A 68,508-nucleotide genomic window follows, 5' to 3' on the forward strand; every position below is an offset into this window, starting at 1 on the left:
GATGCACTTAGTTTCAGCCCATTAAAATCTTGGGACACAGATGGCAGCAGACTCGGGCAGTCTCTCTCTGCACCTCACCTGGACTTTACTGCCACTTTCCCTGATGCAAACCATGGAAAATTCCAATTACAGTTAATTGGCTTTAAATTATATCCATAAAATGGCATCACTAGGTACCTCCCGGGTGGCGCAGCGTGTTGAGCGCAGTGCTGTGAAGCTGTCCACAGCCTCTGCAGCGCAGGTTTGTTTCCTGGCCGGCCAGGGAGCTACCCACATGGCACAGTAGACCTCCCCTGTCTCGCTTGCTGCTCCCCTCAGCAGTGTGTTTCAGTCAGTCTGCCTGTTCTGCTCCCCACTCTGTCTCTGGTGAATCCTCTCACCCTCTGGCACCTCTGGCCTGTACCCCAGCTCTTGTATAAATTCAATAAAATCTTTAAAAAAAATGGTGCCACTAAAATGTAATTATGTTTATTGACATGTCGGGAGGTGTTTAATATATTGATTTTTTATTTACAATTGCGCATGACGATGTTTGTATAAAAAATAGTACAAATATATGACAACCTCTGCTGCTGCACACACAGGCAACCTGTGAGCGCAGGGTGGCGTGTGGGTCTGGTACGTAAGGTGATGACACCTAGTACACCAGAAAACAGACATTTAGGGTCAGGAGATGTCCATGTTCTCCCTAATGCTGCTGACAGCACAGAGTAACATTTTCACCCCTGTGTAAACCACTGTCACGCTAGAAAACCAAGCCAGAGACTGAGGCCCATGTGGAAGATGGCACACTTCTCAGCGCCTCAGCCAGGCTGCAGGCTGTTCTCAGATCAACCGCCTCAGCCACTCTTAGGGAAAGCTGGAAGCTTCAAAACAGGTGAGTAAACATCACACCTGAAGGCCGGTTTGAGAAATTACAGCCCTTGCAACAAAACATTAGACCTCTGGCACATGTAGGTAAGGCTCGTTGAGACGAAAACTCTTATAAATTCCACCTTTCAAAATGAAATAGGGGGCCTCCCTGGTGGCGCAAGGAGTTAAAACACAACCTGTGAGGCTATCAGCAGCCAATGCAGCACAAGTTCGATCCCCGGCCTGGGAGCTACCCACATGGTGCAGCAGACCTCTCCTGTCTCCCTGCTGCTCCCCTCAGCAGTGTGTTTCAGTCGATATGCCTGTTCTGTTCCCCACTCTGTCTCTGGTGAGTCCTCTCACCTTCCACACCTCTGGCCTGTACCCCAGTTCTTGTATGCATAAGTAAATGAATCTTTAAAAAAAAAAAAAATGAAATAGGGTCTCCCTGGTGGCGCAGGCGGTTGAGCACAGCGCTGTGAAGCTGTCTGCAGTCTCTGCAGTGCCTGTTCAATCCCCATCAGCCACAGAGCAATCCATGTGGTGCAGCAGACCTCTCCTGTCTCACCCGCTGCTCCCCTCAGCAGTGTATTTCGGTCAGTCTGCCTGTTCTGTTCCCCGCTCTGTCTCTGGTGAAACCTCTCACCCTCCAGCACATATGGCCTGCACCCCGGTTCTTGTATAAATAAAATAAAAATAAATCTTTTTTAAAAAAAAATACAATAGGAGCTATTTACCTAAAACCACCTTCCTCAAATATGCCCTCAAAGTAGCATCTACAATATAGTAGATGATACAATAAAGTAGCTCTTACCCATATTACCTATTTCTCTTTCTACAAAATTGCTTACCTTCAGGATCTAAGCAAACTCACCCTGACGGCACAAGCTTTGTCAGGCAGCTAACCCCAGAGTAATTTTAAATATGTGCTTGCAAGAGAAGTGTTCTCACTGTAAATGGAACAGTAGGGGGAAACGCCTTGGCATTTTCCTGTGATGTGCCTTCTGTCCATTTATTTCAGACTAAGAATTGTCTCATCAGATTCAAGGATAACATGAGCTAGCAAAACCTAAAACACAAACTATCTTAAAGGTAAACTCCTAAGATACATAAAAATGTTTCTATAATTGCGTTTGAATATTTCTACAAAAGCACACGTCACCTCATTATTGATGTCAATATTGGTAGTAGCTGTATTTTGAGACTCACACATGCTGTGGGGGGAAACTCAGCAAGTACCAGATTAGCTTACTATAAACCAAAAGATTTATTCATAGCTATCTTCTGTGAATTTACCTTAGACAAAAGCAAAACACCCCACCTCAAAAAGTTTCCCCCACACAGCCGCCCTCCAGTATGACTTCTCAGACCTTTTTTGCCACACCCATTACAATGTTAGCGTCTAACAAGTATAATTCTGCAGGTCTGAAATACTGCAATGTCACCCCTTACTCCATTTATTTGCGGCATTGTTTTTTCTCCCAGGAACATATGTAAAAGCATTTAAAATTTTAATAAATATTGCAAGGTACATGAAAGCATTCCCTAATCATTGTATGTCTTTACTTCAGTACGAATTTTCTGATGTCCAGGAAAAAATGCACCCTCGCCAGTGCATTCTATCCTGACTGAACTTACAAATGCAAAATGTGGTCTAATTTCTAATTTAAAGCTTTATCACATTGGATATGTGCCCCTTCCTGGTAAATTTTACAACTGTAGATCAAGAGAATCCTACCAGGCAGTCCTCTAAACACTGACTGATTTCAACTTCGGGTACTACAAAGAGAACGAGCAGTCATTAATGGCTTTCCGCACATCCTCCCGGGATCTGCTCCCGGGACACTGAGTGAAGTATGAACCACGTCTCGTCACTTCCACAAAGGCTTCTTGCTTTTCAAGAGTCCTCTGAAGTCAAAGTAAGGCATGAGCTGCTTCAAAAACGGAAACGCGCGCACCCTTAGGTCTTCTCTACGGTGCGGACCCCCGGTGCTCGGCGAGGACCGCATGGCAGCTAAAGGGGCCGCCCCAGCCGAAGGGGCCCTCCAGGGCATGTGTTCTCTGATGTTTAGCCAGATTCGAGCTGCAGCTGAAGGGTTTGCCGCACACCTTACACACGTAGGGTTTCTCCCCCGTGTGAGTGACCTGATGGAGAATAAGGGAAAAGCTCCGACTGAAGGTTTTGTCGCACTCGGCGCAAGCGTAGGGTTTCTCACCGGCGTGAATTTTCCTATGTTGCGTGAGCGATGCGTGCCATGTGAAAACCTTGCCACATTCGTCACATTCATAGAGCTTCTCTCCAGCGTGAATTCTCTGATGTTTGATGAGGAACGAGTGGCAGCGGAAGGCTTTCCTGCATTCGCTGCATTCATAGGGGGTTCTGGCGGTATGAATGCTCTGGTGCCGGGTAAGGTGTGAAGAACGTCGGAAGGCCTTCCCACACTCGATGCACTCATAAGGTTTCTCTCCGGTATGTGTAACCTGATGGCGAATGAGCTCTGAGCCACGGCTGAAGGCTTTCCCACATTTCCTACACAGGTACTGTTTCTCTCCTATGTGAATTCTCTGATGTCGAGTGAGGTTCGAGGCACGGCTAAAGGCCTTTCCACACTCAGTACATTCGTAGGGTTTCTCCCCAGTGTGTGTCCTCTGGTGTTCAATGAGGAAGGAAGGGTAACTGAATGTTTTGTTGCAGTCCTTACACTCGTGGGGTTTCTTCTCAGTATGTATCATCTGATGTTTCACAAGGTTTGAGATCTGGCTAAAGGTCTTGCCACATTCCTTACACACATACGGTTTCTCTCCGGTGTGAGTCCTCTGGTGCAACACGAGGGAAAAGCGCCGACTAAATGTCTTTCCACACTCATGGCATCCATAGGGCCTCTCCACAGTACTGATGCTCAGATGTTGCGACAGGGCTTGATGGGGAACCGTCACTTGCCCGATACATCCCTGACTTCCTTGAAGCAGCTCTGGATCATCCTCGCATTTCCAGCCGACTGTAAAACCAGAATACTCGGGGTCTCGGCTTAGGATTCCTTCCATCAACAGATACGGGGATGAGTCACCTTCATACAGGACATCACTTGGAGGAAACGCTTTGACCTCTTCATCTGACTCTGAAACTGAAATAAAGCATGTGTTTCTATTTTTTAATCTTTGCCTTGAGTAAAATGAAAGCCACCTCCCCCCTTTTCAGTAAGAATTAAATTGGGAAAAAATCTTAGCATCACATCATTTTCATAGTTGTCATATGCGGTCTTGGAATCTGAGTCGTTATCCAGAAATTCAGAAGACATCAGCGGAGAGAGAGGGGAAAATAAAGAGAAAAAAATATCAGTAAATGAAAGTCAGGGCGAAACAGAAGTATCAAGAAGATAATTGGGAAGGATAGCCTGTTAGACTTCCTGGCCTCCATTTAAATTTAATTTGCTATCAGAATTGCTTGAAAAAGGCAATTTCGTAATTTGCTGGTTACCTACAGGTGTTCCTCAGGTACCACAAAGATATCAGAGTACATTAACTTAGCATCTTTGGGAAATATTACAGTACTAAATGAAAAGTGGGAACTCCCTGGTAATGCAAGGGGTTAAGTTGCAGCATGAGTTCGATCCCGGCCAAGGAGCTGACCCACATGGCGCAGCAGACCTCTCCCGCCTCCTGCTGCTCCCCTCAGCAGTGTGTTTCAGTGGCTCTGCCTATTCTGCTCCCTGCTCTGTCTCTGGTGAATCCTGTCATTCCCCACCCCTCTGGCCTGTACCCCAGTTCTTGTGTGCATAAACAAATCTTTAAAAAAAAAAAAGTTTCGGGGTCTCCCAGGTGGCGCAGCGGTTGAGCGCTGGGTTGCGAAGCTGCCCGTGGCCTCTGCGGCACCGGTTCGATCCCCGGCTGCTTCCCGGCCACCAGAGGAGGGTCCCCCATGGTGCGCAGACCTCTCCTGCTGCCCGCTGCTCCCCTCAGCCGTGTACTTTGGTCCTTCTGCCTGCTCTGCTCCCCGCTCTGGCTCTGGTGAATTCTCTCACCCTCCCGCGCTTCTGACTGAACCCAGTGCATGTATAAACAAACAAATAAACAAGTAAATAAATAAAAAATAAAACATGCCTCTATAAAAAAAAAATATTTAAAAAAAAAGTTTCTCAAAAAGAAAAAAAAAAAGCTTCCATGATCCTTACTTACCTCGACTCTCCAAACTAATATCTGAAGCTCAATTTCAGCATAACCGTCTTTTTTTTTTTAAAGATTTATTTATTTATTTATTTATTTATTTATTTATTCATACATACATGCACTGGGTACAGTCAGAAGCGCAGGAGGGTGAGAGAATTCACCAGAGCCAGAGCGGGGAACAGAGCAGGCAGAAGGACCGAAGGACACTGCTGAGGGGAGCAGCGGGCGGCAGGAGAGGTCTGCGCGCCATGGGGGACCCTCCTCCGGTGGCCGGGGAGCAGCTGGGGATTGAACCGGCGCCTCAGAGGCTGCGGGCAGCTTCGCAACCCAGTGCTCAACCGCTGCGCCACTGGGGAGGCCCCATAACCATCTTTTTATCAGATGGTCCTGACAGATAAACATAAGCTCTGGCTTTCCGCACACTTCATTATAGGAAGGGACTTTCTGTTTTTAAACAAACTTTATAACTACCAGCACCCCTTATCCACAGGGATATGTTCCAAGGCCCCAGGTGGATTCCTAAAATTGCCATAGTACCAAAACGTATCTACCTTTTCTCGTTCCCTTTACATACCTATACATGACACACTTGATAAATCAGTTAGATTAGCAACAATAACATAATAAAATAGAACATTTATAACAATACACTGCAAAAAAGTTATATGAAGAGGATAGCTGTCTTTCACTCTCCCTCAAAATATCTTATTGTACAAAATACTTTTGGAACATGGATAACTGAAACTGTGGAAAGCAAAACTGTTTTAAGGGAGAGACTACTAGAATTATTTAACTCTCACAGCCTTATTCTTTTTTCTTTAACATATTTTTAAAGATTTATTTTTATTTATTTATACATACAAGAACTGGAGTGCAGGCCAGAGGTGCAGGGGTGAGAGGGTTCACTGGAGACAGGGTGGGGAGCAGAGCAGGCAGATCCACTGAGACACACTGCTGAGGGGAGCAGCGGGGAGACAGGAGGGGTCTGCTGCGCCCCGTGGGCAGCTCCCTGGCTGGGGACCGAACTCAGGCCACAGTGGCTGCCAACAAGTTGATAGCGCTGAGACTTTAACCCCTGAGCCGCCAGGGAGGCCCCCTCATATCCTCACTCTTAGGAGAAGTATACTTACGTATGTAGAGGCAAAAGGCCATAATCTACATAACTTATTCTCAAAGGCTTATTATGTTATTCTCAAATGTCAGCAATATATGGATGTGAGTAAAGGGCATATGGGTATTCTTTGAACTATTCTTGCAACTTTCCTAAAAGTTTAAGATCATTTCCAAATAACATACAAGGAAATTCATTTCTCTCTAAAAAGTGTGTTTACACTCAAAGTGTGTTTACACTTTGACACTGGTCTTGTTTAGGGAGAACACTATCTTTTATTATCACTGACTGTAGGCTCCTAGTGACAAGTAAACAGACCATATTTTTTTTAATACCTATCTAAATCATGAGCCAAGAGCTATACTTATTTAGTAGGGACAAAAATTAAAAGCTTAAGATAGGGAAAGCAGTGAAATAGCTGTTAAGAAAATGATGATCTCAATTAAAAAAGAAAATCTTAAATTCCTGAGCCTCCCTGGTGGCACAAGGGGTTAAGCACTGCACTATGAGGCAAACCACAGCCTCTGCAGCACGAGTTCCATCCCTGGCTGGCCAGGGAGCAACCCACAGGGAGCAGCAGACGCCTCCTGTCTCCCTGCTGCTCCCCTCAGCAGTGGATTTCAGTAGATCCACATGTTCTGTTCCCCACTCTGTGTCTGGTGAATCCTCTCACCCCTCGCACCTCTGGCCTGTACCCCAGTTCTTATATGCACAAATAAATCAATCTTCAAAAAAAAATCATAAATTCCTTTCCTGCCTCTTCTTTGTTTTTTTAAGATTTATTTATTTTTGCATACAAGAACAGGGGTACAGGCCAGAGGTGTGGGGGTAAGAGGACTCATCAGAGACAGAGTGGGGGACAGAACAGGCAGACTGACCGAAGTACACTGCTGCGGGGAGCAGCGGGGAGGCAGGAGAGGTCTGCCGCACCATGTGGGTTGCTCCCTGGCCGACCAGGGATCGAATTTGTGCTGCAGAGGCTGCGGACGGCTTCATAGTGCTGTGCTTAACCCCCTGCGCCACCAGGGAGGCCCCTAACAAAGGAGTCTTATGCTAAATTGGCATAAAATGCTCAAAGCAAAATGTTTAGATGTATTTACTCTTCCCTGTGGGAAATGACTATTCTATTGTCAGTATTATTTAAGATCATTAAAGAATTATTTAAAGTACTGTGGAAACCAGAAAATCAATTTTGAAAGCTCACTGAAGAAGACTTCTCTGGCTTTGGTCCCGCAGAGACTCTTGCAAGTCACCACTCAATCCTAACAAGTAAAATGTGAACCGAAAAGTCAGTCACTCTTATATCTGCAAGAGACGTGAGGCCCCAGAGCAAACCAACGCCCCCCAAATTGGAGACACAGTGAGTTTAGGGGATCACCATCTACTAGAACGGAAACCTGTGGAAATCAAAGCCTGCGGAGCCCTGAACTGAGCGGGAACGAGTCTGCGAGGGAAAACCTCGAGGAGGGCCCCAGCGCGGCTGGTGCTGTCCCGTCGTCACCGTGAGCGCCCCGAGAAACCCCCCTCATGCTTTCAGCAGGGGAGAGAAGGAGCTACGTGAGGGAAGTGTTCACAAGTCTGCCTGTGGAAGAAACTACTTCACTGGGAGGCCTAACATCCTTGGGAGAAGGGACACGCTCAGCTCCAGGCCCCCTCACCACCCGCTGCCCCCCAGGCGGGAAAAGAAATGCTGCAGCTCACGCTTCAAGGGCACAGACCACATTCCCCCCTCCTCCTCCAGAGCCGCCCCCTCAACAAAGGCCTGTTCACTGCACCTCCCTTTACCTAGAGTATCAGGTCCATCTTTCAGAAAAAAATGACAGGTCACACTAAAAGAAAAAAAAAATATGAAGAGATCAAGTAAACGTCAGAACCACAGTTAGGTGTGGCACAAATGTTAGAATTATCAGTAATTTTTAAAAAACTATGGTTTTTAAAAAAGATTTATTTATTTATGCATACAAAGCTTGGGTACAGGACAGAGGTATGAGGGGGTGAGAGGACTCACCAGAGACAGAGTGGGGAGCAGCGGGGAGACAGGCGAGGTCTGCGCCATGTGGGTTGCTCCGCAGTGGCTGGGGGCTGGGGATCAAACTCGTGCTGCAATGGCTGGTGATAGCCTGACAGCTCTGTCTTTAACCCCTGTGCCACCAGGGAGGCCCCTAAGAAGCTATGATTAAAATGCCTGGGCGGAGGGAGGGGGAGCCTCTCTGGAGGCACAGGGGTTAAAGACGCAGAGCTATCAAGCTATCGCTAGCACTGTGACATGAGTCCAGCCAGGGAAGTGACCCACATGGTGCAGCAGACCCCATCTGTCTCCACATTGCTCCCCTCGGTGGTGGATTTCAGTGGATCTGCCTGTGCTGCTCCTCACTCTGTTCCTGGTGAATTCCCTCACCCGCCCCCCCCCCCACACCTCTGGCTTACACTACCCAGCTCTTGTATGCACAAATAAATATTAAAAAAAAAAAATCCTTTAAAAAAAATTCCTTGGTGGTCCAACCACGATGGAGAGCTGTGTGGAGATTCCGTAACCTGCTAAAGATGGAGCTTCCATAGGATCCAGCAATTCCACTCCTAGGTATTTACCCAAAGGACACAGAAACATCCATTCCAAAGAGCACCTGCACCCCTATGTTTATAGCAGCACTGTTTACAATAGCTAAGCTCTGGAAACAACCCAAATGCCCGAAAATAGATGACTGGATCAAGAAGATGTGGTCCATACACACCATGGAATATTACTCAGCATTCAAAAAAGATAAACACATGCAAGTTGCAGCAACATGGATGGCGCTGGAAGGGATCATGCTCAGGAAATAAGCCAGAAAGAAAAAGAAAAATACCGGATGGTCTCACTCATAGCAGGAATCTAGAAAACCTAAATAAGGGACCCGGAAAATGAACAACTATAAGAAAGAAAATACCAAATCAACTACGAACCAGAGACACTCTATGGGGGTTTGGAGGCGGGGAAAGGAGGGATTGGAGTCAAAATCAGGGGGTTGCAATTGTATGGGGAATATAAAAATAAAATTTAAATTAAAAAAAGAAAAAAACAATAACATTGTAAACACTTAATTGAGAAAGATCAAATGCCATAGCAGTTCTAAAAAAAAAAAAATCCTTGAACTTTAATGGGAAAAGCAGCCAGCGGTAAGAGCAGAGGACAAGTGTAAACAGACAGGCAGAACGCCCTGGGGGGAGTCTGATCCGTCAAGCAGGCTCGTCAACTGCAGCTGTTATAAAATGTTGATACCACAAAAAAAGAACAAAGAGCTTGTCAGCTGCGACTCCAGCCTGGTGTCTGTCTTCGCATCCTCAGGCCCGAGTCCACATCCTTTGTTACCCAGCCAGCGAGCAAGACCGACAGAGCAAGACCCACCGCGCCTGCTTCCACACAATCCGCCTCCACCTGAGCCAGCACGGCCTCGCTCCTGAGACCCTTTGGGCACTGCCCGCTGCCCAGAGCGGACTCCCGAGCCTCCTGGCGATCTGGCAGGGCCGGTGCCGTCCTGAGCCGCCCGCGCCTCCCGCCAATTTCCTCCCTGCTCGTTACACTCCTGCTCAGTCCAGAGCGAAGCTCAGGATTTCATCTTACTAGTGGCTCGCTCCACACCTTGTTCCCCTTTGTAAACGACGAATGGTTCCGGCCCCGCAAGGACGGAGTCAACACTCCCGAGGCTCCGGCCAACCTGCCTCTCGCCGACAGCAAGGAAGACGGAGCCTGGTGCCCCCGCGCCCACCGGAGGCTCTGCGGGGGCCTCGCTTCCCGCCTCCACCTCCCCATCAAGCTGACTGTCATTTTGCAGAAGAAAAAAGAAAGCAGCGGACGAAAGGCACGAGCAGGCACGCGAGCTCGCGAGGAGCACACGGCACCACACGACCGGGAGGGAAGCCGCCACGCAGAGTGGCTCCCCGCTGGAGCCCCGCTTCTTGGGTTCTCATCCCCTTGCAGGCTCTCCAGGGCGCACCAAACTCCAGAGCAGCGTGCCGTGCAAGCAAACACCGCCCGGCAGGCCCGAGGAGGGAGAGCTCGGCAGAAGCCACCTCCTGAGGGAGGAGCGGGGCAGAGCGGTGACCCGGGGCAGAAGCGCCTGGTCTTCCGCTTGCGCCTTCCCCGCACGGGCGGGCACAGCCACGACGGGGGAAACCTCTCGAAACAAACACTCTATGGTCCCCAGAGCAGAAAGGTAAATGCCATTTTCTTTCTCTCTCTGTGCCTTTATGACGTGACTCGGAGCCGCGGGAAACCCGGGCCCGGCTCGCGACCCAGCAGACCTCACAGCGGGACCCGAGAGTCAACAGGAGGCGAGGCAAACCGGGAAGCAGCTCAAGAAGGCAGCCCCGGGGCGTAGGGGACGCTGATGCCTCCCTGGCTGTGAACCCGACCCGAAACAGCTGAAAGCCCGCGGACTGGACCTCGGAGGAACCAGGGAGGCCGGAAGGAGGGAAAGTGCACGCCCAGCCCAGCAGACCCCGGCGGGCTCTGGAAACGGAACCGTCACGGCAGCCGGTGACCCAGGAGACGGGCTCCAGCTCCCAGCCCGGCCGCTCCGCAGCGACGGTCTCTGAAATAGTCAACATCTCGCCGGGCACTAAGCAAGGCCCGGAGCCCTAAAGTACAACGAAAACGAGTAAGTTACAACCCAAACGACAGGCCGTTACAGGAAACAGGAACGTGTCATCATCCGGCAAGGAGACGGCCACGCAGCTCCACTCCACGGTCCCGGAGCCCGAGTGCACGGACGGCGCGGGGAGAGGCGCTTTAACCAAACGCACGTCGCGGGGTGATGCGTCAACCACGCACAAGACGTCCCCGCGCTTCACCCGTGACGGTAAACGCGCGCAGAGACATGCCAAGACGCTCCGCAAGGAAGAACAGGAAGAGGCAAACGCCGGAAACTGGTCACATCTGGGATCCTCCTGGGGCGCCGGGTGGAGGCTCAGCGCTGGGGAGGTCGCGGCCCGCAGCCCCGCTGAGTTCGCTCCCGGCCAGGGAGCCGCCCGCCCGTGTCTGTGTCCCCCGCCGCCCTCCGCAGGGGGTTTCCTGGACCCGCCCTGCCGCGCCCCTGTCTCGGGGAGCCCTCACCCCCCACCTCCGGCCTGCACCCCAGCTCTTGCACGCATGTGTCAGTAAGGCAAACCCTTCAATATTCACCATCAAGCCCGTGTGAGAGCGCGGGCTCTGTCCAGAGCAGGAGACGGGCCAGGAAAAGGAAGGATCCAGCAGCCTGCGCTGAAGGCCGGTGCCGCCGTCCTCCCCACGGGCCCGCGGGGCAGCATCGCGCCCCGCCCTGAGGGACCCGGCCCGCGGCCTCCCGGGGCGCCCCCGCGGCCCCCCCGCCCGCTCACCTGCACCGGCGCCCGCGCCGCGCCCGCGCCAGGGCTCCCGGCCCTGCTCCAGCAGCGACACCACGTCCGGCTTGGCGGCGCCGAGACCTGCGCGGAGAGAGACTCAGGCGGCTGCGGCGCCCCGGGGCCCGCCCGCCCGCCGCCCGCGCCCGCGCTCACCCAGGGCCACCAGGTGCCCGTAGGTCTCCAGCGTCACGCGCCGGTACAGCTCGCGCTGCGCGGGCCGCAGGCGCGCCCACTCCTCCGGCGAGAAGTCCACGGCCACGTCCCCGAAGGTCAGCGCGCCCTGCGGGGACACGCGTGAGCGCGGCGGGGCCCCCGGCCGGCCAGGGGCGCGCGGGGCAGGCCCGGGCCCGCGGCCGCCCGGACACGGCCGCGGGGGGGGGGCCGGGCCCTCCCGCGCGTCCCCGCGCCCGCCGCCGCCCGGGGCCCCCGCCCCCGCCCCCGCCTCACCTGGGCCATGGCGCCCGCGGGCCGCCGCCGCCGCCTCGGCTCTGCCGCCGGACCCCGCGGCTCGCGCGGCGCCCGCCCCGGCCCGAGCAGGCCGCGCGCCCTGGAACGACGCTCCCCCGGCCTCCGCGCGCGGTGGAAACGCCCCCACACACTACACCTCCCGGAAGGCCGCGCGCCCAGACCCCGGCCTCACGGACTACAGCTCCCACAAGGCCGCGCGCACACACCGCGGGCCTCACCTCCCAGAAGGCCTCTCGCGGGTGCCGCCATCCTCACGCGACTACACCTCCCAGAAGGCCGCGCGCACACGCCGCGGGCCTCACGACTACAGCTCCCAGAAGGCCGCGCGCACGCTCCGCGAGACTCACGCGACTACACCTCCCAGAAGGCCTCTCGCAGGCGCCGCCGACCTCACGCGACTACACCTCCCAGAAGGCTTCGCGCCCAGACCCCGGCCTCACGGACTACAGCTCCCAGAAGGACGTGCGCCCAGACCACCCCCCCCCCCCGCCTCAGGCGACTACACCTCCCAGAAGGCCTCGCGCCCAGGCCGCCGACATCACACGACTACAGCTCCCAGAAGGCTTCGCGCAGGCGCCGCCGTCCTCACGCGACTACACCTCCCAGAAGGCCGCGCGCCCAGACCCCGGCCTCACGGACTACAGCTCCCAGAAGGCCGCGCGCCCAGACCCACGCCTCAGGGACTACAGCTCCCAGAAGGCCTCGCGCCCAGGCTGCCGACATCACGCAACTACAGCTCCCAGAAGGCCGCGCGCAGGCGCCGCCGTCCTCACGCGACTACACTTCCCAGAAGGCCGCGCGCACACGCCGCGGGCCTACCACGACTACAGCTCCCAGAAGGCCGCGCGCACACGCCGCGGGCCTCACGCAACTACAGCTCCCAGAAGGCCTCGCGCCCAGGCCGCCGACCTCACACGACTACAGCTCCCAGAAGGCCTCTCGGAGGCGCCGCCGTCCTCACGCGACTACAGCTCCCAGAAGGCCGCGCGCACACGCCGCGTGCCTCACACGACTACAGCTCCCAGAAGGCCGCGCGCACACGCCGCGGGCCTCACACGACTACAGCTCCCAGAAGGCCGCGCGCAGGCCCGTCCTCCGCTGGCTGCCCCCGGCCCGTCCCTCCGCCTGCTCGCCTCAGAGCTGCTGCCCTCGGGCGGGGCTGGTCGGCACTGGGTGGATTCAGGGACCCGCCCCCCAGCCCCGGCGCTCAGGGGTTCCCTGTCCAACTGCGATGGCCCGAGAAGGACGTGGGGACGGGCTCACCCGAGGAACGACCGGTCGCCGCCACCGTCGAGGCCCCGGGGACCTAAACTGGAGTCGGGCGGCCCCAGGGAGCTCGGTGGGGCCAGAGGCAAACGTCCCCGATGCCCCAGCAGCGAGCCCCGGGCCAGCGGCGGCCCAGGCGAGCGCGGACTGGGCGAGGTCCCCGGAGGGCAAGCGCTGGAGGCCTAGGCTGGGGAGGGGGCGGCCGCGCCGCATCTTAAAATGCAGCCTCGCGCCTCCAGGGATCCTGGTTCTGTCCCCGCCACTCTCACCTCAGGATCTGCCTCCAGCTCAGGACGCAGACTGACATCCTGTGAGGAATATTCCGCGACAAACACAACCTGCAGCAGTGGAGGCAAACACGGGCGTTTATTGGGGTACGCGGGCCGCTCACAGGCCTGACAAGGGGCCATAGGAAGGGCAGGGCTACCCTGGACGTCCAGAGGCAGGGCTGGGTTGTTTGCCCTTCGTCTTGCTTATATCTCCAAATATTTTATTTCCTTGCAATTAATTCTTCACCCTCCTTAACCCCTTTGACCTGCATCACAGGCAACTCGACGTGGCAGCAGCGCAGCCCCCAAGCGCCCCCGTGGCCAGATGTAACAGCCCGAGCTGCTAGAATCATATAAACGAGCCACTGCCAGGAGCCGGCAGAGAAGCGAAAGCCCACAGGGGTCACATGCCCACGGTGACAAACCAGCGCTGGCGGAGGCAGCCGGGCAGACACGAGTCAGAACACAGGCATTTCAGGGTCAGACTCAGGAAAGCTTGGATGACAAAAGGTGGTGGGAAATTCAAGTAGTTCACCAACATTCAAGTAGTTCACTACTGCAAGTAGTTCACCACCACCACACTGCGGAGCGAAGTGTTCAAAGCTGATGGAGACACGTGCACTTGTGCAAAGTCCACACACGCGTTATTTCTTGAACCCACAGCGAACCAGTTCTCCACCAACGGTGTAATCAGAATCTCCTCTTAAACACTGCAAGTGTAAAAAACTGACTTAGAGAGTGCGCTTGACAGGTGCAGAGGCAGGCACGCGGTTGCAGAGAAACGGGGAGGTTCCGGAGCAGCAGTTGGGCCAGGGCGGGATGCTGGGTGCCAGCCACAATGCTGCAACGAGCAGCCAGAGCTTGGATGCTGGGGTGGATGACCCAGCGAGGCCTGGGTCCATCCAGGTGCCTGCAGGGTGGTATTCCTCCCACGGGTGCAGTCAGAGATCTGCTCAGGGTTCTCCAGAGATGTCCTCGGACCCAAAGCATGAGAGCTCCATCCAGGTCTCTGCAGAGAGGCTGGTCAGGAGGCCTCACGGCCCACAATGAAAAGCTCCACATCACCCCCGGGACAGGCCCCAAAGTCAGGACAAGCCTCCAAAAACCCACGTTTCCGTGGGTGGAACTGTGACTGCAGAACCTGCTGGAGTCCAAGGCCAGAGCACGAGCCTCACAGTGAGATAAGAGAAGGTTCTTGGGGCCTCCCTGGTGGCGCAAGGATTGAGACTCAGTGCTGTGATCTGCAGCCTGAGTGCAACCCCAGCCAGGGAGCTACCCATAGTGTGCCGAAGACCTCTCCTGTCTTCCCGCTGCTCCTCTCGGCAGTGGGTTTCAGTGGATCTGCCTGTTCTGCTCCCTGCTCTGTCTGGGGAGTCCTCTCACTCCCGCACCTCTGGCCTGCACTGAATCTCTTGTGTGCATAAATCTTTAAAAAAAAAAAAAGGGGGGGCCACCCCTGTGGTGCAGCAGGTTGAGCGTTGCGCTGTGAAGCTGTCTGCAGCCTCTGCAGCACCAGTTCAATTCCTGACTGGGAGCAACCTACATGGTGCATCAGACCTCTCCTGTCTCCCCACTGCTCCCCTCAGCAGTGTCTTCGGTCAGTCTGCCTGTTCTGCTCCCCACTCTGTCTCTGGTGGTGAATTCTCTCACCCTCCCGCACCCCTGACTGTACACCAGTTCTTGTATAAGTAAATAAATCTTAAAAAAAAAAAAAAAGAGGCTCTTGGGTCTCCCTGGTGGCGCAGGTGATTGAGCGCTGCGCTGTGAAGCTGTCTGTAGCCTCTGCAGTGCTGGTTCGATTCCAGCCGGCCGGAAAGCAACCCACATGGTGGGGCAGACCTCACCTCTCGCGCCCGCTGCTCCCCTCAGTAGTGTATTTCAGTCAGTCTGCCTGTTCTGCTCCCCACTCTGTCTCTGGTGAATCCTCTCACCCTCCCCTGCATTTGGCCTGTACCCCAGTTCTTATATAAATCTTTAAAAAAAAAAAAAAAAAAAGGCTCTTTCAACAGCCTAGCTCAGCGTGACTGTACTCCAAGCAAGCACAGCAAAGCAGTGTAACTTTAGAACCTGCTTTCTTCTTGATTTGGGGTTTGTGGAAGGAATCAATGAGGGGAAATGTTGTGGGTTTTTTTTCAGTTAAATTTATTTTTTAATATTTGCGTAGAACTGGGGTGCAGGCCAGAGGTGGGGAGTGAGAGGACTCACCAGAGAGTGGGGAGCAGAACAGGTGGATCCACTGAAACCCAATGCTGAGGGGGAGCAGCAGGCCCAACAGGAGAGGTCTGCTGTGCCATGTGAGTCAACTCCCTGGCCAGGGATTGAACTCAGGCCGCAGCAGCGATAGCACCGAGAGTAACCCCTGGGCCACCAGCAAGGCTAGAGGAGAAATGTTTTTGTTTACCAAGGTAATTTAAAAACTGACACGAAAATAACTCCCCCCCCCCACCACCTCTGGAATGTTCAACCAACAGACTAGTGCTGAGGCTCCATTACCTAGTGAAGGAAATACAAGGTTTAGCTGCATTAACAGAATAAACTAGAAGTGAGCAAAATTACAAAATTGTTACAAAACACACTTCATAGTTCAAAATTTAACAGATTAATCTCTGGGAATAGAAAAGAGAATCATGACAGGGCCTCTCCTGGTGGCGCAGCGGTTGAGCACTTGGCCGGGAGGCTGCGCGCAGCCTCTGCAGCGCCGGTTCGTTCCCTGGCCGCCAGCGAATCATGACATATGGAAGGGGGGAAACCACAGATTAGAACTACACTAACTATGAACTCATTAACAAAGGTCTTTTTCCCTTGTCTGGTAAAATGACTTTCAGGTATTAAGCAGGATATAAATCTTGAGTATATATAAAACATCAGGAAACTGAACTCTTAATTATCATGTGAAAATTCAGGATTAGTTGGCTGTTGAAATTCTGGTGCACTGGCTTGTAAATTTACTCATATTTAAGTTCCAATTGCTCAATAATAATGTAAAATGGGTAGAAGAAAAAATGCTGTCAGAATCAAAGGTGAAACACACCACACGGGTAAGACAGCTTGTGTATGAGAAAAGTCTTGACTTTTCCTAGTTTAGAAAGAAGATTAATCTTAAACTTTTCTGACGTTCATCATACAAAAAATACTGTTGACTTCACCAGAGAGCTCACTACAAGGTGCCCGTTTGGCGGGGTAGGGGCAGGCATGCACTTCCAAAGGGAAACATAACTACAAAATACTAAGTTCACAACGGGACTACTCCCACATGGAAATATATTTTACATGACAAAAGAAGATATTGTATGGGCCTCCCCTGGTGGCGCAGCGGTTGAGCGCTGGGCTGTGAAGCTCCCGCAGCGCTGGTTTGATCCCCGGCCACCAGTGAGGGTCCCACATGGCGTGCAGACTTCTCCGGTTGTGCCCACTGCTCCCCTCAGCAGTGTACTTTGTCAGTCTGCCTGTTCTGCTCCCCGCTCTGGCTCTGGTGAATCCTCTCACCCTCACGCGGCTCTGACTGTACCCAGTGCTTGCACAAATAAATAAACAAATAAGTAAATAAATATTTAAAAAAAAAAAAAGATATTGTCTCCTAATACCGGTGTAGTCAACACAGAAATTCATGAAGGCAAAACAAGCTTCCTGGGATACATCAAAAATGTATTTCTCACCACAAAATTTCTGTATTTTACATTTTTTTTTTAAAGATTTATCTATTCATGCATACGAGAGCTGGAGTACAGGCCAGAGATGTGGGAGAGGATTCACCAGAGGCAGAATGGGGAGCAGAACAGGCAGACTGACTGAAATCCACTGCTGAGGGGAGCAGTAGGCAAGACAGGAGAGGTCTGACGGGCCATGCGGATTGCTCCCTGGCCGGCCGGGAATCGAACTCGCATGGCAGAGGCTGTGGATTGCTTCACAGTGCGGAGCCTAACCCCTTGCACCACCAGGGAGGCCCCCTGTATTTTATATTTTCTATGGTAATTTAAATAATTTATTTCTCCATGTAATTTTTTACAAGATATTTTATGAAATGTCAAAACCATAACAGCAGCACACAGCACCCATATCGCATCATAATAAATGAAGAGGTAGGCTGTACGTGCGTCATGCAGCACTTCATACGCGCACACTGACACTTAGACAGGGAGGCACCCACCGAGACACGCACCACTGACACTTCACTCGAGTGCTGGGTAAGGGTTCGCACTTCCAAACCTTTTGCTCACTTGCCTCATGAATCACTACTCTATGGTTCCTCTCTTTGAATACCTATGGACGGGGTTTTACATAACCCATTTCTTGGGCTCCAAGGACACAGAAGACTTTATATATTGTGTTCTGTTACTCAAGATAAAGGCCAGTAAAAAACAGACCCTTTAAGATGCCAACAAACCATGAGGGAAAAAGAGACGTGGTGTTAGGAGCTAAGTTACTAAATTAGCAAGGAGATCTGGCTTCAGTTACCATTTGTATAGCAGCGTTAGAATGAAAACCAGTGACGAGTTGCATGCTGACAGACATCAGAGGCACTGTAAGGCATGTGCATGTCATGCTCCCAATTATCACATGAAATTACAAAATAGAAAACAATGTGGTACAAGAAAAGGAGCCATAAACACCACTGAGAACGTTCTTACTTAGATGTTTCAGGGATTCAATTTATTCCCACTTTCTAAAAACGTCCATACTTCAAAGTGAATCTGTCAACCTTTTGGAATTGGGTATTTTTGGTGCCCATATCTGTAAGGATATGGCTCCCCTTTATGGTGCTATTTCTAGGGGCACATATATCCAACATTTTTACAGTTGGACTTGTCCACAAATGGGAATACTCCAAAATACAGCATGGGAAGATCACTTGCTGAAACTGCTCCATTAAGTATTTTTATAGAATTTCATTCCTGAAGGGATTTTCATATGTGCAGCGCTTCCCTTTCTTCACGAAAATATGACCTCACTTGTTGCATTCAAGGAGTTTGCCCTCCCTCCCTCACTGGGCTAGTTTATCCAAGAGCTAATGAGATCTGACCTCTGAGAGATATTCTGATATCCACAGTATTGTCTTTGCTGTTATCTTTAAACAGAGTAAGATCTAACAATGGTGTGAAAGGCTTTTTTTAAACCAGTGGATCAAAGCCTCATTCGACTCTGCTATATAAACACGTTATCTGCTGAAAATGTTCCCTATATAGCTTCATTGAGAGCCCTACCCTAAAGTACTACTCAGATTACTCAGATGTTACTATTCTCTCAAAGACTTACCACAAACACAACATCCTGAAGTACAATAAAATCTCTATCACAGACTTATGTTAACTTCATTTCTAAGGACTTCTTTACCACATGAGTTCGCTGATGGTTAATGAGCTGTGACTTCTGGGAGAAGGCTTTCCCACACTCGTTGCACTTATATGGTTTCTCTCCTGTGTGAATCCTCTGATGATTAACAAGCTGTGACTTCTGAGAGAAGGCCTTCCTACATTCACTGCACGCATAGGGCTTCTCGCCTGTGTGTGTCCTCTGATGTGGTATGAGGTGTGATTTCCGAGAGAAGGCTTTGCCACACTGACCACATTCAAACGGCCTCTCTCCTGTATGTATTCTCTGATGATTAATGAGACTTGACTTCTCCCGGAAGGCTTTTCTACACTCACTGCACTCATAAGGCTTTTCTCCCGTATGAGTTCTCTGATGTCTAACAAGCTCTGACTTCTCGAAGAAGGCTTTCCTACAAAGACTGCATTCATAGGGTTTCTCTCCTGTGTGAATTCTCTGGTGAGTATTGAGCTGTGACTTCTGGGAGAAGGCTTTTTCACAGTCTCTGCATTCATAGGGTTTTTCTCCCGTATGAGTTCTCTGATGAGTTGCAAGGCTTGATTTCTCACCAAAGGCTTTCCCACATGCACTGCATTCATAGGGTTTCTCTCCCGTGTGTGTCCTTTGATGTGATATGAGATGTGACTTCTGACAAAAGGCTTTCCCACACTCACTGCACACGTAGGGTTTTTCTCCCGTATGAATTCTCTGATGATTAGTAAGGCTTAGTTTCTCACTGAAGGCTTTCCCACACTCACTGCATTCATAGGGCTTTTCACCTGTATGAGTTCTCTGATGTCTAACGAGCTGGGATTTTCTACTGAAGGCCTTCCCACATTTGCTGCACACAAAGGGTTTCTCTCCGGTGTGTGTCATCTGATGCGATATGAGGTGTGACTTCTGGGAGAAGGCTTTCCCGCACTGAATGCATCCGTGTGGTTTCTCCCCTGTGTGCGTCCTCTGATGGTTAATGAGGCTTGACCTCTCTCTGAAGGCTTTCCTGCACTCACTGCATTCATAGGGTTTTTCCCCAGTATGAATTGTCTGATGTCTAATAAGCTCTGACTTCTCAAAGAAGGCTTTTCTACAATCACTACATCCATACGGTTTCGTTCCTGTGTGAGTCCTGTGATGTGTAACAAGCTGTGACTTCCTGCTGAAGGCTTTCCCACATTCCCTGCATTCAAAAGGCTTCTCTCCTGTATGGATTCTCTGGTGGTTAATGAGATTTGACTTTTCACTAAAGGCCCTCCCACATTCATTACAGCCATATGGCTTTTCTCCTGTGTGTGTCCTCCAATGTGATATGAGATGTGACTTCCGGGAGAAGGTTTTCCCACACTCACCACATTCATAGGGTTTCTCTCCTGTGTGTGTCCTCTGATGGGATGTGAGTTGTGACTTTTGGGAGAAGGCCTTCCCACACTGGTTGCAGTCATAAGGTTTCTCTCCTGTATGAGTTCTGTGATGTGTAATAAACTGTGACTTCTGGGGAAAGGTTTTGCCACATTTACCACAGCCATAGGCTAGCTCTCTTATATGTTTGCTCTGATGCTTAACGAGACTTGATTTCTTACTAAAGCATTTCCTACATTCACTGCATTCATGGAGTTTCTCCCCTAGACGAGTTCGATGATATATGATGATCTGTGACTTCTTATAGCTAACAGTATCATACTTAACACACTTATAGTATTTCAACCAAGTATCACTTTCTTCAGGCTTGGCATGGAGAAACAATTTTTCAAATACATTCAAGTTATCTGGTTCTGTTTTCCCATAATCTGCCTTTGGAGTAAGTAAATCTAAATGATGCTTTAAAATTAATCCTTCGACATCACTGTCATTGTTTGATTTCCTTAAAGGAACAAAGCTCAGGTTCGGATTGAAACTTTTTCTAAAATCATCACACACGTGATCTCCTTTCATATTTTTAAGCATCTCTTGGTCATCTTGGTGCAAGATCATGTGACCATCTACTTGCCAGGCTTCTTCTATAAAGGAAAAAAAAAACTTGTAAATCCTGTGGTTATGCAAACAATAAAAACTAGAAATGCTATTTGAGAAAATAAATGCTTTTCTAACGATTAATTTCTGAATATGAAGTAAGTCCCAAATGTCTATCCTCTAAATACTAAAAGAATAGATGCTGGAAATGGGGAACAGGTAAATGACAGATTAAGCCACCTTTGGTTTTTAACAAAAATACATTTATAGGACCTCCCTGGTGGCACAAGGGGTTAAGTCTCAGCACTATGAAGCTATCGGCAGCCACTGTGGCCTGAGTTTGACCACCGGCTGGCCAGGGAGCTACCCACATGGCGCAGCAGACCTCTCCTGTCTCCCCAGTGCTCCCCTCAGCAGTGTATTTCAGTCAATCCACCTGTTCTGTTCCCCGCTCTATCTCTGCTGAATCCTCTCACCCCCGCACCTCTGGCCTGTACCCCAGTTCTTATAGCATCAATAAAATTTAAAAATACATTTATGAATTGGGAAGAGAATGTGAAAAAACAAGAAGAGCATTGAGGAGCAAAGAAAAGAAGTTGGAAGAAGCACTACACCTCTTCAATAGTGTTCCAGAGAGTCTGAGGTGTTAGAGACACAAGAAAAAAAGCCCCTGCCGTTATTAAACTTACATTCTAGTAGAAAAGATAAAAAATGTCACAAAATACAAATGTACAGATGTGTACCACGGTAAGTATTATGAGGAAAATCACCAGGTTCGGACAGAAAATTACCAACTGACAGAGCAGCTGGTTAAAGCTGCTTAAAGAACGAGGAGCTTAAAGAACGAGGAGCACTCTGTTTGAACTGAAACCCCACCCAGCTGCTGACAGGTTGCCCGTGAGTCAGGCCCACACCCCCTCCGACAGCTCCCCTCCTTGGCACTATGGCCTCCGCACACAGAGGCTTCCTTTTTATTTCTCAAAGTTAAAAAGACTTTCCTGGCTTGGCCCATCCTTATTTGCACTCCTTTGGAGGAAACTTTCCCCCAGCTCTTCACATAGTTTGCTCATTTCAGTCCCCATGTTTAAGATTGGCTTCTTCAGGTTATTCTTACAGACTGAATATATCTCCCCACCTCCATTCACAGGTGGAAGCCCTGAGCCCTTGTGGCGGGATTTGAAGATGGGCTCTCAGGGTAAGTCAAGTCACCCAGCTGAGGGCCACTCCAACAGAATTCATGCAGCTGTAAGAAAACACCAAAGGGCCCCCCAATGCTCCACGCAGGCACAAGCGAGAGAGGCCACGCAAAGCTAGAGGGCACCGAGGCCAACGACCAGCAAGAGCGAACTGTAGGCCCCACGCATGCCTACTCCCTAATCCTGGCCTTCCTGCCTCCAGGACTGTGAGACGTGTCTGTGGTGGAGAGTCTGTCACCACAGCAGGCTGGGTAAGGAACTGTCAGATCCCACCTATTTTGTTTGTACCAGTACAGTCAGGGTCCAGATTTTATCTTGGTTATTTGCTAACTTGTTCATTTTTATTCTCCAACTAGAATAAAGCATTATGCAGACACGTAATGCATCCCTAATTTTCACTGTTGTGAAAAATGCGCACCCAACATAGTATCCGAAAGGCACACGGAACCAGTCTGTAACTTTCTGTGATGCGTTAAAGCGATCTGTCCAGACACGCGTGTGCACAAGACCTGAGACTGCTCTGCACAGGGAAGGCAGCTGTCGGGGTGACCCCGCAGTCATGCAGAAACCTGGGCTTTGGAATGTCCCACCCCGCCCTCCCTGAGTGTGCGGCACTCCGGGCTCCCCGCGTCTGAGATGCCGGTGGGCACTGGGCAGAGGTGCTAGTGTGACCAGCCCCAGTGAAGCCCCGGGCACAGAGCCTCTGCTGGGCACGCTGGGCAGACACAGCCCACACATCACTGTCCCTCTGCTGCTGGGAAAGTCAGCTCTGTGTGGGCCTCAAGGAAGGAGCCTGCACACGGACCCCCCAGACCTGCCTGGGCGCCCCAGGATGCAGCCGTGTCCACATCCCCGTGACAACCCTTAGCACAGGTGTGTTCCGTGTCCCCCAGTCCTGCCATCCCCCTTTAAGTGCAGCGGGTACCCCGGGGGCCCCCGCACAGCACTGGCCACTTCGCTGAACGAAGAACAATGTGATGCGAAAGCCTCACCGCCCTGCCTGAGACCCGGCTCCCGGAGACGTTTTCTAGGTCTCTTACTTTTTAGGTCACTTTTAATTGGGTTTCACGGGGCCACACTCTGGATAACACACCCAAATGGAGGGAAAAATAAAAATTTTTGAATGCACAGCAGAGGCGTCTTGCCCGCAGGGGAGGGGAGGGGAGCAATCCGTCAGGGAACGAAACACCAAACGCAAGTGGCTGGCGTTTGACTGATAAAGGAGAATGAAAGTCGCGAGTGATCTCTCCGATTACAACACCAGTTTGAGCAACCACACCTCAACCCCACGCGCAGGCGCCTCCCGAGTTAGGGGGTGATGGCCCAGGAGTCTGCCCCAAGCCACCAGGCACACCCGGCTGGAACCCTGCGCGGGCGGCGCCTGCAGAGGTGCTGACAGCCACCACCGAGGCGAAGACACCGCGGGAGCGCGCGGACAGGCTCAGCGAGCCTGCAACTGAGAAACGTTCAAAGCGCGGGTGAGGTCTGGATGGAGCCCCAGGAAGAGGAGAGAGGCTGGGGCAGTGCGGGGTCATTCTGTGGACTTGACCACAGTGAGAGCAGTTTGTGCAGAAAGGAGCAAGATTTCTAGATGAAGAAATCGCAGCCCAACCGGAAGATCAGATGCAGAGAAAATACTAAGGAACGTTCACACGAAAGTGACCACGACCTTCGGGGGGAAAGCAAATAATAGGCCACACAGGCCCCAGCGTGGAGGCCCCTGAAGAAAGCAAAGCCCGTAGCAGATGCAGCCGAGACCCCGGATGACACTGAGGACACCTGCAGCCGCAGGGTCCCCCACCCCCTACGTGGCTCTTGGGCTCTGGCGAGGCCTGGGAACAGGGAAACCGGGCTGTCCCGGGACTCCCTGGTCTCCACTGAGCGATGGGGATGAGGGCTGCAGCCGCCTCTGCCTCTGAGGCACCCAGCCTACCCTTCCCGGCACTGCCCGCAGCCCCGCCTGACCCCACCCCTCTGTCACGCCACACCTGAGCAGTGACCTCCGTCCTGCTTGGGGAACCCGAGCTCAGTCACCACCACGGCAGGTTGACAGGACGTGGGCACCGCGAGTCAGGGCGACACTCACGGTGGCTCCCGGGACTGGCAATCCGGGAAGCAGGTGCAAGACTCAGATCCAGACAGTCCTGAGTGGCGCCCAAGGGGGAGGCCCGCCAAGTCATTCCAGAGAGCCAAAACCCTAAGAAATGGCTGCCGCACAGGGGAGGGCGCCACCTCCTGAGACCAAACCAGGGGGTCGCGGCGACCCCAAACTGAGCAGAGAACAAACCTCCTGATGGCTCGAGCAGAGGAGTCTTGGACCATCAGAGGGGGGGGCTTTCAGGACAAGACACCAAAGGAAAAGCTACCACCCTGGTGAGACAGGCAGAATCCCTGGGCTCCAGCCCCACCCCTGCAATGCTCCCCCAAGCCGGGAGGGAGCAGGGAGTAAGCCAGGAGAGAGCCAGGAAGGAGCCAGTCTGCGCCTCACCTGAAAAGCTCATGGCCATCCCAGAGTCACCACCCAAGGCTAAGAAGGCTAAGAAGTTCTGGAAAGAGCTCTCAATGCACACTTCAAAGAGGCCAACCCCACGGACCGCGGACACGGAATTCGGACTGCCCCACTTCCCTGGCTCCCCTGAACTCACCAGAGGGGCCTGACCCCGGCATTTCTCCAGCTCCTGCCCATGGCTCCGCTCCCTGCTCCAGCCTGGAGATGACATCCGGCTTCACCGCCTCGTACCCTGGTCAGGGGAAAGCACAAGGCCTTGGCCCCAGACACATGGGCCTCAGGGCCTCTGAGAAACAAGCAGATTTTGTATCAGAGTTGCCCCTTGGGTTCTAAGCCGGTCGGTAATTCTCCAAGGAACAACCACGGCTCCCTGCAGCCAGCAGAGTCTGGGGATCTTTGCTTCTACGAGTCAAGTCCCAAACGGTCACACAGCTCAGACACTCGGGAGTCCGTCCACGGGACTCAAATCCAGCTCCTGCCACCTGCCAATCCTTGGGAAACTCATTTCTTTTTGCCTCAATTTCCACACAGAAGTCCCTGCAGGCCACAAATCTGTGTGAAGGCCGGGCTGGGGGCTGCAGGCCGACAGGCTGCACCTTGGGGCAAAGCCATGTCACGGCCAGAGCTGTGACCACCTTAGGTCAGGCTGAAGGTCATTAGCGCATCCAGAAGCCGCACAGTCCCCTGCAGCTGAGGACAAAACGCGATACCCTGGGCCCAGCGCGCGCAGCCGTGCTTACCAAGCGACACCAGGCTGCCGTAGGTCTCCAGCATAACATCCCGGTAAAGGTCCTTCTGGCGCTGGCCCAGCAGCCGCCACTCCTCCGCCGTGAAGTCCACAGCCAAGTCCTCAAACGTGAAGGACGCCTGCAGGAGCACGAGCCTCGTGGGCCTGGCACTGCTGCTGGACGCAGAGCCCTGAGCTGAGCTCCCCAGCCGCCGCCCCTGACCGCCCGAGCCCCCCGACCGCCGAGCCCCCAACCAACGACTGGGACAAAAGCCACAGGGCAGGCACCTGAGCCTGAGGCCTGATGCAAGTGATGGGGCGTGGCTGCAAGACCCCAGAGTCACCAAAGACCCGCTCGGAGCCTCGGGCGACACCGGGGAAGGCGCACGCGCCCCGCAGAGGCCTCAGCGCCCACCAGGCCGCCAGGCTGAGGAAATGGAAATTTCCGTTCACAAAAGGGCACCAAGACATTCTAGGGCCCAAACAGTGCAGACGCTTCAGTCAGAAGAAACACAGGGTGGGGGGAGCCGCCGCGCACGCTGTCACGCCGGGAATGACGCAGCCAGACTCGGTTCAGAGGCTTCGGGACGTGAGAGCACGAGGAGCTCTGGCCCGTCTCCCAAGACAAGGGGAATGCACAGCCCCTGCGCAGGCCTGAGGGAGGCCCAGTGAGGAACAGACCCCGGGGTCGCCGTTCACAGCCGCAGCCTGTGCAGCAGAGGGAGAGGCCTCTCGATCGGGGGACGCGCAGGACACCGTGGGCAAGGCCAGGGCATGACCTGAGAGCCTGGGGAGGGAAAGGCCACGGGGCAGCAGAGTCTTGAGAAGCGGGGGCAGGAGGTGCACACGCGGCCACAGTGACCCCGGCAGCGGGAGGGGCTGCGACCAGACGCTGGAGACACACGGAAGAGCCACGTCGCACGTCTCGAAGGGACGCCGACGCCCACAGCCCTGCCGGGAGCCGTCCCAGCACGAGGAGAGGACACCGGCGGGCAGCCCGGGGGCCGCTGGCGGTGCCTGGGGACCAGGTCCCTGCGCCTGGCGTTGTGCTCAGCGTGGGAGCTGCCGCCAGAGCCGTGTGCCAGGTAGAGCAGCCTGGAGCAAGGACACCCCGAGGCCACCTCCTGCCCAAGCTGCGTGGGAGCAGCCCCAGCGAGCGAGCACACTCGGCGAGGCCGAAGGGCCCGGGACAGCAGAGTCAGACCCAGCCAGGCGCCCTTCCTTACTCCACGCAGGCGGCGGGGGCGCTGAGGACACTTGCGGGGCTGGTCTCTGCAGCTGCACCGCTGATGGCCTTTACCCACGAAGGACTCCGAACACCGCGCACTCGTCCTCGGGGAACGCTGGTTCCCTAAGCTGAGATCCCACCAAAAATCGGCTTTACCAACTGATTCTGTAAACACTTATTACGCAGTATCTCCTGGTAAATCCTGACCAGATACCAGAGGCAAGAATACAGCCCGAGCTTGGCGTGATCAGGACAGTGAACCCAACAAGGACGTCCCAAGACAGGGAACGCCAGGGTCACCTGAAACCCTAAGCAACGTCTTCAAACCAGGCTGAGCAATGTCAAGAGGAGAAACCAGGGCAAGGTCAGGCTGGTGGGTACCCTGGACACCTGAGGCTGGTCTGACAGACACTTTCTTAAACCAGGGCCAGTCGCTGCGCTAACAGATAGAAACACAACCATCCTGACAGACACGCCGAAGCGCATCTGGGGGGAGCACCCGCTCAGCAGGAACTGTCCACAGCAGAAAGAGCAAAGAGCTTCTAAAAAAGCATGTTTAAGATTTTAAAAAACATCTAGATTTCAGGGCCTTCCTGGTGGTGTAGGGGTTAGTCTCAGCACTGTGAAGCTGTTACAGGGCAACCCTGATATAAAACGGTTGCCTGACTGTGGGGCCTCACCCGCGTGCTTAAAGGGAACTTATCAATGCTAAACTGCAGACACACACAAGAGGTTGATAAAAGGCTTATTTACGAGGGAAGGGGAACTGGAGAAATGAATAATTCAGGGAGAAAAGAGGGAAAAAGTTCGAAATGTGTCCTACCCGTTCCGCTGACCTGGAATCCCAATGACCCGCCGAGCTGGCAAAAAACCAAGCACGCCTCGTGGCTAAGAGGGCGGCCCCCGCCACACGGCCAGTTAAATACTCAAACAGAGAACCTAGCTGCTTAACTCCACCCTCAGGTCCTCACAACCTCCCTTTGGGTATCACAGGATTTGTAATTCCCAGTGTCTTGATGGAGTGGGGGTGCAGTCCACAAAGCCTGTATGGAGTTCGCTCGGGACATCCTGTTCCCCTAACAAAGCTATCGGCAGCCTCTGCAGCACAAGTTCAACAACCCCCGGCCAGAAGCAGCCCACACGGTGCAGCAGGCCTCTCCTGTCTCCCCGCTGCTCCCCTCAGCAGTGGTTTTCAGTGGATCTGCCTGTTCTGCTCCCCACTCTGTCTCCACTGAATCTTCTTACCCTCCCCGCACTGCACCTCTAGCCTGCACCCCAGTTCTTGTATGCAAAAAAAAAAAAAAAAAAAAGTCTTTAAAAAAGTACCCAAAGCATTTTACGCACTTTTCTGGATGTGAATTACGCTTCACAATCACAGAGATAAACACATTTAGCAATCCTGGTCACACAGCTCTGCTCTGACACTTTCCCTTGGGTCTCTCTGAAGAATACTGTGAACAATAGCCAGAAGGTCTAGTATTTATTACATTTCTCCTGAGGACATTACCCCCTATACAATTTACTTAAAGTCTTCACCAAAGAAAAGAACAAGTACCTACCAAGCAGGAAACAGTCACACCTCTAAGCAACGAGCTGGCTTTTTCCTATGGCTCCAAGAACCAAGCTGGCAACCCAACGTCAGTGATGATATAGGACACCACGTCTTCAAAACCAGCCCTAAGAACTTCTCAAAGCCCTGTAGCTGATACATCACTGCTGCAATTTCATCCCAATTCCTATCTTCTATTCTAAGGCTGTTTTCCCAATTGCTAAACTATTTACACTTTTCCTTCTCAGCGAGTCTCACCCCCTCTCCAACCTGCTGGCTAAGCAACGACGAATAAGCTGCTGACTCACCTGTGATGCCATCATTTTCTGTTGCCTGTTCAAGACGGTTGTAACATCTGAGATCTGCTCTACCCTGCGCTCTTCCTCGGCCCCGAGGGTCTTGGCCAGGCCTTTCACACCGAGAATGAGTATCTGGCTCCAGAAACCCCTTTCTTACGTCACATAAGCAGGTTTACTTGTGGGATCGAGGATCTGCAGACTTAACAGACACACGTCAACGGGTTTGTTCACATTACACGTAAATCCTTCCCTCTCTTTCTAGGAACCAGGAGTACACGATCACCCAAGGCCTGAGAATGTTTTCCCTAAAACTGAAAAGGAGCTGTGAGGGGCAGGCAGGACCCAGCCTAAACCAAGAGCAGAGGGCAGGCTCTGCAAACAGGTGGAAACTGTCAGATGTTCAGGGATTCTGGGATCCAAACAGTGCTCCCTGTTGGTCTGAAGTGTGGAAAATACTCTAACAGGCTCCATAAGGTGTGTTTCCATTTTAGGCAGATATAATTTTGGAGAACTGTGTGACGTATGTCAGCACAAAACAAAAATTAGCCAAGTTTTTACTACAAAACTAAAATATGAAGGCAAATTTCATAAACATATTCAAGTAAGAAACTATTACTACCTATGACATCATCACACCACAGATAATCATGTTTAAAAATGGTGGAAACTATTTGAGAATTTTAACAAAAATTAAGCACATGTTCACATTTAAAAACTGTTTGCTTTTTCCTCACTATGTACAGACCATCTTCCCAAGGCAATAAGCATAGTCCTATAATATCAACAGCTTTCTTACACAAAATATTTAAAAACGGACCTCCCTGGTGGCACAGTGGGTTGAGCGCAGCGCTGTGAAGCTGTCCGCAGCCTCTGCAGTGCCGGTTTGATTCCCGGCCAGCCAGGGAGATTCCCACACAGCACTGCAGACCTTTCCTGTCTTGCTCGCTGCTCCCCTTAGCAGTATCTTCACTCGGTCTGCCTGTTCTGCTCCCCACTCTGACTCTGGTGAATTCTCTCACCCTCCAGCGCTTCTGACCTGCACTCCAGTTCTTGTATAAGATAATTTTTTTTTAAGATTTATTTATTTATTTATACAAGCACTGGGTACAGTCAGATGCGCGGGAGGGCCTCCCCGGTGGTGCAGCGGTTGAGCGCTGGGTTGCGAAGCTGCCCACAGCCTCTGCGGCGCCGGTTCGATCCCCGGCTGCTCCTGGGCCACCAGAGGAGGGTCCCACATGGCGCGCAGACCTCTCCTCCTCCCGCGCTTCTGACTGTACCCAGTGCATGTATAAACCAACCAACCAAACAAATAAATAAATAAAACATGCCTCTATTTAAAAAAAAAAAAAAAAAGCGCGGGAGGGTGAGAAAATTCACCAGAGCCAGAGCGGGGAGCAGAGCAGGCAGAAGGACCGAAGTACACTGCTGAGGGGAGCAGCGGGCGGCAGGAGAGGTCTGCGCGCCACGTGGGACCCTCCTGGGAGGCCGGGGAGCAGCCGGGGATCGAACCGGCACTGCAGAGGCTGCGGGCAGCCCCGCAATTCAGCACTCAACCGCTGCACCACAGGGAGGCTCAATAAATAAATCTTTAAAAAAAAAAAAACACCAAACATTCAAAAGACAAAATCTTAAAAAAGGAAGATATATGTGGCGGTGAGTCAAAAAAAAAAAAAAGGGAGATATACATAAAATGTGCAAGAATACGTTTGATAAAAAATATACAAGACCCATATGAAAGAAAGTAAAACCACCAATGAGGCGCATAAAATAGACTCTACATTGGGCCTCCGTGGTGGCACAGGGTTAAAGACAGCCCCGTCAAGCTCTCACCAGCCACTGCAGCACGAGTTGGATTCCCCGCCAGCCAGGGAGCTCACCCACACGCATAAATAAATAAATCTTAAAAAAAAAAACAAAAAAACCCAACAACTCCACACATGCCTAGCCAGCCCTTGTTCTAGAATAGGAAGAGTTTACACCGTAAAAGCAATTTAGCCCCAAAGGATTCATATATTTAGTCAATTCCAACCATAATCTCAAAGTTCTTCTTTAACAAGCAATTCTCAAGTTCACTGGGGGGAAAAAAGGTTCGGGAACATCCTGGACACTTTAGTAACACAAAACAAGAAGTGAATAGGTCCACAAAACACCAATGTGTCAGAAAATTACAATAATCAAAAAATACTTAAGAACAGATCTAAATGGCACAGAAATGAATAAAGTATAATGGTCTGATACCTGAGAATTCAGAATGGAATAAATATGGCATTTCCAAGATCAGAGCAAAACTGGTGGCCATTATTACTTAATGAATAGAAATGATTAACATTTGGGGAAAAAAATAAAGCTATTCATTTACTTCACACATTACCACAAATTATCCAGATGAATTCAAATTAAGTAAGAAACAAGGGCCTCCGGTGGTGCAGCGGTTGAGTGCTGGGCTGCGAAGCTGCCCGCCTCCTCTGCAAAGCCAATTCGATCCCCAGCCGCAGGGCGAGGGTCCCACATGGCGCGCAGACCTCTCCTGCAGCTCCCGCTGATCCCCTCAGCAGTGTATTTCGTCAGTCTGCCTGTTCAGCTCCTCACTCTGCCTCTGGTGGATTCTCTCACCCTCCCGTGCTTCTGACTGTACCCAGTGCTTATGTTAATAAATAAATAAATTTTTAAAAAAAACAAATTAAATAAGAAACAAAACACAATAATGGCTATAGAAAATGCAAATGAGTATTCATATAATTTGGGGGAAAATTTCCCTACACATAACAAATGTAACAATTTTTAACGCAAACCTCTTTGGTTAAAAAAAAATCAACTACAACAACAGTTGACAGCAACAGGCGCGCACAGGCTGCGATTCTGAAAAGTGCCTTCAACAGACATTCCCATAATAAAAACTCAAGAAAATGAAGGATAAAACTTCATTTATCATTCAAACCACTTCCCTGTGCAGACACTTTCGCGATGGGTCGCTCGGCGGCCCGAGGCGGGGCTCAGCGAGCATCTGAGGCCACGGGCCGGAGCGCAGCGGGCGAGACCCCGGGCGAGGGCCAGCGCCTCTCGCCGCCGAGGCTGGCCGCGGACGGCGCAGACGAGGCCCCGCTCTGCGCCCGGCGCTCGGGCAGGGCCCTGGGGCGGCTGCGGCGGAGCCCGCGCCCCCCTCGGCCTGCGCAGCCTCCGGCATGTTTTCAGCTCGTCGCTTCCAGCCTAGCGCGGTGGCCTAATCCTGTCACCCCGCCACTTACCGTCAAAAAGAAGGGGAGCCGTCGGCACCGCCCCGTGGCTGCCGCCCGCGTCCGCGTCTGAAAAGTTTAGGAGACGGGTCGGGAGGAGGAGCAGCTGCGCGCGCTCGCGCGGCTCGGCCCCCGCCCCGCCCCCCGCCCCCCGCCCGCCCCGGCCCGCCCCGGCCGGCCCCGCGCGCCCGCGACCCCGGCTCTGGGGCCGGCACGGCCTCCGCGCAGCCCCCGGGCCGAGGGTGTCGCGCGGGCGGAACCAGGCCCAGGCCGACCAGGCGCGACTCGCGAGAGGTCAGGGCCCGGGCCGGCGGGTGTGGGGCTCCCGCTCGGCCGGTGAGGACACGCCCCGACGGCCCCGCACGGGCGGGTCTGGAGAGACGTCGCGAGGCGCCGCGGCCCGGGCTGCGCCCGCCGGCGCCGCGACGGCGAGGGCGGCCCCGCGCCCGCCGCCCGCCCGCGGCCGGAGACGGCGCGAAGGAAGAAGGACTGTTCGCCCGGAGCGGCCCGCAGGCGCCACCGGCACCGGAGCCGCGTCGACCGCGGGCCCGGAAGGCGCGTCCCGGGCGGCGGGGCGCCGCGGCCGCGACTCTTCCCGGCGGGCGTCGCGAGGTGGGTCCCGGGCGCCGACCCCGCGGCGACGGGCACGGCCGCCCCAGGGAAAGAGCCGCGGGCCGGCCGCCCGGGCTGCGCGGGGGCCCGGCCCTCGGCCCACCCGGCCCGGCCCGGCCCGGCCCTGAGCGCGCGGCGGCGGCGCGGGCGCCCCGGGAAGGGCGGGGCTCGCCCCGGGGAGACGCCGGGACGGGTCCTGGAGGAGGCCGCGGGGCCGCGGCGAAGCCAGCGGGGAGGCCGGGCAGGGTCCGGGCCCAGGCGCTCGCGCAGCCCCGCCCCGCCCCGCCCCCGCGAGACGCCCCGCCCCGCCCCCGCGGAGACGCCCCCCGCCCCGCCCCGCCCCCGCGGAGACGCCCCGCCCCCGCGAGACGCCCGCCCCGCCCCCGCGAGACGCCCCCCGCCCCGCCTCGCCCCGGACGCCCCCGGGGTCCGCGCGCCCGCGCCGCCGGCCGCCATCAGCGCGCCACCGACCCCGCGGCTTCGCCGTCGGACGCACCGGACCGCGGCCACGTGAGCCGCCCGCCTTGGCCTCCGGGCGGGCTGCGCGCACGGCACGTGGCGGCGAAGGACAAAGAGCCGCGGCGGCGGCCGCGCCAGCGCGCGTGCGCGGGAGGCGCCGCCGCACTACGTGTCCCAGGAGGCCCCGCGGCGCGTCGGCGTCGCCGCCGGAAGCGGGAGCGCGGGGCGCGCTCGGCGGGGCGGGGCGGGGCGGGCGCGGGCGGGGTCGTGTCCACGCACCCGCCGGGCCCGCCCAGCAGCGCGAACCGGACCGGGCCGCGCGGAGCCGGCTACAGGCGTTCCCGGCCGGGAGCTGGGGCCGCGGCGGGGCGGGCTCGTCGCGTCCCACCGGCCCGAGGGCCGCGCTCGCGCCAGCGCGGCGGGGGCTTGACCGCGGGGGCGGGCCGCCGGGACAGGCCCGCGCGCCCCGCGCCCCCGCCGCCCCTCTCCCCCCTCCCGGCCGCCGCCCCCCCAGCCGCCGCCTGACGGCGCAGGAGCGCCCGGGGGTGAACGCGCACCGGCTTGGAGACGCGGGCGCGGGGCGGCGCGCGGCGGAGGTCTCTGCGCCGCCGGTTCCCGCGCGCCAGGTCCCGCGTCGCGCCCGGCTTCCGGGGTCCGCCCCTGTGCGGGGCTCGCGGGGTGGAGCTCGCCCGAGCCCCGCGCGCTTCCTCCCGGGGGGCCTGTGGAGAAACCCGCCCTCCCGGCGTCGCCAAGGGTCGCTGTCGTCTGGCCCTGGCGTTTTGTCCTGACGCGAGCGGCTCCGTCCGTCTGGAGCGGGCTGTGTCCGCGCAGGGGTGCCGAGTGGTTCCCTGCGGGGAAACATTCCCGAACCCCAGGTGTGCTGAACCCGCACTGGCGTGGGAGCTGAAGTCGGGGAGTGCGCCTGGGACTCGGGCCAAATGCACAGCCGCAGCGTTTCCCCGCAGGGGGGCCCCCCGCACGTGGCTCGCGGCCCGGGTGAAGTCGGCCGGACTCCCGGCCCTTGGGCTCTGCGGCCCCTGAGGGCCGCCTGCAAGGCCTCGGGACAAACCCAGCCTCGGAGGCTTCCTCTCAGCTCCTGCCGCCCGGTGTGCGGGATCTCCTGGGACTGGGGGATCGGGGTGAGCGCACCAGTCGATAATAAAACAGGGTAAGGGGAGGAACTGCTTCCAGCCGGGAGACCCCTGGGGCCGATGTCCGGGGCGAGCTGCAGCCCCAGAGCTGGGCTCCTCCTGGTCGCTCTCACCAACTCTGGAGGCAGCTTGGGGGTTTAGGGCATGAAGCCCACAACCACCTCGAGTCTCCTCGCGCTGGTGCCAGCATTTATGCAGGCTCGGAGGCCTCGTATCAGGACCCGTTCGACTCCGTGCGCCTCTCAGCGCAGCCAGGGTCCTATTGTCCTTGCCTTTGGCGCGTCTACCGGTCTCTGCAAAGAGGCTGCTGTTTAACTGACAACTGAACTTGTCCTATCTCAGCTGCCCGCCCCCCCCCCCAACTTCCAGCACTGGGATCATCACGTCAGTGTCTCTTCCATCTCTGGTCATTAGGGTCATCCCCTCCCTACGGGATAGCTGCTGTCCGTGCTCACTTTGGGTTGTGCCTCGATCTTTTTTTAGAAAGATTTTTTTTTTTTATTTATGCTACAAGAACTGGGGTATAGGCCAGATGTGTGGGGGATGAGAGGATTTACCAGAGTGGGGAGAAGAACAGGCAGATTCACTGAAACATACTGCTGAGGGGAGCAGCGGAAGACAGGTCTGCTGCACCCCATGGGTCAGCTCCCCGGCGGGGGATAGAACTCAGGCCGTAGAGGGTTTTTTTCTTCCCCTTTGATAGTTTGAGACCTGTACGCTTTCATGTATGATAGAATGTCACACTGCAAGAAAAAATTGTTTTGATTGGAATTGTATTAAATTTATATTTTGTAAGCTATTTTATTTACTCCAATATTGCGTATCTTTTCATTTTATGAACTTTCATTGCATTGCCATTTTATTAGTAAATCCTTAGCTTAATGTCTTTGAAAGATGCATCCTTAGATCGTCCTCATTTTATATTCAGCAGTGTAGATGTATTCCTAAGTAGCTTGGCGTCCCTATTGCTAACATTAAGGCAAGTTTTTTTCTACTGCATTTTTTTTATGGCCACTTCTCATGCTATGGACTCAATGTCTGTCTCCCCCAAATTCGTGACAAAGTACTAACCTTTAGTCTGGCTGTATATGAAGATGTGGGATCCAAGAAAATTAGGGTAACTGAGGTCATAAGCCTGGGGCCCTGGCCCACTAGGATTAGTCTTTGTGAGGGGTCAGGGCATGCACACTCCACTGACATAGCTGGGTTTACACCTGCTGTTTTCCTGGTTTCTTCTGTCTTATATTTTTGGTTTCTATAGTCCTGCTTTACTGCCACTTTCTGCCGTGAGTACTTTCTAACATAGCATTTTGGTTTTTTTAGTTTTTTCACCACTTTAAAAGTTGAAATATAACTGAAATTTGACTTGTACAGGTTAAATGTATCCATTTATATATTAAAACAGTTGCCACTGTAGCGATTAGCACTTACTAGTTACATAATTAACATTTCTTTGTAGTGGTTGATCATTGTTAACAGCCCATGGTTGTCTGGTGAGACCACAGGGTGCACTCACCACCAGTTGTGAGGTGAATTGCTACTTCCTTAGTGGTGCTGTAGAGCTTACCACACTTACATGTGACCACAACCCCACAGCACAAAACCACTCACACATGTATCACACCTGTCACAAGCCCAAGAGTACAGAGTTAGTTTCACTGAGAGAACTGGGAGAAAGTGTATTTTTTTTTTAAGATTTATTTATTTATACAAGAACTGGGGTACAGGCTAGATGCGCGGGAGGATGAGGGGAACCACCAGAGACAGAGCAAGAAACAGAACAGGCAGAGTGAGGAAATACACTGCTGAGGGGAGCAGCAGGCGTGACAGATCTGCTGTGCCACGTGGGACCCTTGCCGGCCAGCCGGGATTGAACTGGCGCTGCAGAGGCCGTGGACAGCTTCACAGCACAGCGCTTAACTGCCTACGTCAGCAGGGGAGGCCCTGGGAGGAAGTTTGTTTTGTTTTTTTTTTTTTTTTTTTTTTTGGTGGGACCCTAGCCGGGGGCCGGGGAACGAACCTGTGCTGCAGAGGCTGCGGGCAGCCCCGCAGCCCAGCGCTCAATGGCTGCACCACCAGGGGAGGCCCAGGGAGGAAGTATATTTTTATAGATTTTATTATACCAACCTATTTCCCACTTTGGCTCTCTGGTTTCTGTGGCTCCCAGCAGCCCTGGGTGGTCTTCTCCTTAGCCTAGCAGTTTTGCTCCCAAGCTATGCCTTCATTGTACTGTTGGCAAGTGTTCCATTTCTACATGTCACAGACCAAACAATGCATTATTTTATATAATTGCCTTTTAAATCACTTAAAAAAGGCAATGATGTATTTGTGTCATTATAATTAGCTTTACTGGTACTTCTTTCCTTCCCATAAAAATCAAGTTACCACTAGGGGTTACTCCCTCTGCATGAAGAACTTCCTGGTCTCCTTGAGAGGCAGGTCTATTAGCAACAAAGTCTCACTTTTCATGTGGAAATGCTTTTTATTTCACCCACATTAAAACAAAGCTTTGCCAGAGGACTTCTGGTTTACTTTTTCCCCCCAGGAGTAGGTTCCTCCACTGCTTGATGGGCCACTGTTTCTGATGAGCTCAGCTGCTAATGTGGAGGCTTTCGCAGGCCTGTTCTTGTTTTCGTCCTCAAAATTTTCTCCTGGTCTTTGCATTTCAGCATTTTTATGGGATGCTTTTGTCAGTGGGTCTCTTTGGAGTCCACTGAGCTGCTTCAATGTGTAGACAGAAGCTTGTAATTAAATTCGTAAGTTTTCAGCCATGCTTCTTTGAATACTTTTTTCCTTGTCCTTCCTCCTGCCTTCCCACACTTCCCCTTCAGTTACAGCTTAAGGGGAAGACCACAGCTACCTCAAGTGTGGTCTGCAAACTAAGTATCCCTGGACATGATAGGTCTTGCCCTCTGAGGGTTAGTGGGCTCTGCACTGAGGCGGGTACAGACTGGCAAGGTGCTGCTGTACTAGCCATGTGTGTGAAATAAAGACATGAGATTCCAGAGCCCTCAAGACTCATGAGCTGGCCTTGGATCGCCACGCCACTGAGGTCCTTCGCGCCACAGCAGCAGTACCTGACCATGACAGGGTCAGAGGCAGTGTTCCTCAGCCACGAGGGGTTTGTTCTCAGTCACCCTCAAGGTGACAGGTTAGGGCCTGAAGTTAATTCGAAGAACACTTTATTTGCAGTACATGGGGCCATGACTCAGTTCCTATTGCATCAGATTTTTGGTTTCAAATACATATGAAGGGCCTCCCTGATGGTGCAGGTGGTTGACCGCAGCGCTGAGCAGCTGTCCGCAGCCTCTGCAGTGCAGGTTCAATCCGGGCCGGCCGGGGAGAAACCCACATGGCATGGCAGATCTCTCCTGTCTCATCCGCTGCTCCTCTCAGCAGTATATTTCAGCCAGTCTGTCTGTTCTGTTCCCCGCTGTTTCTGATGAATCTGCTCACCCTCCCGCACATCTGGCCTGTACCCCTGTTCTTGTATAATTTTTTTTAAATAAATACATATGAAATCTTTAATGGGGTGAATTCATTCTAAAAGAGCTTGCATCTATAAATTGATTGGAGGCCTGATCACCAAATCAACCCTGGTTTCCGAGTGTTAACCAAACCAACCCAGTCTAGTTAAAGGCCAATCTTGTGACCAGTCTTGTGACTAAACAGCAGTCTCCAAGCACACAGGTGATGGATATGCAGTACAGCTGCTTCTGCTCACATTTCCAGTCTGGGAAGAACAGCTGCTAACTTCACTAACACTTCTCTGCACTGTGTGGAAGGGGTTCGGTTTTGGGAACACGCCACAGATCCAGGTCGGCTGGCGTCACAAAGCACTCAAGGCCTTCCTTCTGCGCACCACAGTCTGACTCCTGCCCTTCCTGTGTCATGGGTCAGCACTCTCTAATCTTGCATCAGCCAGTGCGCTAACTTCTATAACAGTAACTGCTTCTGGTGCTAGCAAAGTAAGTAGACTGTCATTGACTGACCACCCTTAAAAGTCATCTTTCTAAGTGTCAGAAGTTTTTATATCTTACTAATCCTCAGTGTTCTCATGAGGATTTCTCTGCAGTCATAAATCAGCAAAGGTGAGGTGGAGGGTAGCAGCAGAATTGTCCTCCTCCAGGCCTGACCCACTTGGGAAGAGGCTCCAGACCCGGAGTTGGGAGGTCTCGTGGGTAACAGTGTTCACACACCAGCTTATCACCACTGTAGTGCACAAGCAGCTAAACAGCAGAGAAACCGTTACAGCTGGCTGGGTTCCATTAAAACTCTAGCATGACCACCAAAACTCAACTATAGATCTGAGGCATACAGCAGGGGAGGGGAGAGATTAAAATGGGAGCAAAGAGCGCAAGGGACTATGGAGCTGGTTCACTGGTGATGTGGTGGTGGTGGGGGAACTGTAGGGACTACACCCAAGGGGAGAAATAAAATATTGTACAAAAGTGGACAATGACATCGGCATCTCAGGAACCCACGACAGCAGGTACTCCCTGGTAGACTCAGCACAATCCCGGGACAGGAGTCAATGAGTTGCCACATTTCCCTTGATTCACGTTAGACTGAATGACAGGCTCAGGATCATTTTTTTAACTAATTTCAATGAAATAGTTTTGGCCATTTTCAACTTCTTAAAAATGTAAAAACTTCTTACAAATGTAAAAAAGATTTATAAATAGAGGCTGTAGGCTGCCTCGGGTGGTGGTCTGTCGATGGCTGACACGCAGAGTGAAGACCACACCACTTCCGAACTTGTTAGGCTTATCATTCTCTCAGACAGCCTTGCTTGAATTATGAAGTAACAGCTTTTTCCACCTCACGGCCTGTCTGCATACGTGGTTACTGGGTATCTGAGGTGGATGACTTTTAATTTAAGCAAGTCAGATATACTGTTTGGGTCCCACTATCTCCACACTACAGCTACCAGTTATTTCTGTGATGCCGAGATCACCGCTAAGTTTAATACTCTGCTTTCAGCTGAGATTTCAGGGCTTCAGTCTATTGTCGTGTCTAAGAGCCGAAAGGATCAGAAGTAACCGTCCTGTCTCCTGCCCCACGTTCCTCATAAATCTGAAATTCTGCTATGGCAATAGTGTGTCAGCACTCCCAGAATCTTACCAGGGCCCACAAGGCTTTGGTGAACAAAAGCTGTTTTGTACCGTGGACAAAAAAAGCTCCCATGCTACTATATGAATAAGAAGCTATTGCTTCTCGTCTCAGACCCTACTCTGTCTGTTGCCTACACACTGCTCCGAGAAACAATTTTTCAATGAAAGCCTTCTGATTATAAGAAATAGAAACTTCTTAACATTAGCAGAAAAGGTATTTTACTGAAAAGGTGAGGAAGCACATATAAGGCCAGAAAACCAGGCTCACGAAGCAGCGGTATCAGCATCTCAGGAACCCACGACAGCAGGTACTACCTGGTAGACTCAGCACAATCCCGGGACAGACGTTAGACTGAATGACAGGCTCAGGATCCGGGAAAAGAGGTTGCCCGCACCCGAGTGGGCATGATACTCACCTGCGTCTGTGGACAGAACAAGCTGAAAGGCCCAGGACACATGCTGAGAGCCAGAGGCGGGCGGTCACCCATCAGCGAGGACCTGGACGGCTACACAGACCCTTGCGGGGCAGGTCTGTAATAAACGCCAGCGGAGGCCAAGGGAAAGAATGAGAACGCCATCCTTTCATTTGCTAAAAGTCATGTTGTTTCACTGAGATTGCTGGGACAGAGGGACAGCACTGCCACTTAACATGGAGAATACCAGGGACTGTTATTCCACAAACTATCAAATAAATGTGTAATTTATATTAAAAATAAAATACCAAATTTTTAAAAATGCTGTTTAGTGTTACTCAGGAAAGTCACACCAAATATAACCCTCAGAATGCGTTCCATTCCACTTATCTACGCATCAAGAGAAACTTCACACTCCACCATGAAAAAGGCTACTGCTTACAACTGACACTTTCTTCACTCTGGAACAGTTTCAAATCTGGAATGTGACTCTCCACAGAACACATTTTGCTATGGGTTTAGTAAAAGGATAAATACAGGTTCTGAATTGAACCTTCCTAACGACACTATTTGGTACAGGTTCTGTCCTCCATCATCCACTCTTCTCCGGCCCGCACAGATCTGTGTGACTCTTCTGAGAGCTCATGCACCCACTCCAATGATTGGTCTGCCTCTTAGGCGCCTTACTTGATGAGTGCATTTTCATGCTCATTGTCTCCACGTCGTCACATGAAACCTCCTGAGGACCAACGTCCATGAGAATGCTTCGGGATCTGACTTCTCACTTGTGAGTTTTCCGATGTATACGAAGCCCTGAATTCCAACAGAAGGACTTCCCACATTCGGAGCACTTCCATGGCTTCTCTCCTGTATGAACTCTCTGATGTTCGCTGAGAGACGACTTCTGAGTGAAGGCCTTTCCACACTCACTGCATTTAAAAGGCTTCTCTCCTGAGTGAGTTTTCTGGTGTATCTGAAGTGACGCCTTCCGGGGATAGGCCTTCTCACACTCGGTGCACTCGTAGGGCTTCTCTGTTGAATGAGTTCTCTGATGTATGATGAGCTGCGATTTTCCACAAAAGGCTCTCTCACAAAAACTACATTCATAGGGTCTCTCTCCTGTGTGTGTTCTCCTGTGTATGACGAGGTAAGACTTGCTGCTGAAGGCCTTTCCACACTCACTGCACCCATAGGGTTTCTCTCCCGCGTGAGCTCTGAGGTGTGCAGTGAGCTGTTCCTTCCTGCCGAAGGCTTTCCCACATTCGCTACATTGATAAGGGTTATTTCCTGTGTGAATTCCCTGATGTACAACAAGCTGTGTCTTCATATTGAAGGCTTTTCCACAGTCACCGCACTGATAGGGCTTCTCTCCTGTGTGCATTCGGATGTGAACAAGGAGGTATGACTTACTCCGGAAGGCCTTTCCGCATTCACTGCACTTATGCGGTTTCACTCCGGTATGAGTCCTCTGGTGCACCACGAACGGTGACTTCAAACTAAAGGCTTTCCCACATTCACCACATTCATATGGTTTTACTCCTGTGTGACTTCTCTGGTGTAATGTAAGCTGTGATTTCCAGCTGTAGGCTTTCCCACACTCACCACAACCGTAAGGCTTCCCTCCCGTGTGAACTTCCTGATGGACGATGAGCTGTGACCTGAAGGAGAAGACTTTCCCACACTCACGGCACGAGTAGGGCTTTTCTCCCGTGTGCACTCTCTGGTGGGCGTTGAGGTTAGACTTGGCACTGAAGGCCCGTTGGCATTTAGCACATTCATATGGTCTCTCTCCTGTGTGAATTCTGAGATGTACGATAAGCTGTGATTTACAGCGAAAAGCTTTCCCACATTCACTGCACACACAGTTTTTTTCTATACTATAAGCTCTTTGATGTTTTAGAAAATATGGTTCTTCATATCCACGAAACTTATCAGGATGCTTTCTTAAATAGTTTCTGATTGAACCTGAGTTTTGTGTCAAACTTTTCCCACGTTTGTTACACTTTTGCAACCTTTGTCTTGAGGAAGCGTGGGTTTTGCTCAGATGATGTCTTCCGAATGCATTACAAGTGTATCTTCTCTCAATGCTCTCCAGTTCATCTGGCTTCTTCTGCTGCCATTCTCCCCAGTCTTCTAGAAACAAACAGATACATTTGAAGTCTTAGGGCTGCCATGCAATCACTCTTTTTCTTTTGGGAAAAGGTCTGTGACACTGGTTCAAAAGAAGTGCTGCCAGGTGCACGCGCCATGTGCCTAAGCAGGGGCTGACCCAAACCAAGCAAGCAGGTCCCACTAGGCAAATGGTAGTGATTTAGCAATCATCAAAACAGGATGTGGTTTTTTTAGAAGATTTATTTATTTATGCATACAAGAAATGGGGTGCAGGCCAGAGGCGTGGGGGTGATAGGACTCACCAGAAACAGTGGGGAGCAGAACAGGTGGATCCACTGAAATCTACCGCTGAGGGGAGCAGCAGGGAGACAGGAGAGGTCTGCTGCGCCCTGTGGGTGAGCTCCCTGGCAGGGATGAACTCAGGCCACAGTGACTGGCAATAGCTTGATAGTGTTTTGTCTTTAACCCCTGCGCCACCAGGGAGGCCCCATATCAGACTCTGAAGAGAGGTCAAGAAGAAGGGTAAAAAGTGATAGTCTCTGAGGCCAGAACTCAGGGGTGGAGAACAAAAAGGCAGGGAGGAATGCTCTTTTTCACTACCAGGCTAACAGTCATTTGATTTTTCTTACATATGCATACATTTCTTTGACTAAAAATTAATTCAAATAAAATAGAGGTTTAAAAAATTTGGCCAATTAAAAAAAAAATTTTGGCCAGTACTGAGGCGCCAGTGACCAAATGTTTTATTATTGTGGTTCACTTAAAAACTAAATTTACAGAATAATTAGGATATAATAAAACATTAAAAATGAGAGTTGAGGGGCCTCCCTGGTGGCGCAGGGGGTCAAGTGCAGCGCTGTGAGGCTGTCCGCCAGCTTTGCCGTGCGAGTTCAATCCCCACCAGCCAGGGAGCAACCCACATGATGCAACAGACCTCTCCTGTCTTTCCGCTGCTCCCCTCAGCAGTGTGTTTTGGTACATCTGCCTGTTCTGCTCCCTGTTCTCTCTGGTCAATCTTCTCACCCCCAACCAACTCTGGTCTGTACCCCACTTCAAAAAAATAAAATAAAATAAAACGCACTGCTTTAAAAAAAAAAAAAAGTCTTTAAGAAAAAAAAAAAGAGTTGGGCCTCCCCTGGTGGCGGAGGCAGTTGAGTGCAGCGCTGTGAAGCTGTCTGTAGCCTCTGCAGTGCCAGGTTGATCCTGGCCTGCCAGTGAGGGTCCCACATGGCGCAGCAGACGGCTCCTGTCTCCCTGCTGCTCCCCTCAACAGTGTATTTCGTCAGTCTGCCTGTTCTGTTCCCCGCTCTGTCTCTGGTGAATCCTCTCACCCTCCTGCGCCTCTGGCCTGTACCCCGGTTCGTGTATAAATAAATAAATCTTAAAAAAAAAAAAAGGAGAGTTGAGTGAATCATAAAAAAAGTAACAGCAGGGCCTCCCCGGTGGCGCAGCGGTTGAGTGCTGGGCTGCGAAGCTGTCCGCAGCCTATGCAGTGTGGGTTCGATCCCCGGCCGCTGGGCGAGGGTCCCACATGGTGCGCAGACCTCTCCTGCCGCCCGCTGCTCCCCTCAGCAGTCTGCTTCGTCAGTCTGCCTGTTCTGCTCCCCGCTCTGGCGAATTCTCTTACCCTCCCGCGCTTCTGACTGCGCCCAGTGCTTGTATAAATAAAGAAATCTAAAAAAAAAAAAATAAGTAATGGCAGGAGCATCCCAAACATAAGAAATAACAAAGTTCTTGAGAAGGAAAACCAGCTCTACATGGTTTTGAAATAGAAAAGCCCCCGTCGTGACAGTGCCATGCTGAGTTGGGTGAGGGACTTAAACGCGGAATGTAAGGAAACAAATCAAACGACCAAACAACCAAAAACACTTAGCTACAGAGAACAGGTTGGGGGAAGTGGGGATGGGGGTGGCTGAGATGGAAAGGGGCTCAGTGCAGTGATGAATGGACATTGGACTCTCATGGTGGCCAGGATGTGATGTTTGCAGACAGAATTGAAATGCTGCACACCTGAAGCTGTCATAAACTGACATTACCCCCAATAAAAGCTGATTAAAACAAAGGAAAGAAATAGGCAGGAACCCAATCATACCAGATCATGACAAAGCATTTTTATCTTACCCAAAAAATTTTAATTAGAGAAGATCTTGATTTGTCTCAGGCTTTTAAAAGGTCAGTTTGGGGCCTCCCTGGTGGCCTAGTGTAAGGGCATTATCACCCCTAAGGCCTGAGTTCCATCCCCGGCCAGGGAGCTGACCGACACTGCACAGCAGACCTCTCCTGCCACCCCGCTGCTCCCCTCCGCAGTGTTTTCAGTAGATTCGCCTCTTCTGCTCTCCACTCTGTCTCTGTTGAGTCCTCTCCCCCGCCCCCACAACAGCCTGCTCCCCAGCTCTTGTATGAATAAATGAATAAATAAAATAAACACACACACACACACATACAACGAGACTGGGTTGTCTCATAACTCTCAGGAAAAGTGCCCACTGAAGCAGGGATCACCGTGGGAAGACAGGAGGCCCCGGACTTCCCCACAGTGGTCCCAGCACGGAGAGACGTGAAGGCCGTGCTGAAGCTGAAGGCAAAGTGGCCTGGGCAGGGCAGGACACAGGTGGAGGCAGGATAGGCCAGAAAGGAAGGTGAGTGGGGGCAGGGGCCCGACCCCTGAGCAAGTCCATGCCCAGCCCCTCGGAGCCCCCCAGGACCCCACTCACCACCCATGCAGCTCTGGCTGGCCCCTCCGGCGCACGGCTCCTCTCCTCGCTCCAGCTTGAACACGAGCTCAGGCATAGTGCCATGATACCCTGCGGAGGGGAAAGCAGGAGGGTGTGGCCCCTGCAGGAGCGGAGTCCTCCACCCGACCAGGCCCGGGCACCCGGCAGAGGCACTCACCCACAGCCAGCAGGTTGCGGTAGTTCTCCAGGGTCACGTCCCTGTACAGGCGCTTCTGTGCAGGATCCAGGAGCTGCCATTCTTCGCGGGCGAACTCCAGGGCGACGTCCTTGAACGATGGCAGCGCCTGCAACAACATGTGCTCAATGCTGGCACCACAGCCAGCAGGTGCTGCTCAGGGCAGGCTGTGGGCAACGTGAGACGACACAGCCAGTAGAGACGGCAGAGAGCAGGGCGCTGGGGAGGCCACGGGCCCAGCCGGAGCCAAGGAGGGACAATGGCAGCGGCGCAGGAGCCCCCAAGGGGCCTCAAGAGGAGGGTGCCCATAAAAGCACAGATGGCCCAAGGTGGGGTGGCCACCTGCCCTGGAGGAAGGAGGCGCATGACACCTGGAGCACTCCGAGCCCAGTCAGGAGGGGCTGACCCGAGTTTAGGGGTCGCGGTCATGGAGAAATCCCTCATCCCAGGAAATGTCGGCAGGAGTGAGTGAAGCCAGAGGCTCCACACCAGAGGCACCCTTGGTAGCCTGGTCCGCAGGGAGCGGGTGGTAGGGGCGGACAAGAGCCCCACTCTGGGGAGCTGCAGAGTGAGAGATCATGGAAATTAAGGGGACAGCAAGAGCCCCCTCACCACCTCCCGCCCCAACCCAGGAGCTGCCCCCACAGGAGGGGAAAAGAAATGAGTGGGAGGAAAGAAACAAGCCCCCCCTCCCCAACCCTGCCTGCAGCCAGGGAGAGGAAGGACCAGGATGCCTAGAGCACCCTGGGTGAGCGCCAGGCCAGGCTGGGAGGGCTGGGGCCCAAGTGGGCAAAGCCACACTGTCAGGCCTGAGCACGACAGGCCTCTCAGCCCCTGCCAGCCAGAGGGAGCAGTACGTGGGACCAGGTCACTGGAGCTGCTGAGCGAAAGCTCAAGGCAGAGGCCACAAATGAACAGACCGAAGTTGCGATTCTGGGGGCAGGATGGGAGAAGGGTGCAGAGCCAGTGGGGCAAGCCAGGAGCCTTGTTCTCTGTTCTACTTTAAAGCGCGTACTATTTTTCAACTTCGGTAAAACTAAAATTAAAACAACAGGGGCCTCCCTGGGGATGCAGGGAGCTGACCCACACGGCGCAGCAGACCTCTCCTGTCTCCCCACTGCTCCCCTCAGCAGTGTATTTCAGTAGATCTGCCTGTTCTGCTCCCCACTCTGTCGCTGGTAAATCCTCTCATTCCCTGCACCTCTGGCCTATACCCTAGCTCTTGCATGCATAAATACATCTATAAATAAAATAACCAAAGTTGGCACAGAAAAAAGTCAGAGAGTCAGGCTTAGTGGCCCATTCCCCTGGGAAGCAGGAGCAGCAGGAGTAACAGTCTCTGGTGGCTCCTCTTATGTCAATGCAGGCTTAAAACAAACACCCCGGCGAGAAATTCAGAAAGAAACCACGACCAAGGGCAGAGCACAAGTGGACAGACCCACAGAGGGTCTGGATAATCTTAGAGACAAGGCACACCACAGAAACTACCGTATGTCTAGCTACCACAAAGGCTTTAAAATACGTAGAGGGAGGGCCTCCCTGGTGGCGCAAGGGGTTAAGATGCAAACCAATGAAGCTCGCTGCAGCCACTGCAGCACAGGTTCGATCCCCGGCCAAGGAGCTACCCACATGGCGCAGCAGACTTCTCCTGTCTCCCTGCTGCTCCCCTCAGCAGTGTACTTCAGTCTATCTGCCTGTTCTGTTGCCGACTCTGTCTCTGGTGAATCCTCTCTCACACACCCCCACACCTCTGGCCTGTACCCCAGTACTTTTATGTATAAATAAATAAATCTTTTAAAAAAAATAACATATGTAGGGGGAATAAGTGTAGGTGGATAAAAAGAGAATTAGAAATTTTTACCAAGGAAACATTTGAAATAAAGAAGCAGAAACACTGTAAATAAAAGCAAAGCCCAACAAATCCACATGACCAGCACATTTGCAAAACAAGGGCAGGGCACCTGCACTGCTTAAGGGACAGAGCAGAGCACACTGGTGGGGCTGGGCAGCCCGCACTCAACGTAGACAGACACATGGCAGGGGACCCTGCCCCCCAGGACACAGTGCTGCTGTCTCATGGTTGTGATCCCCACAAAGATCACTGAACCCATAGTGTTTCACAGAGGTGAGACGCGTAAAGACGCTCAGAGCATGGTCATTCAAAGTAACCAGTGGCTGGAAGCAAACCAAATGTCGGCATCCTCCGCCACGATTGCACATATGAGACATTCACACAGTGGGCATCACACAACCTGGAAGGAGCTCACAAACTACATGGACTAAGAAAACAGGAAATAACTATTGCGTTGAACATGACAAGAATGAGAAAGTAGTGGCCCTGTGATGTGGCTGTGGTCACAGGGCCCCAGGGACCCTGCCACGATGCTGGAAAATCTACATTTTGATTGGGATAATCTGGTCCTCAGTGTTTATGAATATTCACTTAATACACATGATTTGCTATATATAAATTAGAACTCAAAAAGTAAAAGTCAAAATAACCCACAAAAGGATATCTACCTAAAATAATCATGGACGCACCTACGCATGGGAAACAAACAGAAGTAAATGCTGTACAGATGACACCCACTCATGTAAAAACCCTAACAAGCCAACTCACACACGTTTTAAGGATACAGACAACTGTATGTAAATACGTGGACAAAAAAATACCTAGAACAACATACACCAAATTGGTTACTCCTGAGGCAAGAAGGGGCCCGGGGAACTAAGCTAATGAATTCAAAGTTATCAATTGTGTCATAAGCAACGATGAAGCAGGAGACACATGTGGGCTGTTGTTCACTGTCTAATATGTAAAAGGACAAGCTGAACAACCCAACCTGCTGCCGATGAGAGAACTGCTGAAGCATTACACAGCACCTTCATTAAGTCTTTCCTGCAAACTGCAGAACAATTAAACACGGTATGGCGCCACTCATACAAAAAAAAATTTAAATATTGAACGAAGCACACCTGAATATGAATTAAGTGAAATTCCACCCATCACCTATGAAATCCACAAGTAGTTTTGGTCAGCTACCTTAAACACTTAAACATTTGTGAATTAAAGAACAGAAAGTTTCAGGGCCTCCCCGGTGGCGCAGCGGTTGAGCGCTGGGTTGCAAAGCTGCCCGCAGCCTCTGCAGTGCCAGTTTGATCCCCGGCTGCTCCCCGGCCACCTGAGGAGGGTCCCACATGGCGCGCAGACCTCTCCTGCCGCCCGCTGCTCCCCTCAGCAGTGTACTTTGGCCTTCTGCCTGCTCTGCTCCCTACTCTGGTGAATTCTCTCACCCTCCCGCGCTTCTGACTGTACCCAGTGCTTGTATAAATAAATAAATAAATAAATAAATCTTTTAAAAAAAAAAAAATAAAGAACAGTAAGTTTCAGCAGCTCAAAAGCTGTGAGGCCCAGCTGAAGAGAAAGGGTGGAGAGCCTGTGCTGACGCGCTGGGGGCTGCTCACTGCACATGGGGTGGTCAGTCCACACACACATCCCCAGCAGTGGAGACACGGCTCAACCAAATGTGCCCATTTGCTAGTGGGGTATAAAACGCAGCTAATACAAGGAACATGGCTGATCAATATGCGTCACCATGAAATCTAAAATAAACAGAAGGGGAAACAGGACATTGCACGACTGCTAAGCACTTCTGCTAAGCACCATAAAGCCTGGGCCTCCATGGGGGTCTAGGTGTTAAGTCTCAGGCTGTCACAGCTGCGAGCCGACTTCCATACCCCGCCAGGGAGCTGACCCACGGCGTGCAGCAGACTCTCCTATCTCCCCGCTGCTCCCCTCAGCAGTGTGTTTGTGTGGATCTGCCTGTTCTATGCCCCACTCTGTCTCTGGGGAGTCCTCTCACCCCCGCACCGCTGGCCTGCACCCCAGCCCTTATACCCATAAACACATCTTTGAAAAAAAACACCCCAAAACCTAGATACCTTTAATTTGTGTATTTCCAATTGAAAACACCCGCCGAGGTACAGACGCAACGACAGGCGCTGCAGATGCGACACTCCCCGGCCAGCCCTCCCTGGACGCCTCTTCCCAGACCGGGAACGTCCCGGCCAGGGCAGGCGTTCGCGATCTCCGTCACCCCGAGGCGCACTCACACAGGCCGGCGACCCGCTGGCCCGGCCGCGCCGCAGACCGGCCCCGCGGCCCCCGCTCCCGCCCCCCGCTCCTCCAGACCGAGAAGGGCGCGACCCACCCCGCGCCGCCACCCGCGCCAGCGCCCGCACAGAACGCGCGAGCCGAGGGGCCGCTTCCCGGCGAGGCCCTCAAGGCCTGGACCCCAAGACGCGACTCCGGACGCGGGGACGGCGGGGAGGCGCCCGCCGCGGCCGCCGGGGGAGTCGCCACGTACCCAACACGAAGCCGCCCGCAAGCGCGTGGCCATGCCGCGCCGCTCCGCGCGGGCCCGCGGGCGGGGGCGCAGGCCCGAGCCGGGGGACGCCGAGGGGTCCGCGGGCCGCGCCTCCGGGCCGCGCAGAGGGGGTCGGGCGGCTCCGTCCGGTCCAGCCCGGGGCGCGGGGCTCGGCGGGCCAAGACCCGGGTCGGCGCAGGACGCCCGGGCCGCCGCACAGACCCGCGGGCCCCCCGCCCGGCCCCCGAGGCCGAGCCGGAAGCGGCCCCGCAGGCGCGCGCCAAGCGACGGCGCACGCGGAAGTGCGTCACCCGCCCGTTGCGGCCGGGACGACGCCGGCGAGAACTACCTCTCCCGGGGGCCTGCGCGCGCCCCGGCCGCCGCGGCCCGCACCACGGCTCGCACCGGCGCTCGGGGCGGGGCGGGCCCGCTCTCGGCTGTGCGACGGCTCCCGGGGCGCGTCCGGGCCGCCCGCCAGCGTGCGCAGAGCGGGCGCGGCGCGCCGCAGCGCCCTCCGGGAGCTGTAGTTCTGGGCGCGCGGGGCTCTGGGAAATGTAGTTCCGCGCGGGCGCGGCGGCGGCGTGGCGGGCCCGGAGGGGCGGGGGGGCGGCCTCTCTCCGCCGGCCCGGCGTCCCGGGGCGCCACCGACAGCGCGGGGTGCGCGGAGGGCGGGCGAGCGGGCCGCGCTTGCGCCGTCCCGGCCGGTGGAGGAGGTGCGGAGGCGGCGGGGGCGGGGCGGCGGGGTCCGGGCGGCCGGGGCGGCGGGGCGGGCGGCCGGGGTGGCGGATCCGTGCGGGTTCTGGGGTCCCGGGCCGCCCCCGTGGGGTCGGGCGGGCCGGCGCGGCGGCGGGGGTCGCCCGGCTCAGACCCGGGGAGGCGGGCGGCGGGGTCGCCCTCGCTCGCCGCCGCTCCCCGAGCGGCCGGTCCCGCCCGCGGAGGGGAGGAGGCGCCGCCGGCCGCCCTGTCCCGGGCCCTGCGGGGCCTCCCCCCGACGGCCGGACCCTGCTCACCCCGCTTTCGGCTTGCGAAGACTGCCGGCTGGGGGGCAGCGTTCTCCCGGTCGCAGCCGCCCTTGGTAATAAAGGCTTTCCTCGCCGAGTCCGCGTCGGTTCTTCCCTGGGCAGGTTCCCGGGGCGCGGGGGGTCCCCGCTGAGCCGTCGGCCTGCCCTGGAGCTGGGGGCCTCGGCCTGCCTCGGGCCGGGCGGCGGCGGGGCCCGCGGGCTGGTGAGCGGGCGCTGAGGGCGGGGGCCGGCGCCCAGCCGGCGGCCCTCGCAGGTGCGGCTGGGGAGGACCTGCGGCTCGGCTGCGGTGCTGAGCGAGCCAGGGAGTCGTGGGGGTGCGGGGTGGGGGCCCGGGAGATTAGGTGGCCGGCAGTGGTGAGAGGGCAAGGTGAGGCTCAGTGAGAGCAGTGAGGGGCGCCGACTTGGTTGACCTCATGGCCCTGTAGGAGGGGGTGAGTGGAGTTCTGGGGGGCCCTTCGGGATTCTGGGGCTGTCAGTTTCTGGCCAGCGGGCAGCCCGTGGAGCTTATTGAGGGGCACTTGGGGGAGCCGTGGGAGTGTGGTGGGGCTGCTGCCCTGGGCACTGGGCGCTCTTGGGTGTGGTGTGGGTGGCTGGGGTCCTGGGGGGGGGTGAGGGTGGTGCATGGGTGGAGCGGTTGGGTTCATCAGGGCCTGTGCGGTCCACGGGGAGGTCATCTCCGTCAGCGCTGGTCAGCCTGTGGGAGCCCATGGGGGGGAGGCTGCAGGTCCCGCATTAGCACAGAGACCCATCCCCCCTTTCTGTTCTTGGGGGTGAGCGAGGCACCTGTCCCCTGATCCCCCATGGTCAGCCTCCCTGCACCATCTGCTCTCCAGCCTGCACCCCTGGGGCTGGTCTCCTGTCCAGAGCCCAGCTAGCACCCCCAGAGGTCTCTCCTGCGTGGAGGCCATCCCCGCCATTCTCACACAGTCCAAGGAGTTGGCGCACTCTCGTTCATCTGCTCCGGGGAGACGCCGTCCCACCTGCTGGCCCATGTGCCCAGACAGGGCTGACCGGGTGGCGCTGCTCCCTGGCCAGCCGGTGAGACCAAGTGAGCCCGTGCCCTCAAGGTTGTGAGTTTGAGGGCGTGTGCACGGAGCAGGGCTGAGCGCTGGCGGGGCGTGGGAGGCTCCTGCACGGGGCACCTCCACTAGTCCCTGAGGCTGCTAGAGGGTCTGCGCCTCAGCCTGAGGGCCCACCCTGGCGGGAACTCCCGGGGCCGGTGGACCTGGACCTCGGGGGCCCCAGACCTGGGTAGCAGTGACTCTGGGTGTCATCTTTCCCTCAGGGCCACTCTCACAGTTCACCCGGCTGGGCGCAATGCTGGGGCCTGGGGACAAGGTGCTGTCCCTGTGGCCTCGGCCAGTGGTCCCTGGAGAGCCACGCTCCAGACCTCCTTCTTCACACTGGGCGCACGCACAGGCAGGCGCCCGCTGCTAACGTAGACACCCTGCCCAAGGGTTCTTCCTGCCCTGGAGGAGGCCCTTGCTCTGCCCACCACCGCTGTTTGGGGTCACAGCTCACATTGCAGCCCGTCCTGCAAGACTGACTGGCTCTTGGCAGCCTCCTAACACCCCGTGGCCTCATAGACCTGGTCCTGCCTCTGGCCTTATGCCCTAGGCGATGCCAGGAGCCAGCCCCTGGCCACCTCACACGGGTCGGAGAGAGTCTGCTCTGCTTCCAGCCCAGCTTGATGTGGGCAGCAACGGCTTCGAGGGGCAACATCCCGTCCCACCTGTTGGCTGCCCTGGGTGAACCCGCCTCTCGGGCATGTGGGCCAAGCCTGCTGTGCAGTGAGGTCAGCCTCCTCCCGAGCAGCACAGGCCCTGGCATCCAGCCTCCTCGCGCCTGTCAGCCCAGCCTGTGGGTGCCATGTGTTGAGCTGCCTGCTCAGGCTGCCCCACCACAGGGAGGACCGCGGGCGGCAGACACTGGGGCAGCACCATGGCCCAGACGTGCTTTCTGTTCCGACCGGTCACATTCATGAGTGTTGTGTCATCCCGGGGGGAAAGGCCGCCCTGGGGACCCCGCGCCGTGGGGCTCACTGGTCCGTCCTTGGCCCGGCCAGGGCAGCGGAGACACCGCGTGTATCTGGGGTGTTGGCACCAAGAGAGAGCACTAGGGTGATGGTGCTGCCTAAAGCCTGGGCCTTGGAGAGCGCGGCAGAAACGGTGGTGGTGCCCTGTTGTCTCGACACAGAGCTCACTGGAAAATAATTAAAGCCAAAGTCTGCCAACCCAGAAACCCTTTGCACAAACTGGAGGAGAAAGGAAAAGTCCTACTGCTGAATAAAAACTAAGCTGGACTGGCGCACGCCAGGCGGCACCCGTGGGGCACACAGAGGCCGGGTGGCGCCCCCCCCACCAGCGGCCTCCTCCTGGGGATGCAGTCCTGGGAAGGGTGGGTGCCTTGGGAGGGTGCAGGGCTGAGCCCACAGGCTTGCTCAGGGCTTGAGGGCCACAACTTCAGGGCCAGGCGTCTGGGACCTGCTCGCTGAGTCCTCCCGGAGGCTCCTCCCCTTTCCCACAGGTCCCCCCTGACCCCAGCCATGGCTCCCAGGAACCAGACGACTCCAGCAAGATAGGAGGGAAGAGGCCTTGGGACTGGGCGTGGCCTGCCTCTCCAGACCGCACCCCAGGAGTGGGGAAGATGCTGGGGACACAGGTGAGTCCTTTGTCCCCCGTTTGCAGCTGTCACGGCTCACCAGGCATGGCAGCCAGTGGTGAGGTGCGAGCACATCACTCACAGTCAGAGAAGGCCCCGGGGAGGCGTGAGGGACACAGTGGATTCTGGAGTCGCTATGGTTTTCAAGGTGGACGTGGACACGTGAGCAATGAGGCCCTTGGCTGGACATGAGCTGCAGGCTGGCCCCCGCGGTGGTGGGAGCCAGGAGAGAGGCGGCAGCCGGCTGGCCGGTCGCCCGGGGAGCGCATTCCTGTGACCACTCGTGAGGACGGGGAGCTCTGGGGTGGCGGCAGGAGGGCTGCAGCAGGGGGAGCGCTGGCTCTCCCCGTCTGTCCCATCTTCGATGTCCATCATCGGCGTTGGCACTCCGTGAAGGCCCCTGGTGTGACCGCCTCTGTCACCTTCAGCTGCTCCTGCTGGCGCTGTGGCGAAGGCGCCTTGATGCCTGTTGGGCCCCAGCTGTTGTCGGGCGCTGACTGGCCTCCGTGCGCACCCACGTCTGTCCCGCTGGTGGGCTCCCTAGCCTGCTGTTTTCTGGTAGGTCCTTTGGCGCCTCAGCCACCCATTTGTTACCTGGGCGCCGTCTCATTTCACCATCCACTTCTGTTTCTGCTGCACGGCAGGAGCGAGCGAGGACTGGCAGTGCGCTTGGAGCAGGGGTGGGCAGAGGGCGCTGGTGCCTTGACCCCGTTGCTGGGGAAAGGCCCCCGGCCGCCTCCTGCTGTGCGAGGCCAGCTCGGAGTCCAGAGCCGCCTCCTGCAGTCAGGGATTGCTCTGGCGCTCTGTGGTGAGCAGTTGGTTATTTCACTCGTGCATGGATGTTCAATGTCTTCAAAAGTTTCCTCTGTTGAGATGGTCAGTATTTGTTCTCTCGGGTGTTAACACGGTGAGTTACGTTGATCCCGTGAGCACTGGGCCTCTGGCTCCCTGGGGTGCGCAGCCTCATGGTGGCGCGAGGCCCTTATTTTGCTGATCTGGTCACTTCCTGCTTTGTCAGGGACTGTCGTTGCGGGTGTGTTACGTGACAGGCCCCGCCTGGCCTGCGGTTTTCTTCTCGCGCTGTCACTGGTGTTTGCTTCAGGGCAATGCTCTTGTTATATCAGGAAGGGATTCTGTTAAATTTGTGCTTTTTTCATAAATGTTTCACTGGTGAGACCGTCTGGACCTGGAGTTTTATTAGAAGATTTTTAACCACAAACTGAGTGTATCTAGCAGACACGGGGCTGTCGGGTCACCGGCTCCTCCCGAGGAAGCACCAGCCGCTCAGCCTTTTCTAGGAATCTGGGCAGCTTTGCCTGAATGGCCGGCCTCGCGGGCGAGAGCTGCTGTGTCCCTTTCTCTGACCGCGTGGGTCAGAACTGGGGTCCCCTGCTCCCACCTGCCCTCGGTGCTCTGCTCCTTGCCAGTCTCTCCCAGCTGGGCTAGAGGTGAGGAAGGAGCTTCCTGGCTCACGAGTTCTGTTCTTCCGCTCGCTCGTCTCCTCGGTGGCTCCGCTGACAGTGAGTCTTTCTTCCCGCATGTGTAAGTGTCAACTTGCTCTTTAGTTTCTGCAGGTGAAAGGTGGGGTTACTGCTTTCAGGCCTTTTTTTTAGCTATCTGTCCTCTACATTTCTTGTGTAGTTCTGCTTTAACTGGTTTTATGAAGTATCTTTTCATTCAGTTTAGACTATTTTTGTGATTTCCCGTGTGACCTGTAGCTTGTTTGATTTCCGAGCGTTTGGGGATTTTCCAGGTATTTTTAGTTAATGTTATTATCCAAGACTGTGCTTTGATTCTGTTCTTTTCAAGTTGTTGTGTTTTGCTTTGTGATACGGGAGGGATTTTAACTTGAACTTTCCGTGGCCCCTTACAGAACGCCGTCCGCCTGCCCGCGGCTTTGTTGGCTCTGTACATGCCAGCTGGTCAGGCCGACCGGGACGCTGTCCAGGGCACCCATGCCCTTGCTGATCTTCTGACCAGTGATCCCTGTTTTTCTCCCCCCGCTTGTCCTGGGTTTCCCTGTGCGCTCCCCGCAGCGAGTCTCTCGTTCTGTTTGCTGGGGCACTCGGCGTGGCAGAGGCGGCGCCTGCCGTTCTGCCTCCGCCTCTGCTCTGTGTGGGTGCTGCGCCTTCCCGAGCTCCCTGCCTCTGCCCACAGCCGCTTTTGTCTCCCCTGTTCCTGTTTGTCCAGCCACTGTCGACTCTACCGGTCCTTGGGCAGCACGCGTGACTGAACAGGGATTATGAACTGCCAGACTGAACAGGGATTATGCTTTTGTAGATATCATTTGAGGATGTGGCTGTGGATTTCACCTTGGAGGAGTGGCAGCTACTTGATCCTACTCAGAAGATCTTGTACAGGGACGTGATGTTGGAGAACTACAGCAACCTGGCCTCCTTGGGTAAGGTGTTCCTCTGTCCCGTAGCTGGTGCCGAGACTGGCGCCTCCGGGAAGCGTACTGAGTTTGCATGAGTTGCACTTGTCAGAAATTATTTCTCTTATTGAAAGATCTTTATTTGCTCACTTCATGCCATGGCCATTATGGAGATGTTCTCCGTGTGGAGGAGCTAGCGGCTGAGCCGCCGTCCTCTGTGTTTCCAATTAACAGGCCGTTGCGCTTGCAAGCCTGACGCGGTTTCCAGGGAGTGTAGGGGAGAGCCGTGGGCGGGAGGCGAGGCCCCCCTTCCGGGCCAGGCTTCAGGTGAGATGGGCGTGGCTCTCAGTGAAGGCTCTCGGTGAAGGTTGAGGTCCCAGGTGTTTGATGGGCAGGCACCCCAAGTGCTCTGTCAGCTGCATCTGAAGTTCATCCAGACTGTGACAGTCTGTGGTTCTTACTGTGCTCTGGCCCTGCCCCCTCCACACACCCCCACTGCGCCCCGCAAGCTCATGCTGAAATGCCCCTCAGCGGTCACAGGGATAGACGGCCTCCCTCCGGGCCTTCTTCCCAGGTCAGGCGGCTCTTCCTTTTTCTTCCTCCCCAGCTCAACCTGCAGCAGCCTCTTTCCTCCTTTAAGAATTCATAAATTTTTTTCTCATCTGAGGTGATATTCATTACCTCTGAGCTTCCTTTATTACCTCTCTTGCTATAACTTATCTGGTTTCTGTTCTAAAGCTGTCAACTAGAAGGTGAGTCCGGGGTATAGAATTAGAAGCAAACACCTGAAATGCGGTGGGGGCAGACCCTGCCCATGCACCTGAAGACATTGCCCCCAGAGTTCCTCCTGGTGTACACACCTGCAGCCTCTAAGCCTTCCCCTGTGCCCCTGCTGGCTGCCAAGTCCCCATCTCTTGCCTTGTGTCATCTTAGCTCCATTTGTGTTGAAGAGCCTCACAGTGGCCTCTTCTCTGCCTCTTACTGGCCTTGTACCTGCCAGTTTATTCTGTGGCCAAAATTATGGTCAGTGCACTTGGATAAGTCCCATCCCCAGGCCTGTCCTCTCCTGGTGAGAACCATCCCTTTCGCAGCTGACTCCCCAGCGATTATTCCTAACGCCAGAGTGTTCTGGACTCTCCAGGGACCTCGGTCTAGCCAGTCATCATCTGGAACTCCCTAGCCAGTTAGGCCATGGAAAGATGGCAGGTAACTCCGGCTTTTGTGTGTTCTCTCTGGAATCTACAGTGTGTAATAAGTATTTCATGAACTGATTGTTGTGGGGGCAGATAAGGCTAATCCTTCCTTCCTTCCTTCCTTCCTTCCTTCCTTCCTTCCTCCCTTCTTCCCTCCCTCCCTCCCTGCCTTAGCTGAGGTGCAGGCCAGAGGTATGGCGGGGCGGTGAGAGGACTCCCCAGAGACAGAGTGGGGAGCAGAATAGGCAGACTGTGGGGAGACAGGAGAGATCTGCTGCGCCCTGTGGGTCAGCTCCCTGGCCAGGGATCGGACTCATGCTACAGTGGCCGCCGATAGAGTGATAACACTGAGACTTAATCCTTGCGCCACCAGAGAGACCCCTCACTCACCTTATCAAGATCTTACTTGGTTCTTCCTCTGAAATTCTTATATGCTTGAGTTTTTCTTCCTTTTTTTTAAAAAAAAAAAAAAAGATTTATTTAGTTATGTATATAAGAGCTGGGGTACAGGCCAGAGATAGGTGGGTGAGAGGACTCACCAGAGACAGAGTGGGGAGCAGAACAGGCAGACTGACTGAAACATGCTGCTGAGGGGAGCAGCAGGGAGACAGGAGAGGTCTGCTGCACCCTGTGGGTTTCTCTCTGGCTGGCCAGGGATCGAACTCATGCTACAGAGGCTGTGGATTGCTTCATAGTGTGATGCTTAACTCCTTGCACCACCAGGGCCCCTGTTTGAGTTTTTTTTCCCTAATAAAACTTTTTTCCCTAAAAAAAAAATTTTCCACAGAAAAGAAGTACTTGCCTTATATTAAGATCATGCCAATTCTTTCATCTCATAAAGGAATACTTCCTAGGAATGTTACTCACGATTGCTAGTAAAGGATATCATCATAAAATAAATCCTTGAGGGCCTCCCTGGTGGCACAAGGGGTTAAGGCTCAGCACTATCAAGCTATCGCCAGCCACTGCGGCCTGAGTTCCATCCCCGGCCAGGGAGCTGACCCACAGGATGCAGCAGACCTTTCCTGTCTCCCCTCTACTCCCCTCAGCAGTGGATTTCAGTGGATCTGCCTGTTTTGCTCCCCACTCTGTCTCTAGGGAGTCCTCTCACCCCTGCACCTCTGGCCTATACCCCAGCTCTTGTGTGCATAAATAAAGAAAATAAATCTTTTTAAAATAAATAAATTTTTAAAAGATCACTTTAGGGCCTCCCCTGGCAGTGCGGGTGATTGAGCACAGTGCTATGAAGCTGTCTGCAGTCTCTGCAACGCGGGTTCGATCCCAGCCGGCCGGCGAGAATCCCACATGGCGCAGCAGACCTTTCCTGTCTCGCCCGCTGCTCTCCTCAGAAGTGTATTTCAGTCAGTCTGCCTGTTCTGCTCTCCGCTCTGTCTCTGGTGAATCCTCTCACCCTCCCACGCGCCTGGCCTGTACCCCAGTTCTTGTATGCATGAATAAATAAATTTTGGGGAAAAAAATCACTTTAAACATTCAATTAGTAGGGGGCCTTCCTGGTGGCCTAGGGGTTAAGTATCAGAGCTATCACTGTTAACAGCCTGAGTTCGATCCCCAGCCAGGGAGCTGACCCACATGGCAGTTTGGGATAATTTCCATAGATAGCATTGTGTATAGATTCAGTGTATAGGTTATAAAGTCCATTGTAATGTCCACAGACCTAAACAAAAATGTTACAGCTGAGAATTCTACAAAGTAGCTCTTAGGTGACCTTCTTGAATGAAAATGTTTTACAAAGGTTAACGATAGTAGAAAAAACTTAAGTTTTTCATCTGTCCGATGTGAAGCTGATACTCTGCCTGCTCTCTGCATCTATCCAGTGTTTCTTCCTCTATAGAATGCAGTGGTTTTTGATCTTGCTCTCCTGCACTTGTTACTGTCTGTCTCCACTGCACCATAAACCCACTGAGAGCAGGTGCGCACATGATCTTCTGCCATTGACAAGTTCTGGATATGTAGTAGATAATCCATAGATGATTGCTGAGTAGCTAAATCAGTCATCCGGTTATCAGTGAGAAATCACTTCAGTCTCCTTTATCTCGTGATCACTGTTCTTTGAGTACATTTCATCTTATTTTTAAGTTCATGTTTATAAATATTTGTAATTTAAAAATCTGTTTTCATTTTTGCTAAAATATTCTGTACTTAATAAATACACATTATATTTGAGGGGTTTTTTATTCTTTTCTTTTATTTTTTTTTTAATATAATGGGATCCTGGGCTTCATTTCAGAAATTTTATTGAATAGGCATAATCATTAGGTGATTTACACAATGTGAATCATTTTTTTTCTTTTTAGAAGTCTACCTAGATAATGATCTCAAAATGTGGCACCAGGATAATCAACACAAGCTTAAAAGTGTGGAGAAAGAACATGAATATGATATTTTTGGGAAAATATTTCACTCAAGCATTAACTTTGTTCATGTAGGAACGAGACCCCCTCAGTGTGTCACAGGCAAAAAATATTTGAAACATCCTTTTAATTTTATTATTCCAAAAAATAACTGTGGAAGAAAGAAACTTGATGAGCTCAATAATAAATCGCTATTTTATATCAAACCTAACAGAACTCACTGTGGAACAAAATATTGTGAGTGCAATAAATGTAGACAAGTCGGTGGGATAGTGTCCTGGCTCCTCACAAACCACGTAACACACACAGGAGTCTGTTCATGCCCCGAATGTGGCAAAGTCTTTAACAAGAAGTCACAGCTCATCGTACATCACAGAACTCACACAGGCGAGAAGCCGTATGGATGCAGTGAGTGTGGGAAAGCCTTCTCCCAGAAGTCACTGCTCACTATTCATCAAAGGACTCATTCAGGAGAAAAACCGTATCAGTGTGGAGAATGTCAAAAAGCTTTCAGCAGGAAGTCACCGCTCATTCTGCATCAGAGAACTCACACGGGAGAGAAGCCCTATGGATGCAGCGAGTGTGGGAAAGCCTTCAGCAGGAAGTCACAGCTCAAAAGACATCAGATAACCCACACAAGAGAGAAACCCTTTCAGTGCAGTGACTGTGGGAAAGCTTTCTCCCAGAAATTAAAGCTCATTACTCACCAGAGAGCACATACAGGCGAGAAACCCTGCAAGTGTGGAGATTGTGGAAAAGCCTTCTTTTGGAAGTCCCAGCTTATTACTCATCAGAGGACGCACACAGGGAAGAAGCCTTATGCATGCAGCGAGTGTGGGAAAGCCTTCAGCAGGAACTCACTGCTCATTAGGCACCAGAGGATCCACACTGGAGAGAAACCCTATGGGTGCGGCGAATGTGGTGAAGCCTTCATCAGAAAACCACAACTCATTAAACATCAAATGCTTCACACTGGAGAGAGGAACTATCGGTGCTCTGAATGCGAAGAAGGCTTTTATAAGAAGTCAGAGCTCATTAGACATCAAAAACTTCACTTAGGTGAGAAACCTTATGGCTGTGTTGAATGTGGAAAAACCTTCTTTGGGAAGTCACAGCTCCTAACACATCAGAGAACACACACTGGAGAGAAACCGTATGAATGCAGTGAGTGTGGGAAAGCCTTCACCCAGAAGTCAAGCCTGATATCACATCAGAGAACACACACAGGCGAGAAACCCTACGAGTGCAGTGAGTGTGGGAAGACCTTCAGTGAGAAGTCAAGTCTCATTCATCACCAGAGAACCCATACTGGGGAAAAACCCTTTGAGTGTGATGAATGTAGGAAAGCTTTTGCCTGGAAACCGCAGCTCCTTCGGCATCAGAGAATTCACACGGGAGAGAAGCCCTACGAGTGCAGTGAGTGTGGGAAAGCATTTGTTCAGAAAGTGCAGCTCATTAAGCATCAGAGAAATCACACAGGGGAGAAGACCTATGGATGCAGTGATTGTGCAAAAGCTTTCTTTGAGAAGGCACAGCTCATCATACACCAGAGAATTCACACAGGAGAGAGACCCTACAAATGTGGTGAATGTGGGAAGTGTTTCACGAGAAAGTCACATCTTATGAGGCATCAAAGAATCCACACTGGAGATAGGTACTATGGGTGCCCCAAATGTGGGACAGCCTTCAGCCGGAAAGCACAGCTCCTGACCCATCAGAGAACGCATACGTAGGTGCCGTATGTGCAGGCACAGGCAGCCTGTGCCCTCAGTCATCCCCTCTGGCATTCTGAGGGCATGTGCAGCAGAGAAGACCTGTCAGTGGAGTGGCTGACAGTTGCAAATTGTTTGTGGTAAGACGAGTCCACTAGACAGAATTTTTAAAGGAGAAGAGTGTTTTTTAGAAAGAAGACAATATAAGCAAACCTTTTTCCAGGAAATACAATTTCCTGCACATCGATGACTCCTCAGCGTGGGAGTCTCGTCAGTACTAGGATAGTACAGGACCTTTCAGCTAACTTACAGTTCATTCATGTGCAGAAGACCTCAACAGGAAGAGAACTCTGGTAACAAGTGAGTGGAGGATTTCATCAAGAAAGGATACCTCACAGTACAATAAAGATGCAAAAAGGAAGTCCTGAGTATTATAGAGATTTCATTCTGAGGAGGAGTGCTGAAAACTTGGAGAATTTGACAAGCATGATCTTGTTGAAATCGTCCCATAAAGAAATGATGATATATAAATTTTTTTAAAAAGTCACTTTTAAATGATAGATGTTTTTAAATGTGACAGGGTCTGCTTTCTGCCCTGGTGCTATAACACGGCCTAGATTAACACCCTTGCCTTAAACAGAAACTGTGCACACATGGGAAGTGATGGTGTTTGGGTGTGACAGGTCCACGTTACCTGCAAGAAGATGGACAAACATGGTGAGAAGAGCCCACGGTTGCCTTGCTCCTCCTGGTGGGGCCCCCAGCCTGCAGCTCACAGGCAGTACTACCTGGTCCTGCTGAGTTGAAGAGAATTGCTGAGTTGGCACCTGGGGAGGCCAAGGTAGCTAGAATTTGCTGGGGAAAGTACTGAAAAGGAGGGTACTTCCAAGAAAGGGCTACAGGAAACTAAAAGGAGTCCCCAATTATCTTGGCTTAGAAGTGATTGACCGAAGTGTGGGTTTCCTGGATATATCCAGGAAGTGTGGCCCGTGTCCAGGAAGTGGCGCTGCAAGCAGTAGCTGAGCAGTCCTGGGGCTCAGCTCGGCCCAGAGGAGCTCATATCCCACCAGCCAGAGTAGACACAGCCTCTAACGCGGACTTTAACGGAATTCCCAAAGTGGGATGTCTTGGTCATGAGTGATGGACCCTAGATTGAAAACTTCTCTGGAAACACAATGTCTGGACCCCATAACTTACCCAACATGCAGAGAAGCAGGAAAATAAGGCCTGTAACCAGGGGGAAGTGAGTCAATAGGAGGATTGGAATTTGTAAACAGGGAGGTTCAAATAGTATCACTAATATAGAGGGGAAAATGAATTCGTTGAAACGTGAAGTGGAAACTACACTTCTTTAAAGCCCAAGCAGAATTTCTTAGAATGAAAACAGTATCTGAAAATTTGAAAATAACAAAATAAAAAACAGATTAGACATCGAAGGGGGAAAAAAATCAATGAACTTGGAGTAAGAATAAAAGCTGTCCAATTGCATGTACAGAGGGAAAAAAGACTGAAAATAAAAAACAAAGAGAATAGGGATTCTATTATGCATGTATAGAAGAGGCAAGTAAAATGCATGTATAGAAGAGGCATGTATAGAAGAGGCAAATAAAATGTTTCAATAAATAATGCTAAAAACTTTTCAGGTATAATGAAAGGTTTAACTCCACATGTTCAAGAAGCTGAAAAACCCCAAAACAGAATGTACAAAGAAAATCACGCCACTATGCATCATAATGAAAACCAGTGATTGAGAACAAGGGGAAAGCAGCAAGACACACCTAAGGTGAGTCCGGGCCTGGTCAGAGGCCACAGCGGAAGACGTCCGCGTCTGAACTGAATGAAAAAATAATCACTGTGTCCAGGGGTTCTGCAGCCTCTTAAAAACATCTTTGAAAAGTGAAAGCAAATGCAGATTTAAAAAAAAAAAATCGAAGAGAATTTATCACCTGTAGACCTGCCTTTAGAAAATATTAAAGGAGTTTGTAGGCAGCAAGAAAATGACACTAAGTGGAAATACGGATGTCTGTGAGGAGATGAGTCTGGAAATATGTTTGTGGGTAAATGAAAAGATTTTCTTCTCACTTTTGGAGTCTTTTAAAAAGGTAACTGACTGCTTGAAGCCAAAGTAATGACAATGAATTTGGGGTAGAACTCTATTTAGAAGTGTGTGTGGCAAGTGACACTTCAGTGTGAATCTTCAGAGGCGGCTGACTGCACAGCATCATCTGGGTCGGATCCTGGTCTCAGGACTCTGGGTGGTTCGGGGGGTGTCTGTACTGAGGTGCTGTGCTAAGGGGGCTCACTGGTCCTGGCATCTGTCCGTACTCAATGCCTGGCCCTTGGAGCCATCTCCCTCCTCTCTGCTCTGCCCTCTGTGATGGCGCCCAGGGCCCCATGGTCCAAGGAAGGCACTGGTAAGAGGCCACCGTCAGAGCAGAGGCTGGCCTGGTTACTGCTCGCCCTCGCTGGACCATGGCCCTGGCCATCCTCAGTCCCCATGTGGCGGCCCCACTTCTACCAGCAGCTCCAGGGAGTGACGCCCCATGCCCTGTTGGTCAGACTTATGGTGCTAACTGCTCCTGGTGCTTCTTTGTCCTTGGCCACCTTCCTTCACTATGTAAATATTCTCTTTATTAAATTTCTTGAGTTAAAATCTCTGGTGTGTGCTTGGTTTTCTGTGCCCTGTGTTGAATGGTGAGCGTTTAACAAATGGTGAGTGTCGTCACCGGACACAGGCCTCAAGGCGTGTGGACTGCCACCAGGCTTTCCTGTGCGTTGAGCAGAAATTGTAACAGGTGACAACTTTTTGGACTTCTCTGGAGCAGGACCCCACCACATATGCCAGTGGTCCCCCAACCCTAAACTAACCTTAGACAGCAGAACAGTGATGTCAGTGGCTACCCCTGCAACAGGCAACTTACTAGAAAGCACTGTTACCTGTTAAGTAAGTGGACAAGAAAAACGACGAGCAGTTCCTTAGAGAGGGAACAAGGCCAGAACCCTCAGCAGGAGCTGTGTTGTGCAGATTAGGGGTCCTGGTCCTGCAGCCCCACATGCTGCGCCACTCACCTGCCACCACAGGCGAGCCCCCACTCTCTGGTCGGCCCCCCCTGGCAGCACACACCACAGACTCTGCTCCCACCGCAGACCCGCCGCGAGGAAGCTGGGCCAGAGTAGCTTCACGCACATCCCCAAAAGTGGGGCGAGTCACGTTGGAACAGCCATGCGTGGGCGGGGTCCCTGCCCCTGCCCCTGCCCTCCGTCCAGGACCCTGGCCGGCCAGCACTGCACGCAGCCGCATTGGGCGCCGTGGCCTGAGCTCAGCTGTGCCTTGCAATTTTTTTTTTTTAAACTTTTTTTTTAATAGAGGCATGTTTTATTTATTTATTTATTTGTTTGTTTGTTTTGTTTATACATGCACTGGGCACAGTCAGAAGCGCGGGAGGGTGAGAGAATTCACCAGAGCAGAGCGGGGAGCAGAGCAGGCAGAAGGACCGAAGGACACTGCTGAGGGGAGCAGCGGGCGGCAGGAGAGGTCTGCGCGCCATGCGGGACCCTCCTCCGGTGGCCGGGGAGCAGCCGGGGATCGAACCGGCGCCGCAGAGGCCGCGGGCAGCTTCGCAACCCAGCGCCCAACCGCTGCGCCCCCGGGGAGGCCCCTGTGCCTTGCAATTTGAAGGAGCTTTTCTGGCAGGTTTTCCAGCCTGTGTGACCCCAGGAGACACCGCAGACGGTGTTGTCGGTCACTCGGTCCCCAGCCCATGGCTGGCTGGGGACACCCGTGTTTGGAAGCGCGCGTGCGGGCGTGTGGACACAGCAGGCGGCAGCGCCGGCCCCCGCTCGCGGGCCAGCGCTGGCCGCCTGCACGTCTGGAAGGCGGTCCCCGCAGCCCCGCGCTGCACGTGGAGGCCGCCCGGCCCTTCGGGCGCTGCGGCCGCGCCGGCGCTGCGGACTCCGCTGGCTCCACGTCTGTCTGCCGAGGCGGCAGCTCCTGAGCATCTCGGGACGGCTCCAAGGGGGGGTCCCGCCCCCCGCCCCCCGTCCAGACCGCGCCCTCCGCCCCCGCGAAGACCAAAGGGGGCCGCGGCCACGGGCCTGGGGCGCGGTGGCACCCAGCGGCCCTGACGGCGCTGACACCCGTCGCGGCTGACGGAGCCCGCCCCGGGCAGCCCCCTCCTCCCCGCGGGGCGCGGCGCTGCTCCCAGGAGCGAGGGGAACCAGCCGCGGGGGCGGGGCCGCGCCGGCCGCGGGGTTCGGGCAGCCGCGCCCTCCGCGCCCGCCTGGACCCGGGGCCCCCATCGCGAGGGGGCCCCGGGCCCGACGGGCATGGGGTGCCTGGGCAGCGGCGCTCGGCAGGGCGAGCCACCCGGAACCCCACGGAGGCAGCTTCCGGCTCCTTCCGGCCGCGCGGCGGCGCCTCCCAGCGTCGGGCGTGACCGAGACCCGCCTTCCGCCTGGCAACAGGCGCGCCGCTGTCCCATTGGCTGTCCCCTTGGCGGGGCGCGCGGCGCAAGCAGCCATTGGCCAGGCCGCCGGTCTGTCCGCCGGCGCCCGCCTCCCCGTCGCCGGGGACCGCGTCTCGCCGGGCCGCGCGGCGCTCGCCGCCCTCGGCCCAGGGCGGGGCGGCGGCGCGGGGGTCCCCGCGGGCCCGCGCGGGCCTCGGAGCCGGGCGCCCCGCGGGCGTGGGCCGTGTGCGGCGGGGCGCGGCCCGCGGCCGGGGCGGGAGGGCCGGGCGGGCGGCGCTGTCCCCGCCCGCGCGCCCCGGGCCCCTCCCGTCCACTGTGTCCACTGTTTTCCTTCTTTATCCATTCGAAGGACAAGTTTTTGAGGTTTTCCTGCTTGAACTTCCTTTTCAGAAGCCCTTGGAATGGGGTTCTTAGCGCGCTGTGTAACGCAGGCGCCCAGACCCACGCCCGGAGTCTGAATTCAGCTAGGACGGGCGGGCGGCTTGCGGGGCCACCGACGGCGGTCCCGGCGCGCCCGTCGGGACGCGGGGCACAAACGAGGTGTGGGGACTGGCGCAGAGTCCAGCAGCGGGGAAATAACGGGGGAAAGGGGTGGCTTACGTGGGGAAGTTTCCCAGGTGACATTTTCACTGAAAAGCGTTTTCCTAAGAGATGGCCACAGAAAGGGGTATTTTAAGGTATAACAGCGATTTGAGGGGAATATACTGGAAGCAACTTCACACAAATTCTAATTTGCTAAGGTGTATTCAATGATTTATAACAAAAATGATACAATTATGTGGGTCTGCGTGTGCATACACACACTCCTACAAAAACATCTCTCAAAAGGTTATATGCGGCGGATACACAGTAACATGTAAGACATAAATGTGTGTGTGTGTGTGTGTGTGTGTGTGTGTGTGTGTGTTTACCATCTGCTCAAGTGGCTGTACCTCCCCTGTCCCTCTGGCTCAGGTCAGTTTGCTGTGTCCGTTCTTTTCTCTTGCGGACTGCGGACCTGGCTTGGCTACTTTGAACAACGTTGCTGTGATCGCAGTAAAGAGAGACAGTGAATTCATTTTCTTTAAATGTACACCCCAAAGTGTGGTTGCTGTACAAGTGCAAGTTTCTTTTTAGTTCTTCCAGGAACCACCACACAGTTTTGTATAATGACTGTGTCAACTTACATTTCCACCCCACAGTGTAGAAGGGTTCCCTTTCCTCTATTCCCTTGCCATTTTTTTCTTTTTTCTTTTTTTAAAAATATTTATTTATTTATTTATTTATTTATACAAGCACTGGGTACAGTCGGAAGCGCGGTTGGGTGAGAGAATTCGCCAGAGCCAGAGAGGGGAGCAGAGCAGGCAGAAGGACCGAAGTACACTGCTGAGGGGAGCAGCGGGCGGCAGGAGAGGTCTGCACACCATGTGGGACCCTGGCCTGGTGGCTGGGTGCCAAGGATCAAACATGCGCTGCAGAGGCTGCTGGCAACTTCGCAACCCAGCGCTCAACTGCTGTGCCACCAGGGAGGACCTTTTTAAAATCCTGTTTTATAGTAAATATCCTAGTAGGTGTGAGGTGACCTCTTTGTGCTTGGCTGTACCTTCCTCTGATCACTGATGTTGAGCATCTTTTCCTGTACTTGTTGACCGTCTGTATGTCTTTTTGGAAAAATATCCATTCAGATCCTCTACCTATTTTTCAGTTGGATTATTTTTGCTGTTGTTACTGAGTTCTATAAAGTTTTTTTTTAGAGTAACCCTAGATCAGCTATATTAGAAATAATTTGAAATAATTTCCCAAGTCCTGTAGGTTGTCCTTGCATTTTGTAAGCATTTCTTTTGCTGTACGGAAATTTTTTTTTTAAGATTTATTTGTTTATTTATTTATTTATTCATTCATTCATACAAGCATGAGTATAGTCAGAAGCGCAGGAGGGTGAGAGAATTCACCAGAGCCAGAGCGGGGAGCAGAGCAGGCAGAAGGACCGAAGTACACTGCTGAGGGGAGCAGCGGGCAGCAGGAGAGGTCTGCGCGCCATGTGGGACCCTCCTCCGGTGGCCGGGGAGCAGCCGGGGATCGAACCGGTGCCTCAGAGGCCACAGGCAGCTTCGCAACCCAGCGCTCAACCACTGCGCCACCAGGGAGGCCCTGTATGGAAATTTTTTTAATCTTCATGTGGCCCCACTTGTTGATTTTACTCTTTTTGCTCCTGCTTTTGGTGTCACATGAAAAAAAAATTGTTGCCAAGATCTTTGAGGGAGCTTTTTCTCTTACATTTCTCTCTTTGAGCTTTGTGGTTTCAGCTCTTATGTTTGAAGTTAATCTGGTATTAATCTGGCCGGATGCTGCTTAAGGTGGAAAAGAAAAACCATGCCCAGGAATGGTCAGGCTGGAACCTTAGATGATTAAACTATGTCTACTTCCTATCCTGTCTCTCCCTACCACTTTTTCCTGAACACACTCAGGAAGCACCCAAGAGGAGATGACCCCTATTAAGGACACCAGAGCTTAATAATGGTGGCAGGCAGAACAGCAGCCTCCAAATGCACCCACTTTCTATTGCCTGGAACTTGTGAGTTATGTTGCCTTATATGTCAAGTGTCTTTTCTTATATGATTAAATCAGTAATCTTTAGATGGGGGATTACCCTGGAATGCATAATGTAACCCCAAGTGTACTTTTAAGTAGAAGATGGAGGCAAGAGTCTGAAACAGGGCCTCCCCAGTGGCGCTGCGGTTGAGCACTGGGCTGCAAAGCTGCCCGCAGCATCTGCAGCGCCAGTTCGATCCCCAGCTGCCGGCGAGAGTCCCACATGGCACGACAGACCTCTCCTGCCGCCCGCTGCTCCCCTCAGCAGTGTATTTCGTCAGTCTGCCTGTTCTGTTCCCCGCTCTGTCGCTGGTGAGTTCTCTCACCCTCCCATGCTTCTGACTGTAAATAAATAAGTCTTTTTTAAAAATTAAAAAAAAAAAAAAAAGAGTTTGAAACAGCAATATTGCATGGAGCCACAACTGGCCACTGCTGCCATCAGCTGGAAAAGATAAACAGGTCTGCCTTCCTTCAGAAGAAACACACTCTGCCAATGCCTATTTTAACCCAGGGAGCCCTAGACTGACTTCTGACCCGCAGAATTGTTAGACAACACATTTGTGTTAAGCCATTAAATTTGTGGTAGTATCAGCAGTAATGGGAAATGAATGCAACAACTGAACAACCGAACGCAGCTGAATAGAATAGGACTTGGTGAAGTGCCTTGAATGCCCTCACTGCAAGCCACTGTTGTGTATATTTTGTAACAGAAGATGGCATGACCGTGAGATGGCAAATGGTCTGGACAATCAAACACATGACAGAATGCAGTTTAGTGTACTTTCAGGGCCAAATTAATGTGTGCAAAGTGGGCTGTTCAAATAATAGCACCCTATCCTGAAATCGTATCAATGGTGGTGAGATGTCTTAGTCCATTTTCCAGGAGCAGGGAGGTCAATGCCCCAAGTAATGTCCTTTTAACACAACCCTAAAGGGCTCCTTTCAGCCATAGTCATAAGTCTCCTACAGTGGAACAGGTATGAGGCTCACCACCTGGCAAGCTACCTACAAGCTTCTACACCAGACGCACAGGACCCTTACTGCTGCCACTGCGCTGGAGGGTGTGCTGGAGATCCAGCACCACTGCCGTGGTGGCAGCCAGCGATCTAGGAGGAGGCAGGACAGCTGAACTGTGTTCATCGAAGAGCCGTGGGCGCTACACGACTGACGTAGGCGGCTGGAGGGACAGCCACGATTCTAGCCTGGAATTTGTAGCCAGAGCGTAATGTCTTGTAATCTCTCAGTCACTCTTCACCGTGGCAGGCCAGACGCTAGCCCACTGGCTGTAATTCCAGGGTCGAGAAATCAAGGTATGGGCCAGGGCACTGAGAATGGCCTGCGGTTCTGTCCAGCGAGTGGGGGCGTGCACCTGCGTTCACATCCGCACAGCAGTCACTGCAGCACGCGGGACAGCAACCCCAAGCCCTGACCAGACCAGACCCCAGGGAACTGACTCAGGAGTCCCACTGAGCCCACAGGTTTGCTTCAGGGGAGGTGGAGGACCAGAGCA

General features: G+C 53.4%; 4 protein-coding genes across 5 annotated transcripts; 1 reads left to right on the forward strand and 3 right to left on the reverse strand.

Moving 5' to 3' along the window:
• Positions 1 to 451: 451 nt before the first annotated feature.
• ZNF140 (zinc finger protein 140) lies at positions 452 to 11,947 on the reverse strand. Its single transcript, XM_054694685.1, has 4 exons — positions 11,939 to 11,947; positions 11,645 to 11,771; positions 11,486 to 11,572; positions 452 to 3,977 (listed from the first exon to the last, which is right to left on the reverse strand). Exons 1-4 carry the CDS (start codon positions 11,945 to 11,947, stop codon positions 2,824 to 2,826), a joined length of 1,377 nt encoding a protein of 458 aa, XP_054550660.1. The 3' UTR covers positions 452 to 2,823.
• A 1,606-nt stretch (positions 11,948 to 13,553) lies between these two features.
• On the reverse strand, positions 13,554 to 28,323 carry ZNF84 (zinc finger protein 84). Its single transcript, XM_037511356.2, has 4 exons — positions 28,266 to 28,323; positions 25,194 to 25,320; positions 24,590 to 24,685; positions 13,554 to 20,795 (listed from the first exon to the last, which is right to left on the reverse strand). Exons 1-4 carry the CDS (start codon positions 28,278 to 28,280, stop codon positions 18,793 to 18,795), a joined length of 2,241 nt encoding a protein of 746 aa, XP_037367253.1. The 5' UTR covers positions 28,281 to 28,323; the 3' UTR covers positions 13,554 to 18,792.
• A 7,530-nt stretch (positions 28,324 to 35,853) lies between these two features.
• ZNF26 (zinc finger protein 26) lies at positions 35,854 to 48,672 on the reverse strand. Of its 2 annotated transcripts, none has more exons than XM_037511360.2 (4): positions 48,628 to 48,672; positions 44,243 to 44,369; positions 44,065 to 44,154; positions 35,854 to 41,368 (listed from the first exon to the last, which is right to left on the reverse strand). In XM_037511360.2, exons 1-4 carry the CDS (start codon positions 48,658 to 48,660, stop codon positions 40,020 to 40,022), a joined length of 1,599 nt encoding a protein of 532 aa, XP_037367257.1. In that variant the 5' UTR covers positions 48,661 to 48,672; the 3' UTR covers positions 35,854 to 40,019. The 2 variants fall into 2 exon arrangements, with proteins under 2 accessions (XP_037367257.1, XP_037367256.1); XM_037511359.2 differs by having other exon boundaries at positions 35,854 to 41,371.
• A 635-nt stretch (positions 48,673 to 49,307) lies between these two features.
• On the forward strand, positions 49,308 to 62,633 carry ZNF605 (zinc finger protein 605). Its single transcript, XM_037511358.2, has 4 exons — positions 49,308 to 49,340; positions 52,176 to 52,310; positions 54,591 to 54,711; positions 58,193 to 62,633. Exons 2-4 carry the CDS (start codon positions 52,296 to 52,298, stop codon positions 59,980 to 59,982), a joined length of 1,926 nt encoding a protein of 641 aa, XP_037367255.1. The 5' UTR covers positions 49,308 to 49,340; positions 52,176 to 52,295; the 3' UTR covers positions 59,983 to 62,633.
• The last annotated feature ends 5,875 nt before the right edge of the window (positions 62,634 to 68,508 follow it).

This window comes from Talpa occidentalis, unplaced genomic scaffold (assembly GCF_014898055.3).
Source record: "Talpa occidentalis isolate TD23 unplaced genomic scaffold, MPIMG_talOcc4v2.1 talOcc4.14, whole genome shotgun sequence".
Classification (NCBI taxonomy): Eukaryota; Metazoa; Chordata; class Mammalia; order Eulipotyphla; family Talpidae; genus Talpa; species Talpa occidentalis.

What these genes read in the sequence shown, in the direction of transcription:
- ZNF140 (XM_054694685.1), bottom strand. An exon ending in CGGGCACCTGGTGGCCCTGG is followed by an intron (nt 11,573 to 11,644) that starts GTGAGCGCGGGC and finishes CTCTCCGCGCAG; the next exon opens with GTCTCGGCGCCGCCAAGCCG. An exon ending in CGGCGCGGGCGCCGGTGCAG is followed by an intron (nt 3,978 to 11,485) that starts GTGAGCGGGCGG and finishes GCTTTATTTCAG; the next exon opens with TTTCAGAGTCAGATGAAGAG.
- ZNF84 (XM_037511356.2), bottom strand. An exon ending in CGGCAGCCTGGTGTCGCTTG is followed by an intron (nt 24,686 to 25,193) that starts GTAAGCACGGCT and finishes TCCCCTGACCAG; the next exon opens with GGTACGAGGCGGTGAAGCCG. An exon ending in GCCGGGGTCAGGCCCCTCTG is followed by an intron (nt 20,796 to 24,589) that starts GTGAGTTCAGGG and finishes TTTCCTTTATAG; the next exon opens with AAGAAGCCTGGCAAGTAGAT.
- ZNF26 (XM_037511359.2), bottom strand. Translation starts at nt 48,660, where the DNA reads ATGGCCACGCGCTTGCGGGCGGCTTCGTGTTGG. An exon ending in TGCGGGCGGCTTCGTGTTGG is followed by an intron (nt 44,370 to 48,627) that starts GTACGTGGCGAC and finishes ATGTTGTTGCAG; the next exon opens with GCGCTGCCATCGTTCAAGGA. An exon ending in CCGCAACCTGCTGGCTGTGG is followed by an intron (nt 44,155 to 44,242) that starts GTGAGTGCCTCT and finishes TCCCCTCCGCAG; the next exon opens with GGTATCATGGCACTATGCCT.
- ZNF605 (XM_037511358.2), top strand. An exon ending in CAGCAACCTGGCCTCCTTGG is followed by an intron (nt 54,712 to 58,192) that starts GTAAGGTGTTCC and finishes TTTTCTTTTTAG; the next exon opens with AAGTCTACCTAGATAATGAT.